The following is a 72,089-nucleotide window of genomic DNA, read 5'->3' on the forward strand; positions in this document are numbered from 1 at the left end:
CGGTGGTTACGGATGCAGGGTCACACTCCGCGACATCTGATCCTGTTCCTGGGCCAGCAGATCAGAGGGGGAATGCAGTCCTGCAGCCTCAGGCAGTGCCGGCACAGCAAGGCGCAGTTCGCCTTGCCCCAGACAGGTGTGGTGCCCGCCGACATGGTGGCCGTACGCCACCTGGCAATACCGCATGGGAGCAATCCATTTACGGTATGACTACCCAACAGGCTGCATCATCCGAGATGATGGCTCAGGCCATGGATAGGGTGGCCACTTCCATTGTCCCCCCAGAAAGGCTGATGGAGCGACTAGAGCAGGCAACTGACTCCATCTGCCAGTCACACAGGGAGGACATGTTGGGGTCCAACAGGGACAGGCGGGCGGCACTGGCGACTCTGCAGGAGGCCATCTCCATTGAGTCCCAGGGCCACAGGGAAGCCCTGAGGCAGGAGCTCCTACACCTCAGGACGACTCTTGTTGAGCTTGAGGCTTCAACACACCAAAGGACAGAACAGCAGCTGGAGCGTCTCACCCGTACGCTCTCAGCTGAGATGCAGGCAACGAGGGCGGAGGTCCGGGCATCCCGTGAGTTGTTGCATGGGGACCTCCGCACACTCATCCTCCAGAACCAGACCTACCACACCCGCATGCTTGCAGCCATGGAGGAGCAGACTAGGGCCTTGCGTGGGCTGCCTCCCATAGTGCAACCACCTCCGGATGCTGCTGCACAGGGTGATAATAGCGACAGCAGTGACACTCCCACAATAGGGTAGCCGTGTGGGCCATGAGCCCATGGAGGTGTTTTATTTTCCCAGGATCCACGCAGGTGGGTTCTGGTGTGCATCCTGTCCTCGGACCTCCTGGGTGGCCTCCCCAACCCCCCCGGGCCCATCAATGGCCATTTTTGATTGTTTCTTATTTTTATTTTTATTTTGATTTCTTTTATTCCCAATTTTTTTGGGAGGATCTGTTGGCTCCGATCTGTTGGCTCCGATCTGTTGGCTCCGATCTGTTGGCTCCGATCTGTTGGCTCCGATCTGTTGGCTCCCGTGGTTCCTGTGGGCATACGCTGCATTGTGGCTGGGCACATGCAGGCTTGTAATGTATTTGGTTCAGATGCTTGGGTTTGAGTCACACACACCCCTCCTGCTTCCCGTTTCCATGGGCTTGCAAAGGGTGTGCCCAAGTGACAGTGAATTACACAGTGACGTTGGACTCCCATGAGCTGTGTGGCCAGTCTGTAGTCAATACTGTGTATACATTCATAGTGCATATTGCTGTTGTGTTGTACACTGCATGTTGCATTGATGTGTAACTCATCTTCTGTGTCTACCTCCCAATTTGCAGGTCCCTTCCTCAAGTCCACACAAGGACCTCTAGTCTGGCGAAGGGGACCATGTTGGCAGCAGTGCACCTACAACTCTACATGGCGCCAACACTGCACAGTTGGTAGTGGTGGGAGTGCAGGCATTTCCAGGTGGTGAGACTACTAATATGTAACCTTTTTGATGTCATGTTAATGGTACTACGTGCTCAAGTATGTTGTTGGTCCGGCATTGCTGTGAGCATTTCAGGTGTTGCAGGTTTCTAATAGTGCCACTGTACATAGTGAGAGTGATGTCATGTTGTGGGGATTACTTTGTTTACCTGCAATTAGCATGACATGGCACGGTGTGTCGTGTGGCAGTGCTGGGGTTGGGTTGGCTGAAATGGCACTGTCCTCTTGTTGCATTTTGCAAGTGGGTATTCATTTTAGCTGCTTCAATGTGTAACTTCACAAAACTGCATTGGTGGTGTCTGTGTGGGTAGGGATGCACACATTGTGACACTTCCAGGTGAACAATCTCAGGCTGACATGGAATTCCCGGTTCATTCTCCACACATTCAGGATCAGTGTCAGGTTGAGTCATCATTGATTGTCAGATGGAATGTGCCAGGGCAGTGTGCACTCCACAGGGGTGTGATTTCTATGTGAAGTAATTAGCCACTAGCTGTGTACGGGCTGCCTCCCCCCGTGCCCTTTCCCCTCCCATGCGCAGCGGCTGTGCATGTGGTTGGGGATGTGGGGCCACCACCATGTCCACGGCCAGGCCCCGGCGTGTTGCAACGTTGTGCAGGACACATGCTGCCACTATGATCCTGCACACTACTGGGGGAGCGTATAACAGCTGCCCGCCAGAACGGTCAAGGGAGCGAAAGCGTGACTTCAGCACTCCGAATGTGCGCTCCACTATGCCCCTGGTTGTAATGTGGGCTGTGTTAAATCTTACCTGGGGTGGCGTGGTGGGGTTCCGAATTGGCGTCATCATGTGGGGGCTGAGAGGGTAGGCACTGTACCCTGTGGAGGTGGGGATTGGTATCATTGGTGAGGTTGTGACCTTGCTCAGTATCCAACATGCATGCATGTGCAGTGGCATACATACTCACCAAGCAGCCATGTATCGCCATGCCGCCCAGTTTCTAGGTCCCGGCTTAGGGTGGACATTCGGTAAATGAAGCTGTCGTGGGTGGAGCCGGGATAGTTGGCATATACTGAGGTGATGATTCCCTTGGCATTACATGCTACCTGCACGTTGATGGAATGCCAGTGCTTGCGGTTCCTATAGATGTGCTCAGATGCCCTGGGGGGACGTAGAGCCACATGGGTGCAGTCGATGGCACCTAGCACTTTGGGGAATCGTGCCACTGCGTAAAAATCCAGGGCGGCAGCATGCCTTTCTGCAGGTGTTCTGGGCAGGTATATGTGCCTGCGGACTGATGGGCGTGCAGTCATGATGTTCAAGACCTGGTGTAGGCAGCGTGACTGGGTGGCCTGTGACACCCCACCCACTATGGCACTTGTCCGCTGAAATGATCCAGTGGCTAAGAAGTGCAGTACATTGAGGACCTTCTCCAGGGGGCTGAGTGCTTGGGAGCACAGGGTGGGTGATGTGAGGTCATCCTCCCACTCACTCACCAGGTCCAGTATGATGTGTGGTGGAAACCTGTACCTCCCATACACCTGGTCATCAGGCATCCCGAAAAGGCTGGTTCTGGGTGTGAATATTCTGGCCCTGACTATCCTCCTCCTCCTCCTTTGGTAGCCCACTGCCACTGCTGCTAGGAACGGTATGTTCATCCTGGCGTCTGAGCTTGTTATTGTTAAAGTCCGCAATTTATGCTTAGCGCGTGTTCTAGGCGAGCGTGTGACCCGCGCACCCCTGGAATCCAGTTCCCAGTCCAATAGCGTGTGGAAATTCACACGCACCACGGGATACAGCGTGTGACCCGCGCACCCCTGGAATCCAGTTCCCAGTCCAATAGCGTGTGGAAATTCACACGCACCACGGGATACAGCGTGTGACCCGCGCACCCCTGGAATCCAGTTCCCAGTCCAATAGCGTGCGGAAATTCACACGCACCACGTGATACAGGTTCGCTGACGTACTTGCGTGTGTAAGTGGCCGCGCACCCATTAAATACACGTACATAGGCCAATCGCGTGTACGCGCACTTTTGTCCAATTACACGCGATGACACTCTGACGTGCAGTATCTCCACGTGTGCCCCGTCATCACGTGCTGAGTGGGGAACACCCGTGCGGGTCACGTCACAGACGCGCTTACGCGCTGAGGGACTCTGGTCCAATAGAATCGCGTATGCGTGCTGACGCGCTTACGCGCTAAGGGCCTTTCCTCGGATTTCACGCTGACGTGCAGGATTTTCACGTGCCAAATCACTCTGTATCAAGCTGGCCACGCGAAAACACACGGAAGCCCACGCTCCTGCCCAGAAGGCCGAGTTACTGCCCCCCAGTGCCCCGAGCAGCCTCCCACGTGCCATCTGCTGCTGCCTGCCTGCCTGCCTGCCTGCTGCCACCGTGCCCTGCCATTTGGTGCCTGCACATCAGCCATCTGCAGGGGTCCAGTTGCTGTGTGCACCCCTGCTGGAACAGAAGACTCCCGACTGGTATTACATCGCTCCACAGCCCAGCCCCAGGACCCAGTTGCCCACCCACACCTGCCTCTGGGGTTGCCATGTCGGGCACTTCCACATCTGGCACCAGTGGCAACCCCAGGCCAGAGGGGCAGAGGGGCACCAGCTTCACTGTCACCGAAGTTGGTGTCCTGGTGGAGCATGTCCTGGGGCAGTATGATGCCCTCTTTGGATCGTCCCGCGCCAGCAAGGAAGGACGGCAGAGGATCTGGGCCGACTGTGTGGTTGCCATCAACGCGGAGGGGGTGGCAACCCGCGACGTCCTGAAGATCAAGAAGCGCTGGGAGGACTTGAGGTCCAGGACCCTTGTGAAGGCCCGGCGCCTCGTGGAGGGGGGCCGGGGCCGCATGAGTTCCATCCAGATGAGGGTCCTGGAACGCGTACGCCCAGCGCTCCACGCCCAGATCCTTGAGAGGGAGGCCCGTCTGGAGTTGAGTGGTAAGTGTCCATGCATTACTGTGTGAGACAGGGCATGTTGCGGTGTGCTGGTTCTATGATACTTGCCTGTATGTGTGCCATAGGCCATGTATGCATGTATGTGTGCAGGGACATCATGGTAATGCATGTGCGACCAGTGATGTGTGATGCACATGGTTGTTGCATGTGTTGAAATGCCGCATGGGGAGCCCTATTCAGATTTTGAACATGAGAGCATGCCAGTCTCTGTACGTGGACATGGGTGGGGGTGAGAGATGGGTGCTGATGCCAGGTACATATATGGTAGCCATGTCTGTGTGCCTGACCTGCGTGTCTGTGACTTGTGCATGCCATGGATGCATGACACATGTGTGTGACAATGCAGAGATTCAGTAAAGCAGCCAAATTACCCTTGTAACCGCTGTGTTTGGTGTGTTTGGGGCCAGATGGATGTGACTGAGGTCAAGTGTGTGCATGTGATGGGCATGAGGCATGATGTATGTGAGTTACATATCATTGAATGTTTCAAGAGTCCATTGGACATGCATGGAAATGTCCATGGCATGCACCATGCCTGTTACTGTGTGTGTTTTGCCTGGACTGACCCATGTGTTGTGGAGGGACATGATGGAAGTGTACTTTGACAGTGGTGCTCATCTGCTATTGCTTCCTGTCTAGGGGACCATTGTACAGTGCCCTGATGCTTGTGTTCTTTGTCTCCCTCTACGCAGCGGCTAGTGAAGAAGAGGGCGGAGACGGCGCTGTGGAGCAAGGCGGCGGGGATGCCCCCACGGCTGCAGCGGAAGGGGTGGGTGAGCCCCCACAGGGGCCTGCTACGGTGGGAGACGGTGAGGAGCCATCCAGGTTGGTGGTTTGCACAGAGGAGGAGGAGGCCGCCACTGGGGCACACATGGGGCCTGGTGGGGGCATCCCTGCTGGTGCAAGTGGTGCAGTCCAGGGCCAGGGGCAGGAGGCAGCACAGGTCACCGTGGAGGGGCTTGTGCATGTCGCTGTCCCTGACCCTGTGAGTGCACCACCATGCACCAGCAGGGATGCCCCGTCCCAGGCCCGTCCGCAGGTAGAGGGGATGTCCATGTCACCTGACTCCCCTCCACCTGCGGACGTGGGAACCCCTGGCCGTGCGGAGAAGGTCCTGATTGGGGTCGCGATGCGCACGGCTGTGATTCGTGATGCCGTGCGTGCTTCACGGGAGGAGCACGCACGTCATCACGAAGTGCACCGTGCCGACGTGGCCCAATTGGGATCGGCCATGTTCGGGGGTTTCCTGCATGTGTTGGCCAATGTGGCGGCCCTCTCCTCCTCTGTGCAGGCTATCCACCAGTCGTTCTCCTTGCCGTCTTCCAGCCCAGATGCCACCAGGGCCCCCTGTGGACCTGCCCCGACCAATGCAGCCAGCTCGGTGGGGATCCCATCCCTGCCACAGTCGGGAGTCAGAGATCCAGCAGGGGTGGACACCAGAGCAACTGGACCCCAGCAGATGGAGGATGTGACGGCATCATCGGGCAGGGCACGTGCACGACGGCGTCGGTGGTTTCCATCAGCCTGGATGCCGTCGTGCTGGCACAGGCAGTTGCGTCGGAGGCAGCAGCAGGCTCAACGTGGGAGGCATCATGGCTCGGGGCCATCAACATCGGGGGTGCAGGCATCGGCCGGAGGGCAGGAGAACCCTGGAATGGGAGTGGCTTCCGTGTGGGAGAGGTTGTGCCAGCGGATGGGTGCGGAGCGGCAGCGGGCAGAGGAGGAACGGCTCACGATGGTCAGGGCGGAGGACTCCATGCGGAGGGCGCTGAGGCGGGCTGAGTGCCTCGAGGGTCTTCGCAGGGAGTTAGAGCTGGACACTGCGTTATCCCTGCGGGACCTCGGGGCCAGGGAACATGCCCGCCTCCAAGCCATTGACCAGGAGTTCGATGATGCCCTGGCCCATGACAACAACCAGTGAGCCGTCCGAATAGCCCGCTGCCTTTGTATATAGTTGTATAGTTAGGGTTAGGTTTCCTTTGTTTTTTTGAATTTTTTTTGGTTGCGATTGGACAATGCACCACTTTTTTGTATATAGTTCACTTTTTAGTTAGTAGTCAGTTAGGTTTTATTTGGTAGGGCTCATGGACCCAGGATGATCTTCTTAATTTCCTTATTTTAATAATTCAGAATTTTTTCTTGGACATTCATCTTGTTTAGTTTGATTTGCTTTGTGTTTTTTCTTGTTTGCTGTTCAATACATGATATTTTTTTATTCTTCAATGTGTCGTATCATCTCATTGCTTTCAGGCATGTCATGTTGGGTGTTTTGTCATTCACTTGCAGCCATTGTGTGTGACAGACATGTGTTAAATTGCATTATTTACATTGGGGGTGTAACATGTAATTGCCTTTGATATGTGGGTGGGTGTGATAGTTGGTTGGGCCTTTTGGCAGGGGAGGATGGGCATTACGGACATGATTGGGGAATGTTGGGACCCAGGTGCAGGGGGGCATGGATTGGACATGGGTGGGGGCCTGCTGGCAGGTGCCCCACAGTGCTGGGGGGTGGGGGTGGTGGGAGACATGAGTGGGGGCCTGGTGGAGGGTGACCCTGCACTGCTGGGGGGTGGGGGTGGTGGGTGACATGAGTGGGGGCCTGGTGGAGGGTGCCCCTGCAGTGCCCCAGGGGGGTGGCTGGGGTGTGGGGGTGGTGGGAGACATGAGTTGGACATGGGTGGGGGCCTGCTGGCAGGTGCCCCTGGTGGCTGGGGTGTGGGGGTGGTGGGAGACATGAGTTGGACATGGGTGGGGGCCTGCTGGCAGGTGCCCCACAGTGCTGGGGGGTGGGGGTGGTGGGAGACATGAGTTGGACATGGGTGGGGGCCTGCTGGCAGGTGCCCCACAGTGCTGGGGTGTGGGGGGGGTGGGAGACATGAGTTGGACATGGGTGGGGGCCTGCTGGCAGGTGCCCCACAGTGCTGGGGGGTGGGGGTGGTGGGAGACATGAGTGGGGGCCTGGTGGAGGGTGACCCTGCACTGCTGGGGGGTGGTGGTGGTGGGTGACATGAGTGGGGGCCTGGTGGAGGGTGCCCCTGGTGGCTGGGGTGTGGGGGTGGTGGGAGACATGAGTTGGACATGGGTGGGGGCCTGCTGGCAGGTGCCCCACAGTGCTGGGGGGTGGGGGTGGTGGGAGACATGAGTGGGGGCCTGGTGGAGGGTGACCCTGCACTGCTGGGGGGTGGGGGTGGTGGGTGACATGAGTGGGGGCCTGGTGGAGGGTGCCCCTGGTGGCTGGGGTGTGGGGGTGGTGGGAGACATGAGTTGGACATGGGTGGGGGCCTGCTGGCAGGTGCCCCTGGTGGCTGGGGTGTGGGGGTGGTGGGAGACATGAGTTGGACATGGGTGGGGGCCTGCTGGCAGGTGCCCCACAGTGCTGGGGGGTGGGGGTGGTGGGAGACATGAGTTGGACATGGGTGGGGGCCTGCTGGCAGGTGCCCCACAGTGCTGGGTGTGGGGGGGTGGGAGACATGCGTTGGACATGGGTGGGGGCCTGCTGGCAGGTGCCCCACAGTGCTGGGGGGTGGGGGTGGTGGGAGACATGAGTGGGGGCCTGGTGGAGGGTGACCCTGCACTGCTGGGGGGTGGGGGTGGTGGGTGACATGAGTGGGGGCCTGGTGGAGGGTGCCCCTGGTGGCTGGGGTGTGGGGGTGGTGGGAGACATGAGTTGGACATGGGTGGGGGCCTGCTGGCAGGTGCCCCACAGTGCTGGGGGGTGGGGGTGGTGGGAGACATGAGTGGGGGCCTGGTGGAGGGTGACCCTGCACTGCTGGGGGGTGGGGGTGGTGGGTGACATGAGTGGGGGCCTGGTGGAGGGTGCCCCTGGTGGCTGGGGTGTGGGGGTGGTGGGAGACATGAGTTGGACATGGGTGGGGGCCTGCTGGCAGGTGCCCCACAGTGCTGGGGGGTGGGGGTGCAAGGGGACATGAGTTGGTGTTCATTAGTTCAAGGAGACATGTGCCTTTGCTGGGGGGCATGCCCATGGTGGGTGGGCTGCCTGCGGGACATGACCAGGGATGCAGGGTAGTCCCCTGTGGTGTGGGCTGCCTGCAGGGGCCGTGGAGGGTGTACAGGGTACACCTGGGAGGACCCACACTGTGAAATCACATGTGGAACTTCCCGCGCACCCCTGCAATACACGCGCCCAGGCTGTTCGCGTGTGGAACTTCCCGCGCACCCCTGAAATACACGCGCCTAGGCTATTCGCGTGTGGAACTTCCCGCGCACCCCTGAAATACACGCGCCCAGGCTGTTCGCGTGTGGAACTTCCCGCGCACCCCTGAAATACACGCGCCCAGGCTGTTTGCGTGTGGAACTTCCCCCGCACCCCTGAAATACACGCGCCTAGGCTATTCGCGTGTGGAACTTCCCGCGCACCCCTGAAATACACGCGCCCAGGCTGTTCGCGTGTGGAACTTCCCCCGCACCCCTGAAATACACGCGCCCAGGCTGTTCGCGTGTGGAACTTCCCCCGCACCCCTGAAATACACGCGCCTAGGCTGTTCGCGTGTGGAACTTCCCGCGCACCCCTGCAATACACGCGCCCAGGCTGTTCGCGTGTGGAACTTCCCCCGCACCCCTGAAATACACGCGCCTAGGCTGTTCGCGTGTGGAACTTCCCCCGCACCCCTGAAATACACGCGCCCAGGCTGTTCGCGTGTGGAACTTCCCGCGCACCCCTGAAATACACGCGCCCAGGCTGTTCGCGTGTGGAACTTCCCGCGCACCCCTGAAATACACGCGCCCAGTCTGTTCGCGTGTGGAACTTCCCGCGCACCCCTGAAATACACGCGCCCAGTCTGTTCGCGTGTGGAACTTCCCGCGCACCCCTGAAATACACGCGCCCAGGCTATTCGCGTGTGGAACTTCCCACGCACCCCTGGAATACACGCGCCCAGCCTATTCGCGTGTGGAACTTCCCGCGCACCCCTGGAATACACGCGCCCAGCCTATTCGCGTGTGGAACTTCCCGCGCACCCCTGAAATACACGCGCCCAGCCTATTCGCGTGTGGAACTTCCCGCGCACCCCTGGAATACACGCGCCCAGCCTATTCGCGTGTGAAACTTCACGCGAACCCCTGTGATGCACGTACCCTGCTGAAATCGCGTGTTAGACTTCCCGCGCACCCCGGTATACACGCACACGTATTTTTTGTCAGCGGGTGTCCGTGTTTGTGGGTACCCCTTTGCACGTCTTTGTTCCTGGAGGGCCACAGTATGGGACATTCATCATGGCAGTATATAGGTGCGATTAGTTGGCGCACCTTTTGGCGCACATTTCTTACAGCCGCAGAGACGCTACCGCCTGCTTTCTTGTGGCGGTCGTGTTTGTGCCTGTGCGCTGGTTTGAGCGTGCGCTTTTTTCCCCTATTCTATTCCATGAATACGTGTTGTAAGCGAGCGTGTGGGCGTTCCGCGCACTTGTGCCCTGTACTTCCCCCGTGACGCCCACGTTTTGGCAAGTTGTTCCCCATTCCGAGTGTTACGCCCGTGTTCCGCCTACTTTTGTTGCGTGCGCCGCGCTATGTGCGATTTTCGCTGTGGCCTGTGCGATTTTCGCAGTGACCTGGCGCACGCTGTTAGATGACCTGTGCGCCAACGTGCGCCGCGCACTTTTTATCGCACATCCGCTGGTTTTCTCGCGCACGGCCTTCCATGAATCGACGTGCGCTGCTTTTCGTGCAATTTTCGCAATTGCACTGCGATTTTCGCTATTCCACTGCGATTCGCACGTTTTTGCCCACTTGCGCCGCGCTAATTATTCCATGAATCGGCCTCTATATGTTTGCCGACGATTCGTTGAGATGTGAAGTATCCCATCTAACTATCATTGAAATGGAGTTCAGCGACCACTGCATACTAAAACTGTATCTGAAGTCACATAAAAGTGGACGTGAAACCATCTTGCCAAAAAATCCTCTTGAAGTTGGACCGGGTCGTAATCGACTGAGACTCAATGAGAACAAAGTGAGCTCACTGTGCAAAGCACTGGGAGAAAAAACAGAGAAAGAACAAACTGAATACACAACTCTATTAGAGATCTATAGAGAAAAAAGATCTGGCAATGCTAAAGCAGACTTCAAACAGGTACATGTATGGGATGCAGAGCTTAATCTAAAGAAAGAAAATCTGCTAAAATCCTTAAGACTGCTTAAAAATAATGGAGTCTTCAGTTATCAAGACAAGGCAAAACAACTGAAACAGACTTACAAGAACTGGCTAATCAGTCACAAACACATAATGGTGCAAAGAGATGCTGAACACATGATGGAAGCGCTTGCAAACAGGAACACAAGCGACTTCTGGAGCTATTTGAATAACATCTCAACCCCTCAGGGTGCAATCACAAAATCCATGATCCCAGAAGACACATGGGTAAGCCACTACGCAGGGGCCTTCAACAACAATTCTACAAAGACCATAACAGCCCCATGTCAAGAGCAGGAATGGTCAGTTGAAATAAAGAAAGAAGACATATACAAGAACATCGCCCGATTGAGTACCTCAGGAGCACCTGGCCCAGACGGCTTAACCAATCAACATTTGAAACAATATCCAGACTTATGGGCAGAATTTTGTCACTCCTTGTTCAGATCAATATTACAGTCGCGAACGATACCCACGTCTTGGAGGAGTGCTATTGTGGTACCGATCTTTAAAAAGGGCGACCGAACAGATCCTAAAAACTATAGGCCGATAGCCCTGCTCGACATTATTGGGAAAATCTTTGCGGCGCAGCTCCAAATCCAACTACTCAAATGGATTAAAGACTCCAAAAGATATGATCCCCGTCAAACAGGATTTGTAAAAGGAGTCGGCTGTGGGCTGAACTTGACTATCCTGAACTTCCTGAAGATGGAAGCCATTCGTCAAAACAGGAAGATATATGTAACATTCATTGATTTGTCTAGCGCCTTCGACACTATCGATCGAGAGATGCTATGGACAAAGTTGAAAAAATGGCATTGCCCGGAGAACCTACTCCAACCCATAAAAGAACTGCACTCCAACACAGAATTCAAAGTAAGGCTGGACTCTGGTGGAACACTGAGTCAGCCCATAAAAACAAATCAAGGTGTGAAACAAGGCTGCTCGTTGGCAGCTACACTGTTCGGCCTATTCCTGTCTGATATTGGAGAAAGCCTTGAAGCTGTAACATCATTTCCCCCAAAAATCAATGGGATGACCGTAAGCTGGTTGTTATACGCAGATGACATTGCAATACTGGACCAAACCCCAATCGGACTATCCAGGAAGCTTGCTGCACTAGAAGGTTACGTAAAAGAAAACAAACTGAAAATCAATCCTGCAAAGTCGGAAATAATAATCCTCCAAGATCTCACAAGAAACAATAAACGGAACCCCAAAAGTGTACTGAAATGGACGCTGTGTAATGACAACTTGAGATGTGTGAAAAAGGCCAAGTATTTAGGAGTCTGGTTCAACAGCAACATAAACAATGCACCCTGGACGGAGAACACCATACAAAAATGCAGACAACTAGCATGCCAAGGGGTCATCATAAACAAAAAGTTCTGAAAATTTTCTTTGCTACCAGTGTTAGCTCATTATAACCAAAAAGCCACTCCAACGCTTATTTATGGCGCGGAAAGCGCCCTAGGAGCCCCTGCAACCCTGTGGCCACAGTTGGAAAACCAATACTGGAGACGAGTCCTATACATACAGAAAGGAATCTCGAGTGTGTGCGTCAGATATGAATTAAACCTTATCTCTCTGCAGGCACGAGTGCTATGGAACATGCTATCCATCTATCGGAAAATAATCATAGACGACTGTACTCCTCAGTTTAAGATCTTACAGGAAGCGCTCAAAGGCAACTCTGAAACCGTGCTGTGCAGATGGGCAGCTGGTTGCAAAAATCAGCTAATGCAACTTGGCACCGACCAATTTACACTGCAAAATAACCCAACCCATGCTAAGAAAAAACTATGGGAACAGGACTGGTGTCTAACAGTGGACGCGCGAAATCGTCATCAGCTCTTTGATGATACACCCATTGAAGCCAAAGACCGTAAACAGACGCTGCAATACCTGATAAAGACACCCAACTCTCGACACATAATGACCTACATGAAATTCCGTCTAAACTTATTCAACACAAGAGTGAGCCAAGCGACAAGAGCACGAAAAGCAACAGCAATGCTTAAATGTCGCTTTTGCGAGAAACAAAATGAGACTCTCAAACACCTCACACTGCACTGTGAAAGTCTGAAAGATCTCAGATATGTTCACTTAGGAAGCTTGGTACTGCAGTATGACACTTTATGTGGAGAGGACTTATGGCGCAAATTCCACAACCCCAGGGAAAAAGAAATCTTTGGGTTAATACATTTTCTACAAAAACTGGAAATACTACTCAAAGCTGGACAAGAAAGATGATAAACAGTGGGGCCTAAGACGATGGTGTGTCGGAGAAGTTGTGAGGCGAAAACAGGATAAAAAAGCATCCTGGGACATTGCCGAACGAATGGGATCTGAGAGTCCAGAAGCTGCTGCTACCTGGTTTTAAGTAGCCCCACAGAGCAGCCACTCTTCGCGGCTTGTTGACACCATGGAACGTCGCCAACACACTGTGGGAGGGGCATGGGAAATCTCTTTTCAAAAAGTTTTGTACAAACTAAATGAAATAAAGAAAAAAAAAAAAAAAAAAAGAAAAAACGATGGCAATCTACTTTATCATTTAAAAGAACGATGATCATATACTTTTTAACACATCTGATGGTCTTTTTATTAACTTGGATATCGCCTCGACACCACAGAGGCATGTCATGTACTGACATGCAATGGCACCTGCGACATGCCAAGTTAAGCTTCTGGCATGTAGTGTCATGCAATGACACTTGCTACATCTCACATTTAGCTCCTGGCTTGTAGTAATATGCGGTGGTACGTGTCACATGGCACGTTCTGCTGCTACCCTTACTGCTTCGCTTTTCACTCCAACGACTTTTCATCTCTTGAGCGCTGCGTTTGGTCGGTTTTAAAATCGTGTTCTCACATGACTTCGTTGTGCTCAGATGAAGAAAGAGAAAGTGAGAGAGAGGGACAGAGAGGGAGAGAAAGAGAGACAGAGAGAGAGATAGAGAGAGAGAGAGAGAGAGAGAGAGAGAGATAGAGAGAGAGAGAGAGAGAGAGAGAGAGAGAGAGAGAGTTTCCGGGGGAACAAGTTGTGTTTGGTAGATTTTCAAGGTCAAATTTTCAGGAAGAGCATCTAATAGAAAACAGACAGGTTGGCAATTAACAAATGTCCTTTCGATTGAGTGAAGGAGTCAAAACGCAAATGGCGTGAGGTCAGCCTAATGGTCATTTTTTTATCTCTAAAAGCACTTTTCCTCCATCATTCATCTTTTTAATGAATGGCTAGTCAATAACTAAGACATTAAAATCGCTTAAGTCCAGTGGGCTTGGTCAGCTGCAAAAAGGGGCCCAAGTAATGTAGTGTTTTCATTGTTGCTTCGTTGGTAGGAATGAGAATGACAGGCAGAGTCAATTGCAACAGCTTCCGTTGACCCCTGCATACAGCGTCTATTCATCTAACTGTCTGCCAGCGTGTGGAGAGTGAGGCGAAGTACTCCTAGAGACGGGCAATGTAAACAATTATAACGGGTTAGTCTTACCTGCTACGGTGGAATTCATGTTATAATTGTGTTGCTTAGTGACATTTTCACATGTTTTGTCTCAACATATATTTATATTACCTTATTGAATATTCGTTTAGGTGTTTAATGTTCTCGGAATCCCGTTTTCAAAGCCATCCATGAAAAATAACAACTTTGCGTTGTTCTCTACTTTAGAGTCAGAAAAACATTATAGAATTCATTTTGAAAAAAAATAAATTAAAAAGCATAAAGGGCTCAGGATGCGTCAGCCCAATAAATACTGCTGGCTGATAAAATGGCAGCAAAGTGGCAACTCAAATAAAGGCACCAATAAATGAATGGGAAATTATTGTCCAAAGCTAGCACGTGTGCACATTTGCAATGACATTACACAACAAACACGAGAAAACCCCGTTTCTTGAATTGAGAACTGCTCTTAAAAGTCAATACATTATTATATTGAAAACGAAATCAGAAATGTATTTATTTACTTATTTAGTTGTTTTTAGTTCAATGGTTTTTACATTCAATAGACATAACAAAACGTACATAAAATTAACATAATTTCAACGTTTCCAGTATTCTTTTCATATAATCAAACTCCCTCTCTAGAAATGATACATGATTCATCTTCAATAAAAACACGCAATTTAGTTTTAAAGTCATGATCAAATCATCTTTCCATATCATCACAGCCTATGTCATACCATTGCAGAACTAATCGCTACTTTCATTTAACTGTACAAAGGGCAATAACCACATTAGACCACATTCTATATAAAGCTATATGCATTGATTCAGACTGGGTGTTCATGCACAAATTCCTGAAATTATCTAATTGAATGCATAATAAACTATGCACATATTGCCCACAATTCAACCTATTCCGAGTTTGAATTCTAGAACAAAAGTGAGCGCCTGGAGACTAATTCCGTTGGTGACGATGCGCTATATAAATACCTTTAACATTAACATGTCTCAAAGTTTCAAGATTATTCTCTTTCATGCACATTCGACAAGAACAGTCATTCATGGGTAACTTCCACTGAGAACCATACGTGGCTTTCCCAGGTAGTTGATTTATTCTCATAAAGAGACATTTACAAACCGACGGGTCTGGGCAACGTGTCAGGTACATTTGTGGATGTAAGAAGTTATATCCCATCCCTTTGATATACTTACAATTATGAAGCTCACTCATTTGAGTAAAATTCTTCTCCCAAACTTTTTTCTTCATTTTAGCCTTAAAGGCAGATTTGGTTGATTTGAATTGACCACAGCGGCTACGCTCAATTGACCATTCAAGTTCACAGAAAAGCTAACGGCAAGTATTATCATATATATTCGAATGACCAGGCTTCTAAATTTTGGTTACTTTAGTTCCAATAATGCACAACAAATGGCCTTGTCTAAAATGTTTAAGACAATAAAATCTCATACTACTATAAATGAAAAGTCCTGAAAAAGTAAGACCATCTCCTACAGGATCCCAAGCATATCCCACATACTACAAATACACTCCTTCAATAACATCTTATGTAATTCACACCATCTCAACACCACCTATTCACATATACAACTTGAAAACCATAAGCTTCTGATGGTCGACATTCACTCTACTCAAATTGTCAACTCCACTATATATTGTGTATGGCAACCAGCAAGCTAAGCAAACAATCATAACTCAAGTGGATATGATACACAAGACGGATGCTCAGAAATGTCCAACTTTGAAGGTGATATCCAACTTTCATAGTTTGATACAGGATCTGGATTTTATTACTTTTGGTCCACTATCGCTTTGCTATCATAACATGTGATTTCCAAACTGGGTTTGGCCATGGCAGGGAAATCAAACTGTCTTTCTAGATATCAGAAAAGGAACTTCTCTACTCCTGGAATCAGGATGATGCGTGCACATTCATTATTCAATATCTCTCTGCAGCAGCATACATTTTGAATAAGAGTAGTCTGGTCAGTCACCCTGAGATGGCCATATGAATAGAAGGCTGGTTGTGAAGTGCTTCTTTTCTTTCCTTTCAAACCACACCCACACGTTCATATTGAAATCCTATGTCATCCAACAAAGATAGCTTTGCACAAGTGTTATTGCTGTTGCTTAATGTCTTTAATTTTTACATGGTAAACCTTAAGCACTACACCATATGCCATTGGTAAGCCAAGGTTACAGAGTTGCATATATGAATAACAAGAAATAACAAAGAAAACAGGAACTCATAGTCATGTTAGAGAATTCCTCAGCGAGACGAAATATAGAATCCAATTATTCTAGTACTGTTTCAAAATATAGATAATTTGAAGCTCAACAGCAATCTTACATAGTTACCTATTGATTATACAACATTGCAAATCAATAGTCACTATCAGGGTTGGTCAGAAATCTTGGTATGGCTGGCAGGTTACTAATGTTAGCAATAAGCTATTGTGCCACCATGCCTTCTCAACAGGATACACATTTTGCTACCTGACTGTATTGTTATTCTCCTTGCAGTTCTGTTCTTCCACATCTATTTCTGAATTGTTTTCCTCGAAGGACACCCAAGCAAATCCTAATAGAGCAACTTCAGACCACCTCTGTTGTAGTCAGTACTCTTTAGACCCAGTATAAAGCAATCCTCCTAGAGCAGGGGTCTGCAACCTGTGGCTCTCCAGATGATTTGGACCACGACTCCCATGATCTCTCACCATTGACTATGCTATCTTGGACCGAAGAGATATGTAATTCAAAACCTCTGCCAAATGTTGCAGACCCCTGCCCTAGGAGGATTGCTTTATACTGGGTCTAAAGAGTACTTACCACAACAGAGGTGGTCTGAAGTTGCTCTAGTAGTTTCATCTAAAACTGATGTTGAAATAAAAACATTACTGGCCTGATTTACTAAATGTTTTGTACCACGCAAAAAGACTGTGCTAAAAAATTGAATTTGGTGCAGCAGAAAAATCCCAGAAGTGATTCAAGAATCACAGTTTGTGCTGGCCCGTCCCACTTTGCAACCTTTCCAAGCACATTATGCTCAAGAACGATAGCGCCACTTTAGTGCAATGAAAGGGCCAGCACAAAGTGCGAGAAGGGGGCAGACTATGAAAAAAGGCCTTATTAAAAAAGAAATTGGGTAATAACATGGGCATGGGGAGGAGGCTCTCTGCAAACCTGCAAATATGCCCATCCAAGTGCAAACCACACCGATTCAAACATCAAAGCACCAGACCAGAAAGGTCCTGCCAACTCTGAGCAGGAGGAAACTATAAAAACTCAGCACAATCAGAATACAAACCAGCGAGAATGGCAGATCATTTGTACTATTATAAGGAAGGAGGAGATGGAAGAGCTAGAGACACAGGATATTCCACAACTGCACCTCGATTTCTGGGATGCTGCATACACAGGTCTATTCCATATACCAATTTCTGCCACATGTCATCCTCGACCTGGTCACGGTGTGGGAGAATGATCTGGTCTCATCCACCATGTGCTCACATGCAGTACAATTGTATGTGAAAATGCTGTGCCCTTCACTTCCTGCCAACTGAGTCATTCAAGTGCACCACTGTCATTGTTAGGGGATTTTCTCAGGCCACGCAACCACATGGTGTTAACCAGGTCTTGCGCTGTGTAGTGACATGCATGCAGAGGCATGTAGAAATGCCCCTCACTCAGCATGTAAGGCAACGGGTGATCCTAGAGTTCTATGCAGTTCCACAGTCCCCTCGGGCCCTCAGTGCCCTTGCCTGCACTTGGGTTGTACTGAAACACCTCAGAGAGACAGTGCACACTTACCACAACTGGAAACAAGGTCAATCCATCAATGCTAAGGTCATCTGTGATGCTTAGGGCCACATAATGCATGTCATTGCCAATTTTGCTGGATGCATACATAACTGTCACATACAACACGTACACCTATGACAAAGCACCAATATAATTATATGTACCATTTACCTATTTGCAGGGGTCAGTGCCTATTTGCTGTCATCATTCCTCTTGACACTCATTAGGAATCCTGCCTATCTAGGTGAGGCGTGCTACAATGCAGCAAAGATTGCCACCAGGGGCATAGTGGAGCACATATTGTTAGTGCAATAGTCACAAGTCCGCTCCATCGGCCCTTGGGGTGGGGTATTGCTATATTCAGTGCCAGCTGTATGTAAAATCATCATAATCATAGCGGCATATTGTGTCAGGCATAACAATGCCACATGCCTTGGTAACCTGTGGAGGTGCAGGGTGGGTCTCACCCCAATCCACAGGTCCCACCCATACCCCTAGTGGGGCAAAGTGTACAGGGACAGGACACCCGCAACCATGTGATGATGCACTTCTTCACATATACTACATCCTGTGTTGTGGATACATTACAAACCCACATACCTGATGGGCTTCAGTGATGAAAGTGGGCATGTCCTGATTGCCCATACATAACACTTTGAGAATGCCTGCCTTGGAGTGACACTGAGTGTGTGCATAATAACAGAAAATAAATACTCTCAGCCCATCTCCATCCATGTGCTGCAAACCGACACAAACACATCATGACAATAACACATACCTCATTACATCACAAAAAACGTGGACTACATGCTGCATAAAAGGTAGTACTGCATGTGGTGAAATGTATGGCCTGCTTTGTGAATCCAATACAAACACTGTTGGCAGAAGTTCCACCTCCAACAGTGCATCGATCTATGTAAGGCCAACCTTTCTGCTTCTTCCTCTCTTTAGTTCAGCAAGTAACAATGAGTGGCTGAGCTAAGTACTTCATGCTGCAGGAGACCCCATGTGTGGAGGACATCACACTATGTGCATATGCCAATCACTAATAACTCCTCCCTCACTACGGAAGGACAACACATAATGTCTGATTCAATAACCAATGGCTGTGACTGCCATGCACCCATTTGTCAGTGGTGTGGTAAATCTTTGTCAGGACATTGTCCAGACATCCTTACAGAGGACGTGGTCCCCCCACCATTGACAAATCACACTTCCTGTCATTGCCAGCATATTCCTCTTCCCACGTATTGCATCCGCAATAACCCTTTTCAGGCTTGCAGCATCATTTTGATCCAGAAATCCTGGAGGCTCCTCAGTACATGGTGAGATGTGGTTGTTGGAGTCAGAGGAAACGCAATGTTGACCAGGGGCACACAATTTTTGTGGCTTCTGGGGGACAAAAGGGAAGACCGCTGGGAGGAAGTATCAGAGATTCAGGGCCATGTCGTGTCTGCCTGATGATTCCTTGACAACTGCCTTCTTGCTTTGTCCAAGAGGCACCCTGTTCTTGAGTTGCACAATTCCCAACATACCAATGAGTGCCTCACCTGAGCATGCCTGACTCAGGTGTGAGTTGTCCCTCACCATGCAAACCAGCCTAATCAGTACAGCAAATAAGGTAACTGTTGCCACACATTTGGAGCAGCACTTTCTCAGAACCAAAGGAATTTGCCTCCCATACTCCTCAGCATGCAGCCCATAGCAATTGAGTGGAGTTTTCATATTGTCCACTCCACTCACCTGCTGACTAGCATATACCTGTTCACTCGGACCCTGGATACAATATATTGATTACTGAAAGAGAGAACACAAGAGAGGGGTAGACTTTGGTAATGTGTGGAACTCAAATAATTGTACCTTAATGCAATATTCCAGTAATGGGGGGCGCAGGGGTGTAATCTTGGTGTCTGGGATGCATGGCGAAACCTCCAAGCCAGTGCCCGTGACACCAAGATCATCTATCTCCAGAGCCCAGCCAACACAAACTAACTTCCCTCTGTCACTTTCCCCTCAGCAGAGCTCTACACCTACCCACTTTGCCTACGTGATATATCTGCAGACACTTTCCTCCAATCAGGTTGAAAGGGCGCATCACTCTTCACTTTTACACAATAGAATCTTTGCTCACAGAGCAACTGTTTTAATTATTATTTCCTTTCGCGCTTACTTTCTGATTTTTGCAAACACAGAAAGAGAAAGAAAATAAAATAGTGCACGTTTGAAAAACAAATATCAGAATATGTATTTTCACCTCATTTTGTACATGGGACTACATTATAATGCTAAGGTTAGCATTAGTGATTAGTAATTGTTAATTAAGTCAGTCAGTTATATAGATAATGTTCAATAATGTATGAATGAGGTATTCAAAAGAAGAGAGAAAAAAATGGTGCACTTTACTCTTTGCAGTTTCACATTGAGCTTTTTTCTACATTATAAATCCTGTACCTTGAATGCCACCCCAACCTATTCACATGTTATACTGGCAACCTAAAAATGGCTATATGTGTTTGCCACATTATTGCTGGCAACACAATGCCATCACATTTATTGAAGCACTATGTACTCTAAAGCACTATAAATATTATAAAGCGCTATATATATTACTGCATACCCCTCCTTTTTACAACAATTTGGCAATAGTCAAATCCACAATTGGAGGAAACTCAACTTGTGCTTCTCTTTCTTTTTCCATCACAGCAACTCAATAAAATAAACATTCAAATTGTCCATAATAAATCACTGTCTAATCACCATAAAAGCAAAATCCATCTCAAGTGGGTCTATACATTCTTATAACATATTGCACACTCTTCCTTCCAACCGAAGTGCCCATAGTCCAATGTCCAATGTCTTTGTTTAATTGTGAAACAACATTTTAAGTTCAGTAACAAAATAATAAAATAAAATAAATAATTAAAACAAAGAGTTAACATAACTAATTAAAATAATTAAATAAAACAATAAAGTTGTGGGACTCCATCGCCCATACAATCAGTATGCATTGGAAATAATGTACCCACAACTCGGCAGGTTCAGTTCAACAATGTTCAAATAATGACGTCCACCTCTGAGACGTCCCGACCATCAACTTCACATCATCTGGTTCATTTGTGCATTCTTTCATCCTGGCACTATTGGATGCTTTCTATAGGAATCATATTTTTTTGGCGTCCCGGTTACTTTGTCTTCACCTCCATTCGGAGGCATCACTTGATCTTCATCCTGTGGACTCCATAACTTCATCATCTCCCGTGTCCTCCAGTCCTGTGATCTCCGACCGAAAATATTTGTTAATTGTTCTAAATCAAATAGAAAAGAGACAGATTAAGTATACAGCATAATACCAACTTCACCCTTTTTACCAAAAATAAAATATTTAGTCCAAAACATTTCAATCTTTTTGTTTGGTCTCTGAAACTAAGTACATGTTAGAGAGAAAACAAATATATACACAAAACATAATTCTACATTAAACATATTTCAACCTTGTAATAAAATAATACCATCTACTTCAGCCCCCTTTTTGTTAATGTTTATCACCTATGATATTTTATTTACATCTATTTCATTACAAGAATTACATCTATTTTTATTTCTCTGGTATTGGATATTATGAAGGGTACTATGAGTTTTTTTTTCATGTATTCTGGGCACTTGAGCTGTTTCTACTTGCTCAAGCCTCCTGACTTCATGTTTGGGATGACAGGGCTTAATTTGGTTAACATGAACAAATTGCTCTGTTACCATTTCACCCTCTGTTCTTAATATTTTATATACCACTGGAGACACCTTATCTATGATTTGAAATGGCCCCTGCCAGGCCGCCAGAAATTTAGAATTTTTCTGTTTACCTTTTGCAAAATGAAATGTATACACCTGGTCCCCTACACTTTACTCTTTCACAGATGCCTTTTTATCATAATATGATTTTTCACTGTCAGCAGCCCTTTCCAAATTCTGCTGCATAAAAGCAAATGCATGTTGTAAATGCTTCCTCAGTTCATATATTCGTGAACTCTAGATGCGCTTACAAGTGTCTGTTCATGTGTCCTGTATAACAAATGTTGTGGTAACACCATTTTCCTACCTGTCAATACTTCATGAGGGCTGATACCTGTTGCTTTGGCAGGAGTTGATCTGATTGCCATCAAAACCAGAGGCAAACATAAATCCCAGCTGGAACCTGCCTCTGCTACAAACTTCTTTAATATATCCACAACAGACCTGTTGCAACGTTTAACACCGCCAGAAGAGGCGGGTCTGTATGCAATATGCAGTTTTCTTTTCACCCCAGTATCTGCCACACTTTACTCGTTAAAGCGCTTGTAAAATGACTTCCTCTATCTGATTCTATTCTTTGTGGTAACCCAAACCTTGATTATATATGATTTACCAGTAATGTGGCTGCTGTTTGCGCACTACAATCTGGTGCAGGAATACACTCTATCCATTTTGAAATCAAACAAACCACACTCAAAATATAACAGTTCCCCCTGCTCGGCCTTTTACAGGCCCTACATAGTCTATTTGCAAATCTGACCATGGAAGGGTCAACCCTCTTTTCATTAGTGGATCTCTATGCATTGGTGAAGCAGGTTTAAATTGGGCACATACTAGACATCCCCTAGTATATAATTCCACATCTTTGAACATATGTGGCCAGTAAGCATAATCTTTCAATTTCTCTAATGTTTTTTTGTGAACCTCTGCGTCCTGCAGTTATTGCATCATGTGCATGCTGTAGCATTAGCCCGCTGAATGAAAGGGGTACCACCCACTGTATTTTTCCTGTTATGGATTCCCTAATCATGAGTCCATCCTCTAGTCTGATTCGTTTTTATTCTTTAATAGCACCCTCAACTCTTATTTTCCCGCACAATCATTTTCAGTTAAAGTATTCTGTTCAGGATATATCAAATTATTATAATAGATTCCCGAAATTGGGTCATCTTTTTGTGCATTAATCAGGTCTTGATGTGGTGTATCATAACTCCATTGTACTACTGGTTGTTCTACCTCTTTTGGAGCCTTAGAGTGTGTAACTGGCATCAATCTGTATTTCACCAAGTAAGTGTTCAATAGGTAGCAACTCTCCCTTAACAGCCCCAATTTTGGCTAAATGATCTGCTCTATCATTTCTCTCCTTTTCTTCTCCTGGAGTTTTTAAATGTCCATGAATTTTCCTCCAGTATATTGTTAACTCATTCTCCAACACTAGTTTGTCTATGGCCTGAATCATTTTCCATGCTTGAGGGGCTTTTTATTGTACGCAATCATGCCTCTTGCTTTCCAGCCAGGCAAATATTCCACAAAGTTATTTTGTGCATAATTAGAGTCAGTCACCAGGACAATTTCACTAAATGTATTATCAACTGCACTAGTAATAGCTTTATAAATGGCTGCCAATTCCGATACTGGACTGCTCCTAGCCCCAATTCTCTTCCCTATACTGGGAATGTCTTCACATTTCAACGAGACATTTCCTATTTGTGATACCAATTGTTTGTCCCTGTCATTTTCAATGTGAAAAGCACAACCATCAACATATACAGTTGGCAAATCCTTGCATGTCTTTTCATCAAAAGCTTTGTGTGGTGATTGTTCAAACTCCTGTAAACTACATTCCACTTCTACTTCATTTGATACATGTTCAGCTGCACAGTCATGTAAATCTGCCAATCCTTGAGCAACTGGGCTCTTTTTATTTTGGCCATACCTCACTTCTCTGGGAAAGCCTTGCAATGCTAATGTCCAAGAAGTAATTCTGGACTGTGGTAGGTTGCCTGACCTAATCCTTTTACTCTCTAAAAATTGCAATGGCTGATGATTGTCTGAATGATTACCTTTTCTCCCTGAAGAATGGGGCGGAAATGCTGTAACACCCACATGGTGGTCAAAAGGGCCTGTTCACATTCACTGAATTTAATTTCAACTTGAGAAAATGCCTTACTTGCATAAGCAATGGTTTTATGATTCAAATCATGTTTTTGAGATAGCACTGCTGACATACAATGTTCAGAAAAATCTATTTATATAAAGAAGTCCCTGTTCTTTATGGGGTATGCTAAGCATGGTGCCTTTATAAGACATTCCTTTAATTTAGTCACTGCCTCAGATTGCTCTTTTTCACATTTCCAGGGTGTATTCAGCTTCAGTAGTTTAGTCAATGGTTGAGTAATTTCAGCATAATTTTCAATACATTTCCTGTTAAATCCTGTCATTCCTAATACACTTTTTAAACCTTTCACACTTCTAAGGTCTTTTAATTTCTGTATGGCCTCAACCTTTTTCTTTTGTGGGTTTAGTCCATGTTCAGTCACTTTATGGACTAGCAAGTTCATCTTTTTCTTGCACCATTGTGCTTTCTGTAAAGATACTTTGGCACCCGCCTTTTGCAATTGGCCAAGAACATGTCTAATTTCATCAAAATGGCCTTTTAAGCTTTCATTTTTTATCAGGACATCATCCACATAAATTATAGTTCCTCTTTCAACTGCATCAGGTATAGCCTTTCTCAAAAATATACCAAACTCACTCCCACAATTGACATACCCGAATGGTGTTCTAACCCATGCGTATTGGGTCTTATCAAATGAAAATGAAATCAAATTCTGAATATCCTCTGCCAATGGCACACACCAATATCCAGATGTGAGATCTAATATAATAAACACCTGTGAGCCATGTACCTCAGCAAGTCCTTGATCAATGAATGGCAGTGGCCATCTGGACACTGGCACTCTTTTATTTAATTCTCTCAAATCTGCACACAGACGCCATTGACCATTTGGCTTTAACACACCCAAAATAGGATGTTGGATGTGCTATGAATGGGCCTGATAATTCCCCGAGACTCCAAATGTTTAATTATCTCTGCCAATGACTCTAAACATGCCAGTGGTAACCGGTACTCGCGCACAAATACTGGATTTGTACTACACCCTTCCGGTAATGTGTCAACATGTAAATTAGTTAGGTCGCAATCATATGCATCTTTAGCAAACACATCTTTAAGTTCCATTAATACTTTCCTCAATTCATTTTATCTTCATCGCTATCACATGAATCTGCTGACAAAATCTGCTCCTCTACCATTTTTGGGGATTCTGGGAAATCCTCCAGTGGAGGAATCTCTGTGCTTTCTTCCAAACGTGTGGCTGTGTCTCTCTGTAAAGCTGCCACTTTTAAATATTTTGGCATATCAGTTTCCACTTCAATGTGCTGATTTTCTGTTTCATTTTCATTTAAGTCACATACTATATAATCCTCTTAGGGACAGCACACTGTCTCATTTGAATCATAAGGGTACACAGATTGAATTTTAAAGATCCCTTTGGGCTGAGAATCCAGATATTCTGGCAATACACCCCCTGCATCTACATACCTTTCAGGGATATTTCCAATTACCATGTTATTTCCAATTACCATGTTATTGGCCAGTATTTTAATTTTTAAATCACTGAGCATCTCAGACTCATTATGCAAAATCAAAACAGGGTAATCTGTTTTCTTAGCATTGCAGGTATCATTAACATTTAGTCACTTATCAGAAACAACCCGGTTATTGCCTTGGTATTCTGCCCCCTCCTTTGATTACTGTTTTTGTGCTGTACATAGCTTTCCTATTTGCTCAGCCAACATTTTCACTTGGGCCTCGAGACACTGGATTCTTTCCATTTCTCTAGAATCCTCTCTCTGTGGCCTATATCGATATTGGTTGTTTTCCCCCTGATTGAATCTATTCTGATATCTCTCAGGAGAATGATTTTTATTGGGATTGCTTCTGAACTCTTGATTCATATGTGGAGGGAAGCGAGATGCACCCATCCTTTGGTTGTAGTTCCCTGGTGGTGGTGATTCATTGTATTGGCGAGGAGCATAATTCATATTCTGCCTCATGTCCTGTCTCTCATTTTGTGAGTATTGTCCCCTATGCTGATTCCCATTTTCAGCAAATCGATCCACATATTGGGGTCTATACTGATTACCATATATCATGGTGTTAGGGTCAAATCTGCTCTGTGTCCCCAAGGTCTGGTAGGGACCATCATTTCTTTGATCCTGACTTTGGCCCTCATTACGATACTGGCGCTAAACCATGGCGCTATTAGCACCATGGTTGATGCCGGTATCGTAACGAGTCCGCCAATGTTCAATGGGGAATTACCACCCATTCCTAGGTTGGCAGGGCAGTAATTCCCCATTGAACATTGGCCCTTCCCCATTCCCATTTTTGCCCCATAGGGCTCAATTTGACTGAGGAAGGCGCTAAGTACGGTACCGCAAATTGTGGTACCGTACTTAGCACCAAGGTCCCTTTGCGGGTCCCTACATTAACGGTTGGTCTAGACAAGCCGTTCAGGTCAGGTCCCTCAAAGGGACCTCGTAGTAAGGCGCTAATGGGTTAACGGCACCGCAGCCTTTTACAGCGCTGTTAACCCATTAGCGCCAGGGTCGTAATGAGGCCCTTTGTCTCTGATTAATATTAATACCTGACATATCAGGCTGATATCCTGCCCGGGGCCTGTTGTAAAAGCAAAAGGAAATATCGAAGCTGAGTGCCACAAAAGGAAATACCCCAAACACGGGCTATAAAGATTCACAGATCTTTATTCTACTGCGCAGTTACAAAGAAACAAATTCAGATAGCTATCTGGCCCTCAGTACATCACAGTGAGTACCAGCCCTTCAGTGTGAGGAGTGAGAGGTACTGGACATCTGGTCATTCGCTTATTTATACAGTTCAGTAATAATGTCCAGCCCTTCTGCAAGTTAATAATCTGTGGTCTAGAGTTATGGCTCATACGACAATATGCACACGGATTACTTTGGTTTACATTTCAGGCAAGTTACAATGTCAGAGTGTATTCCAGGATTTAGCAGTAAGCCTTAGCACATATCCCTTCACAATGTGTTACAGCTAGTGTCCACGCTTGACATTTGCATTATATTGTCCTCGATGTATGTTCGTGGATTAGGCTTGTTGGTGCAGACAATCCTGAGACCACAAGTCATGTGTGGGACAAGGTCTCATTACCCAGTCTAAACATTCAGCCCGCGGACAGTCTAACCATTAACTAGGTGCAAAGGTCGGGAAGGCTTGGTTACAGGTTGGAAACACAGTCCACCATTTTAGAACACAGAAATACATATGAACAGAAATCAAAATGGCGGATGATCCTAAAATGGACCTCCAGCAATCTATATTATATTAGATACCCTCCAACAACATGCAAGGAGGGCACACACGCACACACCTGTTTATCACTGCTTATTCTTGGTTATTATTCTATCTGCATGGGCAAAATGACAAATGTATTACCAAAGAGAGTACATCTCCCCTGTGTCACAAATAAAATCCCTAATGCAATATAAAAAAAAAAACGACATCATCTGCTTTTATATATTATTTGTATTGCAAACAAATACAATTCACAATAACAATCTTACCATGTGTATTTTCCATAATCTGTAACAAGAAGAAAAGAAGAAGGAATACAGAAACAGAGCAAACAAGCTTTTTTCTTTTTAAACATATGACTTGCTTTTTAACATTATACACATGACAATTCAAGATGCAGAGGGTTTCCCTTGCTAATCTGACTACCTGATTTTTTTTAGATAGGTCATTCGTCAAACAACGGCACACAGTAATCTCATTTAAACTGTGTCTGCTTTCCAGAAATATTTGTTGCTCTCTCCCACAAACCACCTTCCTTCGCTCGCCTCCGAAGAACAGGCCTAGTCAGCATGAATGGTCTCTGTAATCTTGGTGTCTGGGATGCTCAGCGAAACTTCCAAGCCAGTGCCAGTGACACCAAGATCATCTATCTCCAGAGCCCAGCCAACACAAACTAACTTCCCTCTGTCACTTTCCCCTCAGCAGAGCTCTGCACCTACCCACTTTGCCTACGTGATATATCTGCAGACACTTTCCTCCAATCAGGTTGAAAGGCAGCATCACCCTTCACTTTTACACAATGGGCCTCATTACAACCCAGGCGGTAAGTTCCCTACTTTACCACCATGGTGTAAACTCTGTTTACACCATGGTGGATGGCGGATTTACCGGCCCATTCCAAGGTGAGTGGGGCGGTAAATCCCCATTCCCCATTTACCCTTCCCCATTCCCATTTTTGCCCCATAGGGCATAATGGAAGTGGGGAAGGCGCTAATTACGGCACCGTAAATTACGGTGCCGTAATTAGCACCAGGCAAGTTAGCGCCTTGCATTTTAATGCCTGCTAAAAGCAGGCGTTAAAATGGTAATCAGGCGTTAAGGGTCTAACGGCGCCGACGGCGCCGTTAAACCCTTAACGCCTGGGTTGTAATGAGGCCCAATATAATCTTTGCTCACAGAGCAACTGTTTCAATTATTATTTCCTTTCACACATACTTTCTTCTTTCTGCAAACACAGAAAGAGAAAGAAAAAAAAATTCAGTGCACGTTTGAAAAACAAATTTCTGAATATGTATTTTCACCTCATTTTGTACATGGGTCTATATTATAATGTTAAGGTTAGTGTAACGCTCACCTCATTCCCACGGAGGCGCAGGTCTGGCTTCGAGTGCTGATGCTTCTTCAATGGTGAAGCGCAGGACTCTGAAGATGGACAGGTAGGGCCCTCTACTCTGGCTTCTCCGGCTCGCAGGAATATTCCCCTGTGCGTGAAAAGGGAGTATTACCTACTGACTGAGTTATGCTCAAGCCTCCCACTCTCTTCCAACCCTCCACGATACCCTTCCACGATTCCCCGTGAAGTCTCACCTTAGGGTCAGGAAGGATGAGCTCTCCATCCTGCTTCTGATGCAGGGGCGCGTTGAAACCCAGTTACTTCACTGGATTGAGGATTGATGGGAGTTCAGATAAGCTTGACTATTCAGGTAAGGCTCTGTAAAAGTTCTGTTGCAAGTTCAAAAGTCCAAGCTTAATAATAATGTTCATTGTCTTTTTGCAGCAAGCGTTAATGCTTATGTCTTTTTTCCCCTTAGGGGCCGGGGTTCGGAATGCCAGAGATATGGCACCGACCCAAAGTGAAACGTGCAGTTCCAGTTCCAGTAAATGGCAGGTTAGTTCTGGATGAGCGCTCGGGAACTGACTTTGCATACGCTCATTCAATGTCTTTGTCTTTTTTCCCCATAGGGGCGGGGTCCAGAAAATGCCTGGAAGCGGCAAGACCCGAAATGAAATGGGAAAGACCCAACAGGTAAGTCTTATTCCCTTCCTTCTCTCACCTCTTATTCTTGTCTTTTTCTCTAGGCTCTGGGAAGTGGCTGTGTATCCGGATGATCGCTGCTGAAGATGGAGGAACCCAGGAAAGGTGAGTAAAATGCAGCGCTGCAGCGATCATAACGAAATGCTTTTAAAAATGTCTTCCCTTTCAGGATCGTCGGTGATGTCTCCGTGGTGCAGATTTAGCTGGTAAGGTCTCTTGTCTCCCTTTGCAGGTGACCCAGGATGCTGACAGGCGTGGCTGAAGTCCAGATGCAGGAGCTGACACGGTGAGCGTCCAGCTGCGAGGAGCAGAACAAGGCGAAGCGTGAGTTGCTGATCGGGTGTGATTTAAATAGCTTTGGAAGAAGTCCCAAGTGTGTATCCTTCCTCCGATCAGGTATGTATCCTTCCCCGACCACACCCGGGTGGAAAGTAGTCCCATAGGTAAAGTAGTTCCATTCAGGCCTCAAGAGGGCCTGGATGTGGCAGCATGGTCTGCATCAGCTAAGTGCACATTAAAACACTTGAACACATGTCTAGCTTTATGAGCCTGGCGCCTAAGGCGCCAGGACAGAGGTCCAACATGAGCCTGGCGCCTAAGGCTCCAGGTCTGCGTCCAAAGGGCCCCAGCTTGGGCCCGCTGACACTCCCCTGGGGGAAATGATGCCTGCCTCTGGGGTCGCTGGGTCGGACCTGGCTCCTTGGAGGTAGGCATCATGACAGTTAGCATTAGTGATTAGTATTTGTTAATTAAGTCAGTCAGTTATATAGATAATGTTCAATAATGTAGTCTTCTATGCATGAGGTATTCAAAAGAAGAGAAGGAAAAAAATGGTGCACTTTTACTCTTTGCAGTTTTACATTGAGCTTTTTGCTGCATTATAAATCCTGTACCTTGCATGCCACCTGCAACATATTCACATGTTATATTGCCAACCTAAAAATGGCTACATGTGTGTGCCACATTATTGCTGGCAACAAAATGCCATCACATTTATTGAATCGCTATATACTCTAAAGCGCTATAAATATTATAAAGCGATATATATATATTACTACATTACCTAGAGGTGGGAGGGTGTTGATAGCAAAATTCCCAAGTCAATTACTGTCACTGATCTTTGCCAGACAAGAACACCTAGCTCAGATTCCTGTATGGTCTCCCAACCTGTTACATCACTTGGATATACAGCTGGATACAGCCTCCTTCAAATCGAATGTATGTCCTAGGTGGACACATTTCTACAAGTCTAATCCAGTTACTCCACTAGATCATGGGCACCAGGGGGGCTTGAGGGAGGGGTATTAGCCACAAATATCAAAGTTCAGGTGATGTGGGAATAGAGGAATGTATAACAGAGGGTGTGTGTGCAGGGACCAGCGCATCAAGCATGAGCGAGAGCCAGCATTTGCACTGTCATTGTGATTCACTATGCAGTGGTAGATCCTGAACTGGGGAAGCACTCACCACACGCATGGCCAATGTCTGGTCTGCGTTAGCCGCTGTGACGTTGACAGGGTGGCATGCATCAAGCTCACAACGTAGGCCATTTCCTGGTGCATATTGTCCCTTGTGTCTGGCATGTCCTTGTGATTGGTGTCTCTGGAAATCAATCTGCTAGATAAATGTTTGTCTCAAGGCCTAGCCAGAGTGTATCTTTTGATTCCAACATCTCCCATTGCAGTGATGATTGCCTCCATTCTGAAATCGCCTCATGAAGGACAACCCTTGATGACATTTCCTGCTTCAATTTGAGCATATCCCGTTGCTTCTCCTGTCTCATAATCTGCACATCATTCCTATGTTCAGCAATGCCTGATATCACAGCATTGGCCATCTGGTGGATATCTATGGTTATGTCCTTCGGGCTTTGGCCTTTGAGCCACTTGCATGCAGCAACTCATCTTCCCGTTTCAAGTGGCTGCCAAACGAATGGACCCTAGGTGTTTGTGGTCAACCCAGGCATAATACGGAAGGCCTGCCCTGTCTCAGGGATCCAACAGTTAGTAGCAGCCGTCTCACACCATTGGTACTGGCCTCACCTACCACTTCAGACTGCAACATAGGTACTTTCATAGGTGCTGCCACTGATGCAGGGACTGCAGCAGTGCTCCCACAAGAAAAGGTCAAGGAGTCCTGTCTCTCCTCTTCTGATTCAGCCACACAGAGTAATTGGAGAAACTCAAACTGATTGGGGCTTGTGAGCTCTGGAACCATGCCCCAAGTCACTCAAGACGTCATCCACATCAGAGTGATCATCATCTGTTAAGTAGGTTTCCTCAGGCTTGCTAACAATGGCCTTTACCCATAATGGATTATAACTAGTCCCAGCTCTCTGCCCTGTGCTGTGGGATGCTTCAGCCTCTTGTTGATCTGGTGCTTCTTCACCTGAAAAATAATAGACAACAATTATCTGACACATGAGCAGTAATGCACACAGTCAATTAAAATTCCTAATGACCTGGTGTTGCATGCATTGTAACAGCCGACTGCCACTTACAATTATCTCATGTGATGTATCTAAAGAGCACAGCACATACCTATTTTACTAACACATATTATACATGTGGTGTGCCCTCAATGCCATTTTCCTGAACACCATGACATCTTTTTATTAGGATCAACAATGCAAAAGAAGCACCAACACAGATTTCAAGAGGCAATGACCTCAGTCTGCTGCCTTCAAAAAGACATTCCTTGATTGGAAGATTATGACAGGTGTGGCATTTCCAGATTGTTGCCATGTTAGGCCCATTTCTACGAGACCACCCATACCTCCTCAAGTGATAGGGCACATGTGGCACACACACCCATATCAGACACACAGCTAATTAGTAGCCATTCAGTACGGCTGCTACCTTGACCCCCATCCAATGTGTGTGCCAACTGCAGGAAGAACACATCCCAGACTGGTTGAATAGCAACAACTCATCGACCTCTACACAATGTCAGTTGTTGGACATCTCCAGTAGAAGGTATGTTGTTGGAGTGCACACTGGCCATCATGCGATACACACCCAAGTGAATGGGGCACATGTGTCAAATACCAAAACATTGAATAGTAGACCTAAAATCCTCATGTGTAAGCACTTGAGGGCAGGGGTGGACTGGCCTATAGGGAACTCTGGAGATTTCCTGGTGGGCCTCTGCACCCTGGGCCTCTTTTGTGTGGTATATCCAAATGTTCTCATAGGAAAAGCATTGGGCTTGCTGAAAATGTGTCATATGGGGCCACTTTGAAAAAGATTTCCAGGGCCTCTTTTAGTCCCCAGTAATTATTTCCAGGGCCTCTTTTAGTTCCCAGTCCACCCCTGCTTGAGAGCCAGAATCATGCAACTTAAGATGAGGGATATATCATCATATTTACATGCATGTGTGTGTCAGTTGCAACAATGGGCACTGCCAGTATCACAAATTAATGATGTGCCTTATGTCCACATGAATTCTAAGTAAGTACTACACCAGAGGCTCAGGCGTCATAGCTTACTACCAAACCATGCATAATAGAAAATGTGGGACTGGAAACCTCATCACTACCTTCTCCAACATCCAGAAATGCATTGGTGTCCTTGGCCATGCTCCTTTAATAATAATAATAATAATAATAATAATTTAGCATTTATATAGTGCTACAAACCCTCATTATTACCCACGGTGTGTGGTGCTCATTTATCTGGTGCTCATTTATCGACCTCAGAAGGATGAAAGGCTGGGTTTGGCCCTGCCAGGATTCGAACCTGCATCAGCAGGCTCTGCACAGATGTCAAAGTCATAGCAAGCATTCTACTCACTGTGCAATCAGACTGGCTAACAATATAGCTACCGGCTATGTAGCTGTAACATGACTGAAAATTGAACATGCCAGAGTCTATGCTACACGCTCACAGTGTGGCAAGGGCATAATGACAAACATTCCTTTGATGCAACCTCACGATTTTGCACTAATTCAAGACACCAGATCACATGTGAAAACTACATTGTTCCTCCTACTCTACAGGGTGTGCCAGGGGCAGTTAAGACATGGCATCTACATGAACACCTGTAAAGTGCGATCCTTGAAAAGGTAACTATAGTTGGGCCACATGCTCATCCCCAGACATGACACTGAAATTGTTTGCTGTTCCATGTGTGTTGCATCCTAAAAGCACATTACATTTTACTCTCCTTCCCATGAGAGAACAACAGGGAAAAGAGTGAAAAGACAGGTATGTTACACAGTCACTGGGATCATGCATCCATATGGAACAGTGTGTGTACACATGACATGAGGAATGAGGGCAGGAAGAGAAGGACCTTGAATAATTACCCATTCACATATGCACACATTGAATGTGGGCACAAGAAACATACATCATTCCCATTTGTCACTCACCTGTTGCGGCCACATAGATGTGCATGCCTCCCTTGCCCACGGCCTGCTCATTGGTGATGCACCATTGGCTACCTCTTCAAATGCAGTCAGCCCCTCCACCTAGGGTGAATCCTCCACCTGTTGCCTGGGCAGAGATAAGATTGTGGGACAACTTGGCCTTAGTCTGCCTTGTCAAGTCACCCATACATTTGTGCGCATCTGCAGCAGTGTGTTTCCCAACCCACAGGCATTAATCTGGTTGTAGATCTGCCATAGGTTTCAGTGCTGGGCAAGGAACAGAATACTGCCTGCCCAAGTATAGAGCTCACCCAGATGCTCATCTAAAAAATAGGTGAGGTGACCCATTCTCTTTACTTGGTGCCTGTTATGGGGGATTTTTGTTTTGTCGAAGGTTGGTCCCTTTTTTGTACTATTTCCCTTTGTTGTAAATTGGTACTTTTTCTTCTGTGGCTCCTTTTAAAGGCGGGGGTGCTCCCAATGTGTGTCCAAAACCAGTGGAAATATCAATCCACAGATAATAAAAAAGGAGTGCACCACATGTAGTAAAGACAAACATGTATTTCTACATCACCCTGGGAAGAGGAACAAAATAAGCTAACTTCAAAACCCATCAGACAGGCCTAACATTTTATAGCCATCACCAGAACATTAACATATCACAGTAAAAAGGTAGCAAAATCATCACCCTAACATTTTAATTGGCTGGGCGTCCCCAGCCACCTAAACAGTTCTATGCATTGCTAGGATACTATTGGTCATTACCATTTTGTTACACAAAGAACAGCACCCACCCAATATGGTCACAACCCCCCTGATGCACCCAAAGAATACACCAATTCCAGCTTGTGAGAATAGCTTGATAAAGGACTTCATTTTAATTGAGCCTCGCCAACCCAGACTATTGGGGCCGTAACGTCCCACACCAGTGTACTGGTGGGTGTTGGACAAACATGGCACACACACCCTCTATTAATTTCTCATTCCCGCCATATGTACCTGCTTACTGTGTAACTCTTTATCTTGTTACATTATACTAGTCTGGGTACATTGAATATGGCACCTTCCCTGCAATCAGGGGCCTGCTAGAAAGAAATGTGATTGGTCCACTTCTGAGCACTGCTCCTAGAACCTAATTTCTGCCTATAATTCAGTTAATTTCCTATTTTGGCTGCCTGAGAACCATCACTGTGGCCTTCACAAAGACTATGTGTTCTCTCTGGACCTGTTGTTTGGTACCAAGCATCCATCCCTTGAAACACTTTCCCCTTGCAATAAAGATCTGGCAACTATCTTACACCGCCCCCACCTGTCCTTGAGCTCTCAACCTGTCTGCAGGGCAGGACAAAATTCAACCAAATGCAGTACATCCCTCTAACTGAGGCCTAGAAAGAGGCAAGGTTCTTGCTCATAAATGCTCAGTACCTCTAAAAACACAAGGCACAATAACACAGTTAAATATGTCGCACATTAGGTTTTCCCAAAAAGATCAAAACAAAATGGTGCACATGTTTGTCATAATGTAAAATGTAACGTGATGAACTGTGTGCATGGATGCGTTGGGCCGGATGGTACATTTATATCTGTGGCTGTTCTGCATGTTGCATTCTGCTGTTGTTCAACCTGAAAATATGGTGTCAGGTGCTTGGCTGTGGGTGTGTGGTTACCTGTGCTGTGTGATTTCTATGTTGTGTGATGCCTGCGGGAATGTGGTGTCATGCACCATGAGCCTTCAGTAATCCTACAGTGTAGGGTAAGTGTGGCAAATGTGGTGCTATGCAGTGTGCTTTCGGCCGATCACAGAGGTCAGGCAATGTTTTCTCTCAATATCAATAGTGTATGTTAATGGCATAGTGGTGTGTGTTATAATGCTGGTAGGAACTACAATGCAGAGAACACAGCTACAATGCACCACTTATCTATCTGTTGATAAGAAAATGTGCTACTTGGTGCTAGTGCTATCTTGTGCCATCTTTCATCTGCCAACCTAACGCTGTTATCACTGCTAATGCTCTCATGGCATGTGCCTCTTACGTCACTTCCAGGGCCGTGATGTGTTGGATATTCTGCCCTTGCGATGGGGGTGCACCTGCATCTGGACACCCCCCTGAATATCCTCACCTCTCTGTAATTACCTATCGCCCATCCTACAATGTTCTGAGCACCATATGAACCCCTGCATTCGCACACCGAGAGTATGAACACTCCGGGCATATGTACATTGTGAAAGCGCAGCACAATTACAATCTGCATATGTAAACTTTTTCTTGCAGTTATGGTGCTCATACGCGGTGCATGTTCCATGACACACATAACTTATGACCTTCCTTTGAATTTCCTCACCCAGCTGCCTTGTTGAACTGTTTTAACAACCTGTGTCTCACTCATGTTCCTGACAAGAATCAATTTTTGCCTCCTCCTGACTTGTTGCCTTCTCTGTGTGACAGATCCTGCTGCCTGGTAGTCTGTCATTGGATGTTGGCGACTTGCACTGTCCTGGAGTGACTGTTTACCACCACAGCCTGTCACCTAGTACTGGGCCCCTGTGCAGCAAATCTACATCTACTTTTTATGAACACATAATCTGCCTCACCAGGACCACCACACCTCCATTGTACCATTGCAACACCGTTGGACAGGTACTGTCAGGGCCAATGGTTACCACACTGGCCTCACTTCCGTAATGTCTGCTACTTCATTAAGCACCACGAAGTTGGTGAAGCTGAAGACTGTCAACTTTTCGGCCACCGAAGTTGGCATCCTGGTGACTAGGTTTTTACTCATTTTGAGTACCTCTTCGTTGCTGAGAAGCAGCATTGGGCCTCTACCTGTTGACAGATTTGGTATGACATCACAGCTACCATCAATGCCTAGAGTGGCAGTCTAGACTGCGCAAATCATCAAGACGTGTTGTGACAACATGAGTATCCAGAGCCAGAAGACGGCGCGGGTAGCCATTGTGGAGGTGCATTCTGTTGGTTGTCAAAATGCGACAATGTGCCAGCTCCGGAACCTGAAGAAGGTCAATCCAGCCCTTCATGCCCATCTCCTTGACCTGCAGGCCCGGATCCAAGCTGCTGGTAAGTACATAAAGGGAAAACACTACTTCGTTGTTACAATGTAATAGATGACATGGCATGTAGGGAGTGAGAGAGTATGTCTAACATTAACTGATGTTGTCAGACAAGTTACTTGCATGGTGACTGATAGGCAGTCTGCTACAAAGATAAGGGACACATAGCACTAGTGGCCAAGTGATCAAGTAGGGGAAGCAAGCTCTGAGTGCTGGTAAATCCATATGTCCGAGGGCCTCATTACGACCCAGGCGGTAAGTTACCGCCTGGGCCGTGACTTTACCACCATGGCGTAAACTATGTTTACGCCATGGTGGTAGGCGGACTTACCGCCCCATTCCAACCTTGGCGGGGCAGTAAATCCCCATTTTCCCTTCCCCATTCCCATTTTGCCCCATAGGGCATAATGGGAGTGGGGAAGGCATTAATTACGCCACCGTAAATTACGGTGGCGTAATTAACTCCATGGTCCCTTAGCGCCATGGATTTTAACACCTGCTAAAAGCAGGTGTTAAGTCCGCCATGGCGCTAAGGGACCTCGTACTCAGGCGGTAAGGGTCGGCGCTGTTTACGCCGCCGTAAAACCCTTACCGCCTGAGTCGTAATGAGGCCCCATGTGATTGTGAAAACGCCTGCATGCATGTGTTTTAATTCTATTGTATACACATGGGATGGTGTGATGATCACACAGCTGTAGCCTTGAATGATACGTCCTCCCATCCTCTAACAGTACACCTTTGGGGATCAGCATGATGCATGCATGTGAGGGATATTGGCAATAGCGTGGTGTGAAGAAAATGTAACTAGAGTGTATACTACCACACAAATGTATTGTGCGCATGGATGGGCATAATTACCTTTACAATACCATGTTCAGTAGACATTTCAATTTCCATAGCTGTGGCCAGACTATTGCTTAGTAACAGAAATAACAATGTTTTTACTGGGTGTCGAGTACTTGTACGTGTTGAACATTTGTGTATGTGTCTTGGAGGTTCCACAAGTCTGATATCAGAACCAGACTCTTGGCATTACCACATCTACAGCAAACATTCATCCAGAACTGTCTTGGATGCTCCTAGCAAGATGAAGAGGCAGTGTGCAGTGATTTTGAAAGAAACACTTTCCAGTAGCCTGTCAGCATGCAGACATTAGGGAAATGCTTCAATGCAGAGAGAATTTCAGACAGGCTTGGATGCTGGCTGCGTGGCCAAATATTAATGTTACCTAATGACATCTGTAGGCCTTATGATCACTGTGTCGGATTTCCATCTGGCAAGGGTGTAAAGCCCTGGTTTTTATATTTGTGTCAATTGATTAAATGATGCAGGTAATTACATCTCTGAAGGGGTAATCTTCTGATCAGATTCCCCTTTCATAAACTCCATGATAAAAGCATAGTATATATCTGGGTACTGCTGCATCAGTATTCTGATTTGCTGTGCCTGCTCTACCACTGACACAGAGCAGGTTCGGAGGTCACAGTTGCCCATTTGACAGCTCCATTGACAGCCAAGGCTCCACAGCACAGGGGCTGCATTTAAGATGTATTCCAGTACCAACACTATGACTCTCATAAGTAGCCATGATGGTGGGAAGGTAAACTCTAAAATAATGTTATGCACAATTTACGGCACAGTGTATGGGTCAACTTGATATCACACATGTGTCAGCGCTGTGGACCCAATTCAGATGTGGAAGGGTTATGTGTATTTGTTCCAGACAAGGCTCCCCCTGCCCACTGGCAGGACTGTAGACCTGGGGGATTGCCTCTCTTTGTTCTTTTGTAATGTCAGGTAACACCCTTTCGACAGGCACAGACACCCCACAGAGAAATGTGGCCTAAGAGCAGGAATGAAAGGGCACACCCATTCACAAAAGCTAGGCCTCACAGCAGGGCGCTGCATTTCTGAAGGCCTTTGATTCCATTAAGAAGTGAAGTGGCAGAATTAGTGAAGCCAGTAAGACATCTTTGCAGTTTGGGGAAGATTCTGACATCTTGTTTCTTTCTGCTGCTCTATCTTTCCTGTCCCCTCCTTTTTCTGTGGCACAAAGCACTTTGCGTACAATGTCGGAAGGTTAACATCCACTTCTTTCACGAACAGGGATTGGACCACTAAGGCGGGCTTGCTTTAGTCCAATCACCTGCAGGCTTTTGCCTTAAAAGAGGTGGTCTTCCATCACTTCTTTGAATCAACTTAGAATCATATTTTGGACTCCCAACTTTTCAAGCAGATTTCATCGGACCTCTGTGGGCGAGTTGCTATTTCCAAAGTCTTCCACCAGTGAATTGAAGACTGAGTGTCGAAGGCAGAGGAAATCTCTGTCCCCTAAACATTCCCAGTAACCAATGGGGGTGAACTGCTTCTTCAGCAAGCACCTGGACACTCCAGTGCGGTCTTTTGTGCTCTCCCAATCTTCAAATCACTCAAGTAGTGCTAGGAATTTTGGTCCAGTGCTGCCTAATCGCCAAGAAATGCAAAAAGGTACTATTGACTATTAACTGCCCCCGCGCTCTAGTTCTTGGCCCTAGAGACTGGTTAGGTCACCACTTCCCTTTTTGCATGTAAGAATCCTTTTTAACGAACATTGTGTTTTTACATGCCTTACACCCTTGATTCATTACTTAGGGTGCTGCATTATTTTATCCTTGCTTATGGTCTGTTCTTTCCTCAAGGGGTGGGTTTTGTGTGGTGTTTTTTCTTTTTAGGGTGTTTACACATAGAGGGCCTCATTATGAGTTTGGTGGAATCTCGGAAGTAAATCCACTGAGATACCACCAAATGAATTTACTGTTAGTGCCACTTGGTCCGGTGGAATTCTCATGGGATTGCAAGTGGCAGTATGACACTGTTAGTCCCCATTTATTAAGTCCATATGACAAAGGAGGTATATATCTTAACTGTGCCTGCTTCACCTTTATGATTATGTTGGCTCTTGGTTTGTAGCATTGTGAGGGTTGAGTGGGCACGTTGGCCAAGTTCCTACAAGGCAGAAACCAATTTGCCACAATTGTCACTTGGCATTACCCATTGCTTGTGATAATTATCCCTTACTGGCCTTGCTACGGTGTGTTGTGATTATGTTTGGAAAAGAGCGCTCTAGTCACACATTATGGCTGCCTGTTGTCCTTCTGTTCCAATTGTCTCAAGCAAAGAAGAGAGACCCACCACTGAAGAAGAGGTGCCTGCTAGAGGCAATGCCTCGATATGCCACTCTATACCCCAGGCACACCCAGTGCAATCTAGCTCCTCGGAGAGGCATTTGCCTGGGGCGGTGGTGTCATTCAATTGCACTGCTGGTGAGTAAGAAGTCCTGGGGAGGTCATTGTGGTGGACAGCTCAGCAGTAGTGTGACACACAAGTGCATCCCTGGCACAGATTAGGGTTGGAACATGGAGACTTTAGCTGAGGTTTCACAGTTGGGTATGGAGGGGTTGGAAGAGGACATTGAAGGCTTGTCCTTGGAGTCAGGTAAAGAGCCAGAAGAGCAATGTGCAGACTAAAAACCTGGGCCTAAGACAGGAGACACAACAGGACACTATGGAAGAGTCAGCACATCCTTCTGTTCAAGGTCCATCTGCTGCAGCGGTGCATACCTCCTATGAGGACTCCAGTCAAACAACCACCCCCCCTTTGGCTGAAGTATCCATCCATGATGGAGTGTTGCCACTGCTAGTATGTGGATTGTGGTGGCAAGCTGCTCTCTGTGATGCCGTTCACGCCACTCACTGGGAAGTTTCTGTGCACTACCATGATGTTATCCACCTATTTGATTACCTGGCAGATGCACTTCTTGGGAGTGGGCTCTTTGGACAGGCAACTTCAATGGCCCCTACCTCCTCCTCCACGTCTGTGTCCCAAATGAACCAACATTAACAACAGTTAACCAGGCAGTAGGGGTTGTTGCACAAGAGAAGGCTTGGATTTTCAAGGCAGGCCAACAGGAGGGGGCTATACTACTTTAGCAAGTGGCATGCAAGGTAGTAGGCAAGGTGGAGGGTCATAACACTGATGGCATCACAGCTGGTGCTTACTAGGCAGCTAGAGAAGGAGTGACTGCAAGCATGGGCTGCAGAACAGGAGTCAGCTATTGCCAGGGCCAGGCCCAGTTGGAGAACAGCATGGCCCATGCTTGGGCATCCATTTTGGAGGAGTCACTCAGGGTTGCTGAAGAGCTAGAGGAGTGGGTGAGGGAGGCACATTCTCCAGATGGCCAGGGAAGTCTGAGTCCAGGAGGCAGCAGTGGTGGGGCAGTTGGCCTTGGCCCAGACATTGGATGAGATTGAGGAGGACATGGACCTGAGCCTTTTGCATATATTTTTTTTTTTGTTGAGGCAGGTAGGCATAGGTTTTCTTTTGACATTTCATTTTTATTTTAATTTTCATCAAATTTTAGTAATGCTGTTCTCACTTCAACACTTCAATACCAATTGTTGCAGTCTTAGTGCAACATGTGATGCATGTCTTTTTGTGTATTTTATGTGTGTATTTGCTATGTCTCCATGTATTTGTCACATCATATCCATGTAATATGGTCTGCGCTGTGAGAGTCACAAGGTTACACTCTGTGAGTCATACTGGTAACTGACATGTTCCTCTTCAACAGGTATCCATGCTTCAATGGCAAAGTGCTGGTATGTATGAGGGTATCATGTCCACTGTACCTAAATGGTCACGGAGTAGTTTTAGCAGGTGATATTGTCACAGTTTTGACCTTTTAGACTGTCTTACCAACACATATCTTGCTTTGCAACTTTCAGAAGTTTGGTAGACATGCACAAAATGACTTACTGTAAATGGTAAGGGAATGTGGGCAGTGACATGTGTAACCCATTAACTCTTGTTGTTTTCATGTGTGTGTTTCTTCATGGTGGAGCTTGATTTAGTAAGGCCAGGTGAATTTATTTGACTTAATTAGTAATAAAGGCCCTTAGCACAAGGTTGGGGCAGTATGTGAGTGATTGTGGCAAGCATGTGGGAAGTAACTGTGGATGTGTAAAGGCATTGGTGCTGAAAGGAATGTGCATGCAACCAGAAGATTTAGCTGGGGGTTGACAGGCTACCATTTCATGGTTGTTGGGTACCGGAGGAATTGTATGGGTAGGTCTTCTGGAAGAGCCATTTATTGTGGATGATAGTTTTATGTTAATTCTTCAAGGTATAAGTGTTATGTAGTCACATATTGACTATGAGGGTGTTGCCAGGACTGTGGTCTTGGACTGTGGTCATGGACTGAGAAGGCATATGCTCTGTTCCTTCATTTATGTTCCAGTAGAGTAGAAGTGTGCACATGTGCATGCCCGGCCATCTGGTAGTGAGTCTGGTAGTGAGTCATAGGAATGAATGGAATTACCAGGATAGTCAGCCCTTCTCTGGAAATCTGCAAGGGCATCAATTTGAATTTCCTATCCAGTTGGGTCCATAAGGAAGTTGGACACTTTTTCTCTGTCAGAGAAGGTACTTAGATTAGAAAAAAGCCTAGACACCTTCCCCGTGGCTTACTGTAGACAGAGTGTATGGGTCCTGTCTGTGCTCCACTTGGTTCTCGCTTCCCAGCCTGGGTTCCGTGATGTAACCACTGCACCCTCCTGCCTCCAAGCCAGCCAAGGGCCATGCCCCCTGGGATCCTGACCCTCCCTGCAGGGAAAAGCTCTATTGCACCCTGGACAGAGCTACAGGACAGCCATGGGTGCTGCCCCCTCCCTTGTCTCTTGAACTCCTGCCTTGCATGTGGGTTGACTTCCCCCAGGCCAAGTTGAAGTCCCTGGGGGCATACTCCACTATCCAAACTTGGATGGCAGAAAACTGGCTTTGCCTGTATGTCGAGAAAACGGAGTTATTTCTAATTGGTTCCCCTGCATCCGTAAAGAAACTTGACAACTAGTACATGTCTTTCACGATCGATAACACCCAAATCCCTGTCTCCGAAGTGGTCAAAACCTTCGGAGTCTACCTAGACTCTAACCTCTTAATGATCAGACAGGTCAAAGCCATAACATCTGCCGCAGCCTACCACTCTAAACTGCTCAACAAAGCAAGACCCTTCCTATCAGAACAGAACTGCATATCCATAGCGAGAGCAATAATTGGGTCTCAGCTTGCCTATTGTAATACCCTCCTAGCAGGCACTTAAGAAAAAAACATCTGTAAACTCCAGAATGTCCAGAATAATGCCCTTAGGACTGCCACCGGCATCTCTAAAAGGGACCACATCTCAGCAACCATAAGACTAATTCACTGGCTCCCCATCAAAGAGTGCATCATTTTTAAAACTCTCGCCATCACACACAAATGTGTCCACAACATGGCCCCCTCTACCTTTCACAGAGAATCACCAAACTGGTCACAGACAGAACCACAGAACTGCCTACACAAACTGAATCACCATTCCTAGGACATTGAGGATTCGCGCAGGAGGCTCCAGCTTCCCTGTCATGGCTGCAACCCACTTGAACTCCCTACCACCATACCTCAGAAGCATTGACTCCCACATAGCTTTCAAAAACTCTGCTGGTTGTGTGGAAGTGGGAAGTGAGCTGAACCAAAAGGGGATGTCCTTGGATCCAGTCAGCTGAAAGGAGGGGATGCTGCTAAGTGGAACCCACGGTGCAGGCAGACCAGACATGCTGGGTTCACCAGAGTCACAAGTGAAGTAGAGGGAGTATTAATAGGGACATAATTAGCTGGGACCCTCCTGCAGGGTAATCTAGCAAAGTGTAAAACTGGCACAAAAGTCATAACTGCCATTATTTCTACGGTGTCCATGGATAAAGGCAGTTGCCTGAATCAAAAATAGTTTTGGGGGTTGTTCTGCTATGCAAGAGAGCCCATAATATATAATCCCATACTCACCCAATATTAGACGATGGTGGGTGCATATAATGAATGTTCTCCATGTTGGGTTACGCACATTATTAATGAATGTCAGTTAGAGTTTCTCAGAACAAACAGGAAAACACAACGTGTTTTGAAATATGCTTAATGTTCTAACATTCACCAGTATAAACGATTGACATACAATGTTTCCTCAACTTTAATCAATGCAAATGTGTGTTGTTTACAACTTTAATCAATGCAAATGCAAATGTGTGTTGTTTTACTAACAGATATAAACATCTTCATATAAAGTATAACAATATGAGCATGTGTGGTGGTTTTTGTATTGTGTTGCCTACTCAATTAGTAATTTCCAGTGTTACAAGAGCATGGTGTGTACCTGGTGTGGTAAAAAGCCTGCTGGTGTTTTTGCCAAAGAGCCTGCATGATAAGAAGTTTGTGGCAAAAGGGAAAGTGGCAGGAAATACCGAACAGTACAAACAGTTATATCATTTCTGTTTGTGCAATTGTTCAAAATACCCAATGCTCCAGTAGCAAAATCAAGCAATGGGTTGGGTGTTCCTGCACAATATTACCTTTGTGGGTGTGGATTAGAATATGGGTCTTGCCAGCTTGTGTTTAATGTAATTTCAAATGTTTGTTAAATCCGTAAAATTAATTGGAATGTACAATATGCAGAAACATTTTGAGATTTGACATGTCTATCTGTCGTTTGAAGTACTGTTTCACAGTAGAAGTCCTATCTTGTATTTAAATTATAATAAATGTAATGATTACTTATAAACATGACAGTAATGCATTGTGTGACATACTTTGCAGTTGGTTCTCCTGGTAGTGCAGAGCGTGCAGCAGAATGTCATCAAAGACACGTGATAACCCCTGCAGGGATGCCATTTGCCTGCTTAGCACTGAACAGCTTCAATAAAGATGGCTAAATGAATATATTTACAGGACAGCTTTACAGCAGTGAAAAAGTGTGTACCCTTGGTACACAGATTTTGTTCTCACCCTTCTATGGATTATTTATTTATTAATTTATTTTGACATTTTTAAAGCACATGGAACCCGGGGGCATATGGGCGCTGGTTTATGTGAAGGCATTGGTTACAGGGTTGCAGACATAGGAAATACATTGGTTACAGATAATTTGTAACAATCATCATAATCATGAATAGTAGGTGCATGTTATCTGGGAATGAGTTACTGAACAGGTTTGGTTATCATGAGTTGTCAAGTTGGGGAAGTTCCCTCAAGCTTGGACGTCTTGTAAGAAGAGCTAGGTTTTGAGGCCCTTGTAAGAAGAGCTAGGTTTTGAGGCCCTTGTGGTCTGTGGGTATCCTTTCAAAGGTTTCTTGATGCACTTGCAAATTCACATGCACGCTTCGCCATTTTAACTTCTCAACGATCTATTTCATGCTTGCAACTTTTGCGTGGTCACAGAGCTCTGAAATGTGGTGCTGGGGAGGGAAATCAGTGCTTGCTTCTGAACATCATTTTAGTGCCACCTGTGGGAACTGAGCTTTGTGCTTGATTTACGCATAGGCATGTTTTTAATATTGTAAAATGATGCATCATTTTTAACCTTTATGATTGTATTCTGTACCCTTTGGGTGCACTACAACAACCCTGACCTCCTGGCAATAGGAACCCAAACTTTGGTATAAGCTTGTACTACACAGGTTGGTAGCGTGTTGAGCAGCCAGGCTTATCTCAAGAGGGGTCAATGTGAGGTAGTTACACAGAGATTCACAGTGACCAGTATTCAAATAAACACTTACACACAAGGTTTATTGAATAAACAATTATTAATTTATTTATCAGTCAGTTAGAATAAGCCTTCTTCAGAAGGGAGCAATATAAAAGAAGCACACATATACTTCAAAACTACACACTCTTAGTTTCTAAATCAGTAATGATCCTTTTGGGTTGACCCACAGTCACAACCTACACCCTCAGGTGACTTCAATAGTTAGGGTGCTGGAGACATTAAAATCTTACTGTTGGCATTTAGAATACTCTTAGAACTTGGTTAATGGAAAAGGTGATTAGAACAAACAAGAGACCACAAATGGTTCATAGTAATTTTTTCGAAAACAAAAATGTTGAAAGTCATTTTTTTGAAAAAAAAATGTCGGAAAAAAAAGTAAAATTTCTTTTTCAATACGTTTTTTTTTCGAAATGGGGGGTTCCCCTCCCAACCCCCCTTTTTTCTATTTTTCTATTTTACCCCTTTTTTCCCGGACCCCAAAATAAATATATAATTTAAAAAAAAAGAAATCGACTTTTTTTTTTCAATATTTCTTTTTCGCATCATTGTCTTTCGACATTATGTTTTAGAAAAAATGACTGCACACCACCACAAATATTCTTAAGCAGGCAAATACTTTTGGATCCCCTAAGCAGAGTCATTCAGTATAACAGGTTAAGCCAACGTCAATAAGCAGAAGTCTTATATGGGCTGAAGCACTTCTAGTAGGTCAGTAGAAAAGTCGTTGCACAATGATTTAGAAGTCTTTGAAGTCTTTGAAGAAAAGAGAGTCAAATCAAAAGAAGAATCAAATGAAGAATCAAATGTAGGGCCTGCAACCAGCTCCGAGAGAATGTCCAGGTGGCTTACTTTATTTATTTATTTATTTATTTATTTATTTATTTATTTAATGCATTTGTTATGCGCCCAAACCCTTGGGTATCACTGCGTAGGTTACAGACGGCTTTGCATTTCTGGTTACAGTGGAAGAAAGGTTACACAATAAAATCACGTGAATGAGACAAATATGAAAACAGTGAATGTTTGGGCCACAACAAACGAGTATATACAGCAGGTTTTGGTACCGTAAAGAACAGTTCTTTCCTAGTCTTTGTTAAAGAACCAGGTCTTTAAGGCTTTTTAAAATCTTGGGTGCGAGGGTTCGCTCCTCCGTCCCACTTTTTTGAGTTTGAACCATGGGATGCAGAGTTGGGAGCTGTAGTTAGATCTCAGTGTTCTTGTTGATGTGTTGGGCATTACTGTATTGGTGAGGTAGATGGGCGCTGTTTTAGCTAGACATTTGTGTGTGATGCAAAGCGTTTTGAAGAGAAATTCTAGCCTTGATGGGTAGCTTTGAGATATGGTTGTGTTTTTTGGTGCCAAGTTCTGCTCTCAGGGCTTTATCTTGTAGGAGATGTAGTTTTATCAAGGTTGGCATTGGTTCTGCCCAGAAGTAGTAGACTGCAGTAGTCTAATTTAGACAAAATTAATGCACGGGCGAGAGTAATGCAATTTTGAGGGGTCAGGAATTGTCGACTTAGTGCAATTAACTTAGCAATGTATGCGGTGGCTGTAGAGAGAGTGTTGATATGCTTGGCCAGGGTTAAGTTTGAATCAAGTTAAACTCCCAAGGTTTTAACCTGATTGAGAATGGGAATGGGTGTGCCATCAATGGTGATAGAGGAGTAGGCAGAGTGGAGCAAATTGATTTTGGAGGGAGCCCCCACAATGAGGATTTCTGTCTTCTTGTCATTGAGGCAAAGGCTGTTAACTGCCATCCAATTCTGGATGATGGCATATATTTTATTCATTACGATTGTGTCTTGCTCGTGGTTTCATGAGCTGGGTATCAGGATCTGAGTGTCATCGGCAAAGTTGATATAGATGACACCCATGGCATCAAGGGCAGCAAAGAGGAATTTAGTGTAGGCATTACACAGGGTGGGTGAGAAGCACGACCCTTGTGGTACTCCAATGGGTACTGTTGATCCCACCAACTCATGGGGAGAAGTCGTCCTTGCAGGGGCACCTCTGTTGAAACAAATTTGGAGTTTCAGCACAGCAGCAGGGGTTCACCGGGTAAACCAATGGTCCAGGAGTTGCAGCAGGTGTCCTCTTCAAGTTCTTCTTCATTCCCTTCGTCCTGTGGTCGACTCTGCCTTCCAAGCCAAATGCCTCGCCTTTTATTCAGTTCTCTCCCATTAATTCCAGCCTAGCTGTCAGTCACCCAGCAGGGTGGCTGTCCTTGCCAGACAGTCAGCCAGCCAATCATCACGGAGTACATTTGGGTCTCCTAGGAGACTAAGCACATGGAGTTTCAAGCACTTCCCTCACTTCCTTCCCATCCCAGACACCCTGGAGCCAGAGGCGGGCTTCACTTGTGAAACCTGCCAAAGGCAAAGGGAACAAAGGGACCAAACCTGGTTTGGTACACCGAGTAAATCAACAAGAAGGACCTTTCCACATAGAAATGCAAAAAAAAAGACTGGGGCCATTTTGACAAAAATGGAAGCCTTCGGTGCATTACTGCAGCTGCAAACGCAGCCCGTGGTAAATGCACACCACGGTAGTTAAAAGTAAGCCACTGCCACCAGCCATTCAGTGAGAAAGGGGTAACATAAAAATGGTACATAAGAAGCTACACAAAGGGGATACTAAGTAACCCCTACAGCACCCTATTGTAAGATAGTGTGGGCTGGGTCTAGAAAGATACAAATGTAAGTAAAGTCAATTTCACCTCACTGCTCTTGGAAACAGTAGTTTATCCAAGAAAAGGAAAGACTTCCCTGTGTCACTGCACTGAAGGTGCTGTGTGACACAATGTAAAAAGATGATGCCTATGGAGTTTGTCAGACTTCACAACCTAAAGAAAAACATAGTTCAAAATTACATTAAAATACATGAGGGAGTTGGAAAAAGGGTCTCACTCTCTCCAGGTTAAAATAATCAAGTCATCAAAATCCGTCAAAGTTGCTGGGGGTCTCTAAACTGGAGAGAATTGGCATATTTCTGAGAATTCTCCCTAACACTCACCACCCCCACCTCACCCCCAGACTGAGGGAAAGGAGGATTTCATCCATCCATATCTGGCATGTTACAATTGCTTTTCTAGTGGAGTTTAGCCTTGTGAAGGTTTTTAGTTGAACAAAAATAAAGCAAATTCTCAGTGTAACAACTCTGCAATCTATCCTCACCACCTGCCACCAGTGTTAGGCATGATTGTATGCAGTACCCTTTGGGTGCACTACAACAACCCTGACCTCCTGGCAATAGGAACCCAAACTTTGGTATAAGCTTGTACTACACCGCTGGTAGAGTGTTTAGCAGCCAGGATTATCTCAACAGGAGTCAATATAAGCTGTAGGGGAGTTACACAGGGATTCACAGTGACTAGTATTCAAATAAACACTTACACACAAGGTTTCTTGAATAAACAAGTATACATTTATTTACCAGTCAGTTAGTATAAGCCTTCTTCAGATGGGAGCAATATAAAAGAAGCACACATACACTTCAAACTACACACTCTTAGTTTCTAAATCAGTAAAGACCCTTTTGGGATGATCCACAGTCACAACCTACACCCTAAGGTGTCTTCAATAGTTAGGGTGCTGGGGACATTAATATATTACATTTGGCATTTCAAATACTCTTAGATCTTGGTTAAAGGAAAACGTGATTAGAACAAACAAGAGACCACACATATTCTTAAGCAGGCAAATACTTTTGGATCCCCTGAGCAGAGTCATTCAGTATAAATGGTTAAGCCAAAGTCAATGGGAAAAATTCTTATATGGGCTGAAGCACTTCTGGTAGGTAAGTAGAAAAGTCTTTGCACAATGTTTTAGAAGTCTTTCAAGAAAAGAAGAATGAAATGTAGAGCCACAAGCTATTTAGACTTGTGATTAGTAGAAGATGCAAGCAACTCTACAATGATAGGTACGTTCTCTCAGACTTTACAGTACCTTTGTATTAAAGAAAAAGTGCAGCAGATGACTCCTGTTCCTGTGCAGCTCTGCAGATCTCTCTGTTCCTGGGCCTCATTTGTGGGGACAAGGGGGGAGGACTTCTGGGTACTCCTGCACTGCAATGGGACGGTCAGCACTCGCAACCAGCAATCTTTCCAACAAGTGGCACTTCAGTGTTTCAGCTCCTCGGGACTACCGCAAATAGCAACACCGCGGTTTCTGGCTGTCGAGATGGACTTTCCTTGCTTCTGGGGTCCTGCACTCTGTTGAGGGGGCTCAGGCTCGGTCAGTTCTGCTTCCTTGGAGTCCAGAGGATCTTCCTAGAGCTCTTGGCCAACTTAAAAGCAACACACACAATCTGGTGTTCCTCTCCCTGGCATTTTGGTTTCCAGCAGCAACTCTGTGGAAATGCAACCAGCACTGAGAGAATGTCCAGGTGGCTTTACTTTGGGGTTGATTGGTCCCAACAACTCAAGGGGAGAAGTCGTCCTTGCAGGGGCTTCTCTGTCGATACGAATTTGGATTCTGAGCACAGCAGCAGGGCTTCACCGGGCAAACCAACGGTCCAGGAGTTGCAGCAGACGTCCTCTTCTTCGGTTCCTTCATCCAGTGGTCGACTCTGCCTTCCGAGCCAAATGCCTCGCCTTTTATTCAGTTCTCTCCCATTCATTCCAGCCTAGCTGTCAGTCACCCAGCAGGGTGGCTGTCCTTGTCGAACAGTCAGCCAGCCAATCATCACAGAGTGCATTTGCGTCTCCTAGGAGACTAAGCACAGGGAGTTTCGGCACCTCCCTCACTTCCTGCCCACCCCAGACACCCTGGAGCCAGAGGCGAGCTTCACCTGTGAATCCCGCCAAAGGCAAAGGGAACAAAGGTACCAAACATGGTTTGGCATGCAGAGTAAATCTCAAGAAGGACCTTTCCACAAATAAATGGTGGAAACAGAAGACCAGGTCCATTTTGACAAAAATGGCACCCTTGGGTGCTTTACTGCATCTGCGAACGCAGCCCGCTGTAAATGCACACCACAGTAGCTAAAATAAACCACTGCCACCAGTCATTCAGTGAGAAAGGGGTATCATAAAAATGTTACATGAGAAGCTAGATAAAGGGGATACTAAGTAACCCCTACAGCACCCTATTGTAAGATAGTGTGTGCTGGGTCTAGAAAGTTACAAATGCAAGTAAAGTCAATTTCACTTCACTGCTCTTGGAAACAGTAGTTTATCCAAGAGAAAGTATTTAAAACTTTGGGAAATCTGAAAGACTTCCCTGTGTCATTGCACTGAAGGTGCTGTGTGACACAATGTAAAAAGATGATGCCTATGGAGTTTGACAGACTCCACAACCAAAAGAAAGACAGAGTTCAAAATTACATTAAAATACATGAGGGAGTGGGAAAAAGGGTCTAACTCTCTCCAGGTTAAAAAAATCAAGTCCTCAAAATCCAGCAAAGTTGCTGGGGGTCTCTAAGGTGGAGGCACATTTTTGAGAATTCTCCCTAACACCCCTATTTCTGCAATGGTTTAAAAAAGACATGTTGTGTGATTAAATATACAAGTGATTGCTTAAAAAATAACAAAAAGTCACCCGAAATATAAAGCATTTGTAAATAACAAGCACATATACAAGTTTGGCCATGAAAAACATTTGCTTGCAGCTCAAAATGACTTGCAGTGTTGTGGGTCAGCTAGACTTAGAGAAATAAAATTGGCATTATCTTTAAAAAATGGATAACCAGTAAATTGAAAATAAACTACAATAAAATGCCACTCCTCTTGCAATCTGCTGCCCTAGGCCTGATCCTAGTCGACCTTGCTGTAAATACGTCTGTGCATCCCATTCTGACTAAGCCTTGACTGCCGTTTTTTGCAAAAAGGCACCAAGCTATAAAAAGTGCCTACAACAACTACTCATCACAGTATATATAAAACATAGTATGAAAAATAAGGAGAAATATACAGTGAGCACATCTGAAGGCCATAGATATGGCTTGTTAGTGTTGTGTAATCCACAGTGGGCAGGTCAGAAATCCATCTCTTATGGCATGTTAGTATTTTAAAATATAAAGCGGACATGGCCAAAAGATGTACAAACTGCTCATGGTCAAACTAGGTAATGGCTAGTGAGGCCCATTTATATATTAGAATATATAGATGGAACAGCCAAAGATTGTGGCCACTGGCCAGTATTGTGCTGAAGTCCAAGGCTAGCACCTGATCAGTGTATACAAGATACAGTGGATATGGTTTAAAGCTGTATCCACTGGTAAAGGCCAACATATGCGGTAGGTAGCCTGTTATTGTTTTAAAATATTCAGTGCACACGGGGGAAGGCTGTGGCCAGTGTCCATGACGGAAGGCCATGAATAATACCCGTTCATGTGTTAAAATGTATTATGCCATGCAAACTGTCCATGGCTGAAGGACATCCTCATTGCTGGTCACTATTGTAATGTAATCAGTGATGTCATCAGTGATGTGATCTGTGATGTCATCATTGTGGTCATAAGCTGCACAACAGGGGGTGCAAAGTTAAGGTGGTGTCAGCTGAATTTCAGGGGTTATGTTATGTTAAGTTCTCACCACAAAGTCCATGCATCTAAGGTTTTTCCTTGAATTTGAAGGTTTTGTTACAATGGGCCTCATTACAAGTAGGGTGCAAAGGGATACCGGGCACCGGTAATGGCACCGGTGCCGGTAATCCCTGTGCGCCCTACTACGAGTTCCCTTTGCGGGTCCTTCCGTAATGCCTGCTTTTAGCAGGCGTTAAGTATGGGACCCGCAAAGGGACACCGGGGTCAATAGCGGTACCGCAATTTGCGGTACCGTTATTGCCACCTTCCCCCTTCCCATTGAGCCCCTGGTGAATGGGGAATTACCAGTCCCGCCGAACTCAGAATGGACCGGTAATTACTCCATTCACCAGGCCGGAGTTGGGACGATTTTGGAGGCAGCCATGCCGCAAATAGCGGCGTGGTTACCTCCAAACCCGGAATGAGGGCCAATGTATTGCTAACCTTATTGTCCCTGCAACAAATAAATAAACAAACAAACAAACAACCTAAAGTGTTCTCCTTGAATTTGAAGGATTTTGTTAATCCATATAATTTTAGAATGTTTCCAGACCACTAGCATGGTCTTCGGCTATGGTCAGTGGAAACAGCCTTTGGCCATGCCCCCTGTCTATTTCAAAACACTAGCAGACCACTAGCCATGGCCTTTGGCCATGCCGGTGGGCACGGCCTCTCAATATTTTAAAACACTTGCAAGCCATCACTCAAAGATATTCAGCAATCACAAACTCATTTTGACCTGTTTTGACAGTGGTATTTTTATGCATTAAATATTGCATAATTCAGAAGGACGGGGGAACTAGGGTGGGGTCCATACACTGAAATGGCCAAAAAAAATAGAGTATTGACATGGAATATTCGATGCCTGGGAACATACATGAGCAGGAATCGGGTGAAATCCTTCGTTTACAGGAAGAGGGTGGCTATTGTGCTGTTACAGGAGACCCACCTCACCCAGAAGGCTGTGGCCTCGGTAACGGAACACTGGGATGGACAATGTTATGGTGCCCCTACTCAAAATACGCCAGGAGGAGCTCATCTGGATAAGTTCAGCAATTCCATTCAAACTACTGAGCTGGGAGGCAGATCTGGAGGGCCGGTACCTAATAGTAAAAGGTGGCATTGAGCTGGTGGAAGTCTGCATAATAAATTCGTATTTCTCCAATCATGGGATCCGAAACACCTAGACGCATTGGGGGCCAAACTAGCACAATGCCGAGATAGCTTTTTCATATGGGAAGGCACCCTCAACTGTGTTAGGGATTGGGAGCTGGACAGGTCTAAACCGACAGCAACCAGAAACAACACTGCAACAGGGGCGCGAAATGCACTAGTAGAAGCCCTGGACCTGGTAGATGTGTGGAGGGAGCTACACCCCACAGACTAAGGTTATTCATACTTCTCATCTCCACACTCTCTGCACACGAGAATTGACTACCTATTTGTGGCCAAGGGCCACCAAACACAAATAGAATCCACACAGTACTTAGGCAGATCTATATGAGACCACTAACCACTGCTGATGAATTGGAAAAAACACAGGGTTCTAAAACCGGCAATACTGCTGTGGCGAATGACATCAGACGCCCTGAGAGACCCGGCCTTCACGGCGGAGTTGTGAGATAAAATAGAGGAATATGTAGAAAAGAACATAGGCAGCGTTGAAAGATGGGGCACAGTTTGGGAAGCAATAAAGATAGTGGTGAGGCGATTGCAGGAGCGGGGGGCATATGGAAAACACTGAGAGCTGCTCTGGAGAAATTGGAAGAGGAGATAAAACACAAAGAGTCAGACACTAGGGGGACAAGGGAGGAGGAAGGGGATCTAGCACGGTTGCGAGGGAGTTGCCAGGAAGCATGGGAAAGGCTTTCCAAGTTTGATTACTCATTGAAAACTGCAAGAGCACACACTGAGGGAGACAAGCCAGGCAGATTGCTAGCCTGGCTATGTAGGAGGGAACTCCCACAATCTCAAACCACGGAAATCAAAGACGCAACAGGCACAACACACATGACACAGAATAGAATCAATGATACATTCCGAGATTTCAATTCTCATCTCTACAGCCATGACCACCAGGTGCCACAAATCGACATACTAAACACATTGGACGAAATAGGCCTACCCAAGATAGACTTGTCACAACAGGAAATACTAGAGGTGTAGGTAACAGGGGATGACATTACGGAGGCAGAGGCAATAAGGTCGCTAGCCACTAGTAAAACACCAGGAAGCAATGGTCTCCCCCAGAGTTTTATAAAACATATGAGGCAACACTAACACAGGTTTTGCTTGAGGTTTTCCAGAGGCATACACCAAAGGGGAGCTGCCAGAATCCATGAGGGAAACCCTAGTCATACCACTACCCAAACCCGGGAAGCCATTAGACAAATGCAACTGTTTGCGCCCATTAGCGATGCTAAATTATGACGTCAAGATCCTGACCACAATACTGGAAAAGCGTCTGAACAGGATAATGAGGGACCTGATACACAGTGACCAGAATGGGTTTATACCGGGGCACAGCATTGCAATTAACTTACGCAGACTTCAAAACATTCTTGCGCAAACAGTAGACTCCCAAGAACAATACGCTATACTCTCCCTGGATGCCACAAAAGCTTTTGACTCAATATACTGGGAATGGCTGGTGGCGACACTAAGGGAATTTGGTTTTGGGGAGGGATTCATCCGATGGGTATGAATACTATATACAAACCCAAAGCCTAGGGTCCAAACAGGGCGGTTAGTGTTCGCAATCTAGGATATAAAGAGAGGGGCAAGACAGGGATGCCCATTATCCCCGGTGCTATATGTGCTGGGCCTAGAACCAATAGCAATATACCTCAGGAAGCAGCACCTAGATCCTGGCATCTGGGTTGGAGGAACAGGACACCTGCTGTCACTATACACGGACGACGTGCTGCTGTACATGAGAGATCTGCACCTAAATGTCCCGGTGATCCTGTACATTTTCGACAATTACGCCAAAGTATTGGGGATCCATTTTAGCAAGACCAAATCCTGCATATTCCCACTGGCTAGACTACGAGGAAAGGGTCTCAACAAACTGCCTGTGGTGGGATTTAACTGGGATGGGGACTCATTCAAATACCTGGGGGTGAGCATCAGACACACACTGGAACAAATGCACGAACACAACAGGGAAAACGTGGTGCAGGGCTTGAGGAGGTCCGTGAAATTCTGGTCCAAACTGCCACTGTCACTGTTAGGTAGGGTAGCCATCACCAAAATGATTATTCTCCCGAGGTTCTTGTACTTCTTCAACAATGTGCACTACTATATTAAGGCCTCCTTTTTCTGTTCCTTTAAGGTGCTGCTCCGTGAATTCTTATGGGGTGCAAAACGTCATAGACTCTCACTAGCAACATTATATCTACCATACGACAAAGGAGGGGTAAAATTCCCAAACCTTGCGAGATATTACCTGGCAGCCCAGTTCAGCCATGTATTTAAATGGCTAGCAGATGAGTCCACCTCAGAAACAGTCATACTACAACACCTGGTGGCTCCCATCAAACTAAAAGAAATACTATGGGTAACACAAGAGGGCCCGGAACACATCCCACTGATGGTGACACTGGGTAAGACGGTATGGGGAAGGACACAAACCCTGCTGAAATTAACACACCCCTACTCACCAGAGGTACCGATAGTGGCAGATACATGCAAAGACAGCACTGACCTGGCCGTGGTAAGAAAACGGGAAGGGAAAGGGATATACACATGGGGAGAAGTATACAAAGACGGGGTCTTCGGGGAATTCAGCTCAATGCAAGAAAAAGAAGAGCTACCGTGTGGGCAATTTCTCTGGTATCACAGAATCCAGGAAGTGGCCACAGAAAGGTGGGAGGGCTGGCCAGAGGAACCACAGGCGGACCCAATGCTGACCCTGATGTACAACTTAAATGACGGTTGGAGGCCGATTTCTTGGCTATACAGCATGCTGATAGACACACCTAACCCCAAGAGTACAGCACTAAAAGAGCAATGGGAGAAAGACCTGGGTGTAGAGATAACGGAAAAAAAGTGGGAGAAGATAAAGTGCTTTCCTAAAGCAGTGTCGAGGAACCAGCGCTTCAAACTAACACAACTGAATGTGCTATAGCGTACATACATGACGCTGCACAGGATAGCTACGTTCAACAAGGAAGCAAGTTCACAATGCCTGTGGTGCAAAGGTGAGGATGCCGACCTGCTTCACATGTTCTGGGGGTGTCTACATGTGCTGGGCACACATAGAGCGAGAATGCAGGGAGGCTGGAATAAAGAGGTATGAATGGTCAATGAAAGAATGCTGCTTGGTGCTTATCCCAGACTGAGCAAACACAAACATGTAGTTAGGTTTATTGATCTGGCATGCATACTGGCAAAGAGAACTATTGCCATGTCCTGGAAAAGCATTGCGGGACCACAATATGGAAAATGGCATAAGGAACTTGAAAGGTGGGCAGAGGTGGAGACAAAGGTGTGGGTGGATGGAGCAAACAGGTCGGAACCCGATGGTAACGACAACTGCGTAGCATGGAAAGCACTGATCTGGGACATGTTCCACCCGTCCGATGACAAACCCCCATAAGTACATGAATTGAGGCAGGAGCCACCCTCTATGAGCCCAGCCAAACATTCGACAACATCCAATTGACATTGGCCAACTGGTTGACACGAAGAACACAAATAAAGCTGGACCCCAGACTCTGACCATTTGCCCCCAACCAATGTTACAAATACACATGGCACGTGTAGGAAGTTGTTTGTCAGTTGTTATTTGTTGTTAATATTCTAAATGCAGGCATGAAAAATGGAAGTTGTATTGCACGATTGTAACTATATAAATACCGATAAAAACAATTAAAAATAAACTAATCTTGCTCCATGTGCTTTTACCTTATATTTCACATGAGCCTTACTATATGATTGATCCACTTCATCCCAATGTACACTGACAAGATGTTGAATAAACGTTGAGGTTCCCAAACTTTGCAACAGCTTCTTTGAAGGTCCAATCCGCAAAACGTTACCATAGAAATTGCACATGATCACCTCCTATTTCAAATGGCAGTCATCGTATGAGTGAACAGACTTTGTATCCCATTCCATGGCAGACATTTTCAGTTACAAAATGCTGGTGTGTCTTGCCACCGAATAAAGACATTATTAGTACCCTAGCTTAACGGGCCAGAGTCTGAATAGCAATAAGCCAAGAGCTGGAGGGGGGGGTGACATTACTGCATCAGGTAATGCTCCAGTGTCTTTGTTAAGGCCCTCACTTCGGTTGGGCTGTAACTATGGGACCCGGAGCATTACCTGATGCAGTAATTCCCCCCACCCCGGCTCAGGGATTATTGTTAAATAATAATTTTCTGCAAAACAGTTGTGCAATATATTCATCACGAGTTGGGCGCTAACCCCGGCGGTATTACTGCCGGGGCTATTAGCCCTACTGCCAAACCCCCCAGTGCTATTGGCACCAGATCACGGGTTTGGTGGAACTGTAAGTACCCATTCCCCATTGGGCCCATTCGGGAATTTCCGATTCCCCATTGGGACCAATGGGGAATGTTCGGTGCTATTACCGGCAGCGGTAATAGCACCGAAAATTGGCAAAATGTTGGCAGATTTGTCCACAGCTCAGAGCTGGGGGTAAATCCGCTAAGCCTGTGTTTTGGTGGACCCATAAATGCAGCATTTGGGGGGATTACCGCCAAACTCGTGATGAGGCTCTTAGACTGAAAGGACACTAATTCCCCAAACCCTTGTGCACAGTGTGAGTTCTGCAATCATAGACTATATTGCTATTATGAAATTCACAGTGTGTATACACAAACGTGTAAATAACATTAGGTCAAATGCCATCAATGTTTCATCTATGCACACATAATGTTTTTTTTTTTCTAAAGAAGATGGGCAACAAAGGTAAGGATGACAATGAATCTGGTAATCAGCTATTAAATCACAGATGACTCTCATAATTTAGACATTGTGAGACAGCAAAACTGGAACATGTGGAGTTGACATTGCTGCCAAAGTTGAGGGTTCATTCAGTGTCAATGATGTTGCACTGGTGGACATGCTGGACGTGGTGCCAATTTCCATGCATGTAATACATGAGCCACATACATTTTTATTTTGTGGTGGTCACGCAATTTCCGATACACTTCATCCACATCATCCCAGTAGACATGCACTAGATGATTTATCATGATTGATGTTCCCAGGCTTTGTGATTGAACATTAGATTGGCCATGTCTTAGTGTTTTCTTGCACAATGTTCACGGAACATCCTACACCTCCCTTTTAGAGCACTGTTCTTGAAATATCTCCAAATGTCTACAGGGATTTTTATTCCTGTGGCTTTCTTCCTGGGTGATGATGGACTGGGGACCCAGATGGCATCATCATCACTGGAGCTGCTGATCTCATGATTAAAATGTCCAACTAGTAAGGAAAACGTAAAATAAAAAAGAAAATGCCACAAAAAATAAAGCCTCCTCTCTGAACCTCTCTATCATTTCTGACGATTCTTCAATTGGAGTGCTCCAGTGCTATAGGTGTTTCAAGACTCTGGCTGTTGCTCAAAGGACCTTTAACGGGTGAAGGTTGAATCTGTACAACCACCACTCACAGCAACAATGAAAAGGTAAGACCACATGTAAGACAAAAGCTGCAGCCCATTATGAGCCAGACCATTCTGAAGAAGTTTGGTGCTAGTTTGAGACATAGTTCACTGTATTTATCCCTCATACAGAATTGGTTAAAGTTCACCTACGGCATGGACAAGATCAGAAGTACAGACGACCATGGAAAAGAAAAAGGGGGATGAAAGTAATCCCAGAGGGCACATGATGGCCACACACCTCCGCGTACACCACAGAAGGAGAAACGTGGCAAAAGAAAAGCACTGAGATCAAGGATAAAAGAAAGCATATTGTAGAAAATATCCTCAGCAAGCTCAGTCGAGGAAATGACAGCTGGCAGGAGCAGTCCAGTGAACAAAAGGCTGAAACACTGTCATCTTCCATTGAAGATAAAGACAAAAAAGCTCTAAAGAAAAGAAAGACTAAGTAAAATCAGAAGGAGAAAGGAGACAACTTAGACCCTGATACTCTCATTCATTCCTGGTCATCAGAATGGAAGCCACCAACCAAAATCGCAGCATACCTGAAGAGGAGGTTGAGAACACCACAGGCCAAAACAGCCAAAAACAAACTACTGAATGAGTGTCTCAGACTACATCCGCCAAAAGAAATTGCTGAAGCACCTAAACAAGTCAGAATAATGCTCACCTACATGGGAAAATATACTAAACACATCAAGAAACAGCTTGATGCATCTTGGAAACCATACCAACATAAATTACTGGATGTGTTGGGAGTAATTTCAACGATATTAGTTTACAAATTATGCAATCACACTGTGCCAATTACTGTGAGGTTTGCTGCATCCTTGCAGAAATATTTATTATTTTGCCACAGATCAGCCTGGCACCTGTTTCAAGCGGAACAAGGCCCTTCTTCAAAGGCTGATTACACAATGCACCATATGTGATTCATAATACACTTCATTTGATCCATATAACAATACAAAACATAACCAAAGGTTAACCAATGGGGGGTTTCATGTAATTACAAAACAGCAAATTATATCCAAACAAAATCATTTTTAGTGTGACATCCATGGGTACAATATATATTAAAAATAATCCAATTGAGGTAAGTGCAATAACACAAAACAAACATTCGAGAAGAGAAAATAACAAGAGACATGAAGACATAATTAGTGTTGAGCTGTTGCCAGGCAAGCCAGTGGATATCACATTATATAGCCTAAAAGGTGATATACCACACGGGCCATACACCATGGGGATGAACTGAAGAGTATAACTTTACCTCTAACGTTCTTGAGTGGACACCTTAAAGCAAAGATTAAAATGTAATGTTGTGAGTTGCATTACGACTCCACGTCCACAAACTGCATAATCATATTACCATCTTTACAAGTATGGTTGAGCAACAGCACAAGGTGCAGACTCACTTACCATTAACTGAACCAGCTATTTAGCCAAAGAGTCAATTTTGTGTGCCTGCAGACAAGAAATGGAAAGTACATACTTGAAGTAAGCACCTCATTATTCTAAGTGCTATTCCTGTCCTGTTCAAAACTGATTGCCAACTGCATATCATTGGATTGTAAGACATACCTTAATTAATCCTGCGCTGTTGCATCTTACAGCTATAATGCCTACTGGCATTCCAGAATTGCAACGTAATAGTATTTTTGGTAAAATCAACATCGGCCATGTTAGGTATCCAATAACAATCAGTTGCATGCAGCCGATGGCGTGTTAAAAGAAAGGAGAAGACAAGTCCAATAAGGAGCACTTAGTAAATTACTACTGCATTTGAAATCTATCATTTTACGTATTTCCAAAACTCACGGACCCTAGGGGTTGTAAAAAAATTCCATTGTTATATGCATACCCAGACTTTCAGCAACTGAACGGCTTCTTCGCAGAGGTTGTGTGGTATTTCCAGGACATTATACATTGTTCATGTAGTATCTGGACCATTCAGCTGTTGATGAAATCCATGGTCTAAATGTCCGCCATCTTGAGGGAACCTTTTCCCTCCATTGAACTATATACAACAGCAGAGACATTCAGCCAACGCATGGCCCAATTGATATTATAACTGTGTGCTACAACCAGAAAAGAGTCCATGCTGATTTATATAAATAGTGCTCAATTTTATAGAAGCCATGACTCAATAACATTCATTGCCTCTTGTTATCCACGACTGCAACATTCGATATCAATGTTCTTTTAATGTTGCAATATCAGAGCAATCAGTGGATAATGTATTACTATGTGATCCCTATAGTACAGTATTGGTGCGGCACACTCCTTTTGCTAACCAAATTGTTATAAAAAATAAGTTTTGATTGGTGAGTAATATTCTGAACATATACTCAAATGTTGAAACTTGATATTGCAAGTTATTAATTAATTTTAGGGGCACTGGATTACCTCACTGGTAAATTGAACATCGCCCGACGCATAGCTATGCATGCATAATACACTACACTATCTCATTCAATTCTAATAGTGAAAGGACACATCTGAATGGACAATCTGTCAATGACAATCACTAATAACAATATAAGTTACATTATGAAATTCACAGATAATAGACATCATCCAATATGCAAATATATAAGTTGCAATACAATTTTTTATATATATATATTATATATATGAATACAAAATACACATCTGACAGAACATGATGTCAATCTTAGTGAATTTTTTGAATGTTGAGAATAGGTATCATTTCTTCAAAGATTGAAAGTAAATTATTGACCATTTTATAAAAACACAGAAAATTCATGGTCTGTGTTAAGGCCAAGAGTAACGGTCCTATATTGACAAATGAGTCTCGCTTCAAGTTGCCTAAGTTTCAATTCCAAATAACCCCTTATTGGGGTAGGTTAACCTTCGCCATGCCTGCAAATTTGATCTCTTGCTTATTATCCATCTGTTGGTCAGTTTGGCAATGTGTGTGCTTCTTGATTGGAAATTGTAGAGAGGTGCTCTCTGATTCAGATTTTTAATGGCCTAATTGTGCTTCCAATATAATGTTGTCTGCACACACAGATAATATAGTACACAACGTAATTGGAGTTACAATTGATGAATGCGTTAATATGGTATTTACCTAAAGCTCCAAAGTCCAAAGATGTACATTCCAAGGCATATGCACACATAGTGCAGCACCCACATTTGTGGAAACCGTTCTTTCGTCCCTGTGCTAGCCATGTTTGTCTACTAACTTGATTGGACATAAATGAGAGTACATTTTTCAAAGTTGGTGTTTTGCTGAATATGATACTCGGATTAGGATCTAGCCATTTGTTAAAGTCCTGGTCCAGTTGAAGTAGGTGCCAAGTAGTTAGTCGTCTTCTTGGAGTAAGCAGATCGACTCTCTTCATATTTTGCACCTCATGTTCAGCTTTAGCTAGGGTCTTCTTTTGATATCCTCTTGCTGTAAATCTTGTATTGATCAATACTTCTTCATTATTTTCAAAGATACTCCACCTGGCTGATAATGTAAAAGAGAAAAAGGAGGAGCATAGACCACGTGGTTCTGAACAATGGGCCCTTAAACCCATATGCCGACTGCATAATACCAACAGTACAATCACAATAGAAAGGAAAAGGGGATCATTCTATACATTGATCCTATTTCGATCAAGCTACCAAGATCAAAAGCAGCGGCACCAAAGGGTGAATTATTTACCAAATTGTTCATCAAAGAAAATCCTAACAAAAACATTTTCATTTCTATTCATTCTTTCAGAATGTGTCTGCCCCCTACTTAAGAAAGACCAGTTTGGTGAAAAATAAACACTTGTTACATGTTCTGTTTTGTTTGATTATGATTTAAATCACCAGCTTCAAAATCTTCGACTACTTATCCTAGTGACATATTTCAACATATAAATAAAATGAAGAACAGGGTTATATCTAAGTTGCATTGAACATTGTCACTTTCTTAGGGAATTTGCAAATCAATTGTTCAAACCTGACAGGAAACCTGCTCAGAAGAGAGATAAAAAAGCAATGAAAGAAAGTTATGAAGATATGCATGGGTATGCAGTATATTTGCCTTAACTCCATGGATGTAGCAGTGTGCCCAGAAAACTGTCACTGACAGCAGGCAGTATTTCTGTGCCAAGTAGAAGTAGTAAGAAGGACATTAAACAAGTTCATTGTGTTTCCTATTGTATGCTATCATAGATGGAAGCTTCCAATAAACCATCCCAAACGTTTGCAATCTCCTATTTGATTAAACACTTCATTACGACCATATAGAGGAACCCTATACAAAAGGCTGATTTACATCACCATGTAAGAACCCATGACCTACAATCTGCGCACAGGTATCTGTTGTGGAAAAGAATGCCTGTGCCACTTTTTTCCACTTCCATCACTTCGTCTGTTGCAGCCACTTCCACCCAGCCTCATCCTATCCTACCTATACTGAATTTGCACCACTGCAATGAAAGAAACTTATGAAGATGTGCATGGGTATGCTAAATATTTTGCCTTAACTCAATGGAAGAACCAGTGTGCCAGTATTTCTGTAGCAATATCAAACACATGCTTCAAATATTGTGTAGAGTAACAAGAAGTTTAAAGGAATTCAGTACATTTCCTATTTTAAACTGTTGCAGATGGAAACTTCCAATAATCCATCCTAAATCTTTATAACCTTTAATTTGATTAAGCACCTTATCAGATTTCATTAACAAAATGTGGAGAACCCGTATAGGAAGTCTATTTTCCATCAAAATGTACAAATCCATGGCCTATATTATGTGCACAGGTATCTGCTATAGAAAGTCACGTCTGAGTCACTTTCGTCCACTTTGGTTGCTTCCTCTGTTCTAGCCACCTCCATCCAACCTCCTCCCATCTGACTTATACCCAATCTACACAACTGCAAAGTAATGTGTTTGAAATATGGCAACTGCATCATGGTGTCAGATCTGACCCTCCATGGTTACAGTAGAGCTAATTTAGAACACCAAAGCAATTGATGGCACTACAAATACAAAATAAAACGTTCAGTGGCAATTTTTCTATCCCCTGATTTTACAAAAATAATAACAGAAAAAGCTGAAATTGCCATGCTGAACCCATAGTGTGCCTGCATTTATTGTGGCAATGTGCACTGGAAAAACCATTCCATTTCATTTTAACATAGTAGGAGTTTGCAAAATGAATACTATTGCAATATTCATTATACTGTATAGTTAAAAATAAATACAATCAAACACATGTTTCATGAAATTAAACATTAGGGGTCTCATTACAAGTCACCCGGTATGGAAATAACGGTGGTGGTAAACCCACCACCACTGTTGTTTCCATACCTGGTGATCTCGAGTCCTTCATGCGGAGGTGTCATTCCCGTCAGGTCTGACCTGGCGGGTTTAACACCACCCGCCTGCAGGCGGACGTGGAAACACCGGCACAATCACAAGATGTGCCGGTGTTTCCACTTCCCCATTCCCATTGAGTCCTTTCGGACTCAATGGGAATGGGGATTTACTGAATTCCGCCTCCGGAATTCCCGGGTCACCGGGGTCGTAATGCCCCGGTAATTCCGGGAATCACGGAGGCGGAACTGTAATACGAGTCCGGCGGTAACCTGCCGGAATTTCAGGCCCGGTTACCGCCGGACTCGTAATGAGGCCCTACGTTTCACAAAACAACAAACAAATGCAGGCAATGTATTTTCTCTTCTAGATAACCACACAGGAACACATTCCAGCAAAAACAGTCTTTTTAAAGTGCACACATTTTCAGATTACCCCAAAAGCACTTTAATATACACCATAAATGATTATAAAAGCATTGTAAATAAAATCACATTTCTACTGGCCTGTGATCATTCTTTTATTTTGAGTGCAGGCAGTATACTTAGTGATTCTATATCATGCACCACACTGAAAAACATGTCTTTCCTAATAAACAACTTCCAACAAACCAGTGACAAACAATTGATAAATGCCAATCATATTTTGGCACAGGTAACATGAACTGCACAGTGTGGGTTATGGGGTCAAAATGAGGAAAGTAAACAAAATTGTGGTTTTCATGCTTTCCAAAATCAAAAGCAGAAAAAGAGGACTATATTGTAAGAAAACTAATAAAATGGCAAACACATATTCACTGAAATCCATCACAAAGAAGTACACATTTAAAATATTACCACTAGCCAATTAGAAACACTGAAACACATACAAAACCCTGCCCAGCATGTCTAGTAGATGCGGCTATTCAACACGGCTACAAATCTTTCTTGTAGTGCAGATACACATACACTTTCTACAAACTGAAGACCAAACTGAGCCAACTTTCAACACTTCAAAAAAGACAAGAGAACACCTAAGCGCACAAAATAACACACACAGGTACAATTCTGATCTGTATCATCCACATAAAAATATGATTATTGCACAGAAAATGTATGGTCCAATAGACAAGGAAATAACAGCAGCCGCGTCTATCAGAAAAACCAACGAAAAGCGAAAAAGCATTGACGTGCCCGCGCATGTGCTTGTTATATCCGGGGGAATAGAGAAGCCCTGTGTCTGCACAGGGTCCACCCTTTAACCATGGGTAGCAATGCCATACATGGGTGAGTGCAGGATATTCACGGTTAAACACACCAGCCCATTGCTGTGGCTAGGCGTGATCCTCAAAAGTCCAATCACTCAATTTTATTCTATAGCTGCAGTCCTCTCATTTTAAAACCCTCTCGTAGCCCTAGACATTGAACGTCCACAAACACTCACTCTGCTTTTGCTGGTATAAAGCTGCGGCTACACAGGGTACCACTTTTAACCGCGCATAGCAACAGCGCTCAATGGGTTGGTGCTATGTAGCCACAGTTATGTATGGAATATGAATGACAAAAGAGACAGTAGTAATACAATGGTAGTTAAGAAGAGTTATGTAAGATACATGATAATAAAGAAAGCATGTAAAATATGCTAAAATAGTACACTCTGTTTACTCCAAAACCGTCCTTTTAAAGACTACTAATTACATATGAATATACAAATACAATGAAATAACATCCATCACAAATAAATACACAAGTACAATGAAATTACTTCAAAACGTTTTGACTCATCACTCATTGCTGGGACTACAGTTCATTGAATTGTTTCCTTGTCACAGTTACACTACAAAACTTTGGGAAAGTAGGTGACACAGATTTTCCTACATATATACATCATAAATAATTCTTAGAAAGGACTCTTTTGGATAAAAACACAGTACTTTTTTGCACATTGAGGTCCATTGTCACGGTATAGTCAGACACACCCGTGGCTACAATCCTTCACAGTCGTTGCTGCGGTTAACTGTGCCTCCAAAATTTGATGCCCATTGGCCTATACTGTAGCCGTGGTTATTCATCTATGTTTAAAAAAAATGTCCTTCTATCTGTAAAAAAAGAAAACATAAAAAAGAACACAAACACTTTAAGAAACACAATTAAATACACACATTTTTACGTCCCTCATATCTTGGATGCAGTGCATCACATGCACTATATAAGATACGACATTTGTGTTTGCAGCACTATTCTACTTGCACAAACCAATCATTGAGTCATTGGAAAAAAAATCCAACTTGCATAAAAACATACTAAAACATAAAAAAAGTATCAAAACTACCACTCCAATAAACAAACAGGGATATATAAGCTGAGTGAGAATAAACAAAGCACATTATACTTGGTGGTTGCAGAATGGGAAAGGTTAAGTAAACTTGGAGAACAAGAGATAATAGGGTGTGATGAGTAAACTTGGAGAACAAGGGATATAAAACAATCACACAGGTAGAAACACTAGTACTATACATTTTGTAGCAGTCTTTTTCACCACACAAAAACAACCCCCAAGAGGACCACTGTAGATAGTTCCAAATATTGTAAGAAAAAAGTACACCATTTTTTTTAAAAAAGGAGAAAATCCTATGCACCGTTTGCAAAAAGACACTAAGACGTGGACCTTCAAACATTTAATTTCAAAGCTCTGCTTCTGCAACATTGTCAATTCCACCAATTCCAATTTTACTGCTCCCAATGTTTCAGTTGTGCGAGTAATGTGTTGCCTACACCACAATTGACTTCTCCCGGAAGATGCCACACTAGCCCATTGACAAATCACTCTCTCCAACCATATTGTACATTGTCATCATAATTCACTAACAGAATAGGAAATGTTGAAAACAAGAGAGAATGGGGTAAGTTAATTAAACATACAGAACTAAAAAAGGATGGACTAGGTTAAGTAAACTTGGAAAAACATGTGAAAAATCAATCACTCCCCTTTATCATAGCAAGGGCTATACTATTTTTTAATATTTCTTTTAATCTGTTTATGGGATATAAATGACAAAGGAGACAGCAGTGATACAATGGTACTTAAAAGATGTCAATAAAATAAATGACTGTTTCAAATAGACTACCTCAAAGACAATGGGAAACTAGCTGTGTTTCTTCTCCTAGACCTCTCCACTGCTTTTGACTTGGTGGATCACAATATTCTATGGGAACACCTAGCATCAGCAGCAAATTTCTCCCCGAACGCCACACTCTGGATAACGTCCTTCCTCAGCGACAGATCCATGAAAGTCTTCTCCCCCAAAGCTGAAGCGCCTCCCATCCCAATCACCTGCAGAGTACCACAACGCTCATGTGTGGCCCTCACCATGTACAATATATTCACAAAGCCACTCTTTGACATCCTGGACGACATGGGTGTCATCTTCACTAACTACGCTGATGACACCCAGGTCCTTGTACCTATCTCCGGAGACCACGCCACCAACACAGCCATCCTCACTGCATCGGCTGAGCCATCCAAGACTGGATGGGCCATCATGGTCTTTGCTTGAACGATGACAAGACCGAGCTGCTCATCATCGGGTCCCAATGCAAAATAGGCAAATTCAATCACCTTTTCAAGTCATTTAACATAGATGGACATACAATCAAACTCACAGCCGAGGTAAAAGCACTTAGCTTCTATCTAGACTCCTCCCTCAACCTCAACAAACAAAGAAATGCCACCACTTCAGCCACCCCGTACACATGTAAACTCATCAGGGCGTGCAGGAAATTCCTTTCCGCTGACAGTTGCCTCACTCTGGCCAGAGCCCTAGTCCTCACGCGCCTAGACTACTGCAACACTCTCTATGCAGGGACAACAAAACAGAATATCATGAAACTACATGTTCTATAAAATAATGCCCTTAGGTCCACGCTCAACATTCCCAAATCTGCACACATCTTGGTCACTAGGCAACAGCAACACTGGCTCCCAGTACAGGGGCGCATTATGTTAAAGTCACTCACCCTCATACACAAATGCATCCAACGGAAGGCACCAGCCTACCTATCTAGCAACTTCACACAGACACAACGTTCCAGACCCACACAAGCAACCTATCAGCACCGCCTTGCCATTCCCAGATTCAAGCTTCAAAAGGCTGGTGATAGCAGCTTCCCCACGTTTGCCAGCAAACTCTGGAACTCACTTCCCCTAGCACTCAGAACCCAAGACTCTTTACGGATCTTCAGGAAACAACTTACAATGCACCTCTTTGCCCAAAGCTTAAGCCACCAAGACAACACTCTCATATAGATATCCACCTACCTTCATGCACCCCTTGTATTAATTTCTGTATTATTAACAATCACTGTTGTCTAAGTGTTCACCCCTTTTTAGGGTTTGTCTTTTTCATGTATTTCCTCTGCAACAATTGTAACTGCTTTTCTCTGTAAGTAAGCGCCCATATGCCTCTGGGCTAGGTGCACTAGATAAGTGTCAAAATAAAAATAAAAACTAAATATAGGTTTATTGAAAGTGGACGATGATAAAGTAGTTTCAACATTCATGAGAGACCACAACCAATTATGGATTTCAAGCAACAACATACAGTTCTACCTACCCAATTTCTGTGGACATTATGGAGTACAACTAACCGATGAAGGCAATGCAGTGTTCCTTCATATCATCAAAACAGTACTCCAAATGTGCTAAAATGCTACCCTCAGAGTACCCTAAAACAATCCTTTTAAAGGGAAAGTTCAGTCAAAACTGTTATTGTCTAAAATGATGAGCCTCCTGTACTTATTTTAACTCTGGTCTAGAGGAACTATTCAAGCTAAAATGCCCTACTTCAGAAAGTTTGTCAAAGAGAATATTGACAAACTGAATGTTGTTATCATGTGGGTATGTTTGAAAGCCAACAACTGCACCCAGTGCTCCATTAACTAGTCCTTGATCCACGTCATGGTTACGTTTAAGCATTACTCTGCAATTTAAGGATAATTTTAATATTTTTTCCAATCCAGCTGTGTTGGAGATTGAATTTTCTAAACTATTTATTCTCATTGTGGCTTGGTCACACATGGGTAGTGTCATACCATGTATGTCTAGTTTGTCTGTGGCGCTAATTTCAATTATTCGTTGCATTTCTTTTTTTAACATTGTTTCATTGAATTTGAAACAGCTTGCAAGAGTTGGCATTAAGGCCATACAATTGACATTTTTGTGGGCTAATTGTTCCATAACATCCGTAGCACATGCATTATAGCCATAAAGTGCATGAATGTGCCGGGTTTTCAATATTGCTTGTGCTTCTTGAGATAATATACCAACTCTAATACTTTTTAAGATGTTGGCATGAGTGAGATCTGCAGATGTCCGCATGTTTTCTGTTAATTCTCCTTATTGGAAATGTTTCCAAAGGTTGACATTTCCAATGCTGCCAACAGTTTTACGGCAGAGTTTGTGTCCTAAGGTTTTAAAAATAGGCTCACCTTTCATTGGTATCAATTGAAGAAGATCTCCGAAAACAATAATGTGTTTTCCTCCAAAGAGCTCTTCATAGTTGGTTTTGAGTACTTCTTGTAATCTGAGGTGAATCAAGGCCAACCTTAGGTTGGAGACCATGCTCACTTCCTCTATTAGTAGCATTTTCATTTGTTTTAATACTCTGCGTATTCCATTGCAGCTTCTGTAGAAAGTTTGTAATAGTATAATTTGTTTTGGTGTTCTACTGCCAGGAGTAGTAATCGGTGTAACGTGACACCACCTATGTTGTAGGCAGCTAAACCTGTGGGGGCAGTGACAACAGCTGACAGTTTGTTGTTTGTCAATTGTTCAAGGAATTTACTGATGATTTTGATTAAGAATGTTTTGCCAGAACCAGCTTCACCACTGACGTACAGTAGTATAGGTTGTAATTTTGGCAGGTGCATTCTTTGTTTTCATGTTGTAACCATTGCAATTTCTTTTTTTACTTCTTCAAAAATGTTACCTTGTTCATTGTTTAGTTTTGATTGTAGTATAGTTAAGTCTTCTTTATCTTCATACTGACACATGGTGTTTTCTACTTCTATAATAGCTAATTCTGCCTCAGTTGTTATTAGTGGCTCTCCCAGTGGTTCTTGGCTTCCTGTTACAGAAGGGTGATTACTGTCAGGAGTGTGCTTATCTAGTTGGGCCTGCAGTTCTTCTTCGTGTTGCTGTTCATTGTGCAACATTGTTTTGTACTTTGTAAAGTTTACATCAGTTATAGTGCTTTCATTTGCTTTGAAAGCGTCTTCATAGGAGTCATAGTTATCTAGTATTTCTTCTTCTTTTCTCCATGGTTTAAAGAGTTGTAGCAGGGACATGTAATATAGTTCTTTATGTTGAGGAGTCTTTCATGACAATTTGATATGATATATTAAATTTGGTTTGGTGAGTTTTACTAAGCTGCGTTCACAATTTGTCACTCTGTATCTACCTTTTTTTCCATCAGGTTTTATATTATTTTTGGATGTGAAGTTTTGGGCTATGTGGTATAGACACATGGTTTCCAAAGTGGTACTTCTGTTTGGGTAGTATGTGTCCAGCAAATTGTTATTTAAAATGTCTTGGCTGTTGGGATCATGTTTGGTTATTGTTTCGATATCTTCATATGATTTTAGAACTCTTTTTCTAGATTTAGCAGGACCAAGACTTAGCCATACTATATTTTCAGATTTTCCATACAAAGCACTACCGGTTAAACAATCTGCTGCTTCATAGGAGCCACATTCTCTATGGGAGAGCATTTGTATGCCCAAGCTGTATAATTTTTGAGACAGTGTTTTGTCTGATGACAGGTCATTCCAGAGGTCTTGTAGCTCTGTTTGTTTCTGCTTTGGTTAAGTATGCTGTAACATATCGTGCAACTGCAGTGGAATTGTCTGCAATGTAGTGCACATATATGTTTGCATTCCATAAGTGAGCAATGATTGCATTGTAATCATTGATATATTTTCCTTGTTCTGTTCTTTTTATGTAATATGTATTTTTAGGTGATTTACCTTTAACACTATGTCTAACTGAAGACCAGGAGTTGTTCACTTGACCTGTTTTTGTAACCGGTCTAAGGGAAACCAAAGCAGCATTTGGTGTAGTATTTCCCTTTGTTTTTGTATTTGCGACAACACTATTTGCCACTTTTGTGTCTTTGAAATTGTAAAATGTGTGCTTAAAGATCACTATTTGTTTCTTCTGATGGAATTTGACAAGTGACATATTTTTCAATAAACTCTAATACAGTGCCGTCACTGTCTTGACCAAATTTAGGAGCATCTTTAATCCATAAAAGCATGTGGATATGTGGTGCTCCTCCCATGTTAAAAATTGTTCTCTCTGTTTCATTATGTATGGTTACCAGTTCTAATCAAAGTCTATAATGTGCTAACACATGTAATTATATCGTTACCTTGAACAATACAAATTATTCAAATAAAAAATAAAGTGTAGCATAGCAATGAAGCGATGGTGAAAATATCTTGAAACATTAACAGGATCTAGAGAGTTCTCCAGGTGCTAGTATATCTATGTTTGTTTTGTTTTTGTTTGATATGCCTAGGAAATCATGTACATTTTCCCATGCATATTCTGCACAACTTAATGTAACAAACCAAGTGGGTGGGCCAAGGTTTCTTATCATACAACGTACATCTCTGTGATGTCAAAACCAGTATTCTTTAGTACCACGCATATTTGCTAATAGATTTGCAATATTTGATTGTAAAACCTCATATTTTTGTTGAACTTTTTGTAATAATTGTGTAGTTGACATATTTTGAAAGTGGGATCCTGATTTTAATGTGTGTGCAACTCCGTAACATAAATTTGCTAGTTCACTTTCAAAGAGTAGGTGGAATATGTATTCCAAATTTTGTCTAAATCTGGGATCTTCAGAATACATCCGTAATGAGCGATATTCTGATGCTGTTATTTGAATAGGTCTATCATCGTACCTTCCTCCTTTGCCAGTAGGAAAAAGTAGAGGAAAAGCATGTGCTTCTATACTTTCTTCCCATATGCTGATTGGTGATCCTTTTTTTTGACGCATTTGGTACGTTTCTAGTGCATCTTCTACGGTGTCATTAGAATGCAATGGGTGAATTGTATAATGGTCTAAAGTATTGTATATTGTAGCAGGATCTAGGAGCTCAAATTGACCAGCTTCTTGTGTCTCTTGAATTATTTCAGTGGTATCCTTCAAGTTTTCTTCAATATTAATTTCTTTGTAGTATGCATTATTGTTTTTTAGATATTGCAAAGCTTGTCTAACTTTATGTAAATCTAGCAGTTGTTGCCAAATTTTTTTGTCTTTTGTAGGTACACCATTTACTAAGATAATTAAAGATTGCTCCATTGGACGTTGCACTCCTAGAGTGTGCACATTTTCTTTTAGATCTAATGGTAAATACACTACTTTTACACAAATACCTTTCAATAATTCAGAGAGAGGTAATTTTGCTGTTTTTGGTTGAAGGCGTATTATTGCTTGAAAGGGGGGCACT

The sequence above is a fragment of the Ambystoma mexicanum genome, chromosome 12 (assembly GCF_040938575.1).
Source record: "Ambystoma mexicanum isolate Mex_15411 chromosome 12, UKY_AmexF1_1, whole genome shotgun sequence".
NCBI lineage: Eukaryota > Metazoa > Chordata > Amphibia > Caudata > Ambystomatidae > Ambystoma > Ambystoma mexicanum.